The sequence below is a fragment of the Zingiber officinale genome, chromosome 3A (genome assembly GCF_018446385.1).
Source record: "Zingiber officinale cultivar Zhangliang chromosome 3A, Zo_v1.1, whole genome shotgun sequence".
Lineage (NCBI taxonomy): Eukaryota > Viridiplantae > Streptophyta > Magnoliopsida > Zingiberales > Zingiberaceae > Zingiber > Zingiber officinale.
In genome coordinates this window covers 128,119,751-128,191,839 of record NC_055990.1, presented here as the reverse complement: position 1 = coordinate 128,191,839, position 72,089 = coordinate 128,119,751, and the positions used below count along the sequence as shown (strand labels likewise).

The following is a 72,089-nucleotide window of genomic DNA, read 5'->3' as shown; positions in this document are numbered from 1 at the left end:
CGACCACAGTAAGGAAGAGGAGAGGGAATACTAGATGATATGTTGTGTAAGGTAAGACACCTCTACCCCCTCTTTTATATTCCTTGGTCTTGGCAAATAAGGAAATTTAATTATAATTAAAATTCTCTTATTCTCCTTGCCATTGGTTAATAAGGAAAATTTAATTAAACATTCCTTTTAACCCTTATCATGGTCGGCCACATCACATACTCCAAATAAGGCAAGCTTTAAACACAAAATTAAAACCTCCTTATTTGTTTCCGGAAATTTTTAAAATAAAAATTTCTCTAATAATTTTTCCCTTCATGGTTGGTTATAAAAGGAAATTTTATAAATTAAAATCTCTCTATTAACACATGTGGATGATTTCCAAAAAGGAAAGTTTTCTTCAAAATTAAAATCTTCCTTTTAACTACAAATAAGGAAAGATATCTAATCTTTCTCTTAATCTTTTGTAGAAACTTATAAAAGAAAATATTTAATTTTAAACTCTCTTTTAAATCATAGCTTCCACATAAGGAAAGATTTTAAATAAAATCCCTTTTATTTTATATGTGGCTGACCACACCAAGCTTGGGCTCCAAGCTAGGGCCGACCACTAATCTTGGCTCAATCCCTTGGCTTTGGCCGACCCAAGCTTGGGCTCCAAGCTTGCTTGGCCAGCCACCTAAGGGTGGGTAGGAAAGTGGGTATAGGTAGGTATAATTCTCTATATATAAGAGGCTACGATAGGGACCGAGAGGAGGAATTGGTTTTGGTCTCACGATGAAATTAAGCTTCCTGTATTCGCCCGAACACCGAACTTAATTTCATCAATAATAATTCATACAACTAAAGAATTATTATTGAACTACCGCACCAATCCCAAATTACATTTTGAGCTCCTTCTTATCATGAGTGTGTTAATCTCCCTATGTTTAAGATGTCGAATGTCCACTAATTTAAATGAGTTACTGACAACTCACTTTAATTAATATCTTAGTCCAAGAGTAGTACCACTCAACCTTATTATCGTGTCGGACTAAGTCCACCTGCAGGGTTTAACATGACAATCCTTATGAGCTCCTCTTGGGGACATTATCAACCTAGATTACTAGGACACAGTTTCATTCTATAATCAACAACACACCATATAAATAATATCATTTCCCAACTTATCGGGCCTATTGATTTATCAAACTAAACCACACCCTTTGATAAATAAAAGAAATGAATATTAAGTACATGTGCTTGTTATTATATCATGATTAAGAGCACACACTTCCATAATAACAGAAGTATTGTTCTTTTATATAGTCAGTATAAAAAAGAAACTACCTCAGATGGTCCTGCTCAATACACTTTGAATGGACTAGTGTAATTTATCAGTCAAGATAAACTAATATCTAATTACAGTACGACTATTCCAATGGTTTGTTCATTTCCATCTCAGTCGTGAGCAATTGTTTATAATTTATAAAGAACTGATAACATAATCTTCTGTGTATGACACCACACACCATGTTATCTACAATATAAATTAATCGAACAACTACACTTAACTTATAAATGTAGATATTTGACCAATATGATTCTTATTTCTAAGTAAATGTTTATACAAAAAACTAGGCTTTTAGTTTACATTCCAATAGTATTCACCTTAACGAGGTCACTAATCTAATGATCCACATAGAGTACATTCTTCACTATGAAAATACTCCTCCTCTGAAACACCCCGGAGATGGAGAAACCTAGTACAAGCTCACAAACAAGAAATACAATGCAAACAAGAAGAAATATACAAATACAAATGAAAACCATGCTTTCTTTCTAATAGTTTGTAAACGTCTTTTAATCAGTTGAAAAGTGCAGTAACACTTGTCTTCCAAAGATCAAGGATTGACGGTGAAGAGAGGAGAAGAAGAGTTGCGTTTGAATCTTCATCGACACTTCTATATCCCGTGAATTAGGGCTCCAAATCGATTGGTCTTACCCCCAATCAATTGCCATGTCAGATTCAAAAGCATCCAACCGTCCAAACCTCGCAATGGTTATTTTCTTCATCACTTAATTGATTAACCAATAGATTACGAGTCTTTTTAATCGATCACCAAATCAATTGAGAAGCCCACTGTTCGCTTGCGAACTTCTCCCAATCGATTATTTAATCGATCATGCTCTAATAAGGAAGCTACTGTGCTTTGCGAAAAACTCTCAATTGATCAATCAAGAAGCTATTGTTTGTCGTGAAGAAATGCGCCAAATTGATCACTTGATCGATTGGTGCAGATCTTGATTGATTAACTAATCAATCTAGCCATCTTCTATTTCGTAAACTTCTTCTCCCAATTGATTGGGTTTGATCTTGATCGATTACCCAATCGATCCCATCCCTTTTTTCTTCGCGAAGACAGGCTTTCAATCGATCCACTTATTGACTAGATTTGGCATAATTGATTACTTGATCGATTTCCCAGTCCTAACTCACTTAACTCGAGTCTAGAGTTCCCTTTCCCAACCTCTGGTCAATTGTGACCTGTTACGACTTATTTACCAAGTGTCCGGTCAACTTTTTGACCCACTTAGACTTTACCAATTTCTTGTTGGACTTTTAATCATTAAGTGCGGTCCTTCTTGATCCACTTGAATTTTTCTCTTACCTAACCGTAGTTAAGACTTTACTTTGCCAAACTACGGTCCTCCTTGACCTACTTGAACTTTCCTTGCCAACGTACGATCCTCCCTAACCCACTTGGACTTTCCCTTTACCTAATTATAGTTAGGGCTTTCCTTTGCCAATATGAAATCCTCCTTGATCCACTTGAACTTTGATTACCTAATTGTAGTTAGAATTTTTCTTACAAATGTGCGGTTCTCCTTGACCCACTTAGACTTTCCTTTCCAACGTTCAGTCCTTCTTGACCCACTTGGACTTTCCTTTGCCTAACTACAGTTAGAACTTTCCTTGCCAACGTACGATCTTCCTTAACCTACTTGGCCTTTCTCATATATTGTCCAATAGCATATTGTCTAAACATATTGTCCATAATATATTATCCAAACATCGAAACTGGTCAACCTTTACTCAAGGAACCTTTACTCAAGGAACTATTGCACCAACAATCTCCCCCTTTTTGATTTTTGATAATATGTTTAAGTTAGGCTAACTCATATTATCTCAACTCCAACTTCATCCCATGCTCGAAGCATGAATGTAGATTTCTAACTTATATTCTATATTTTCTCCTCCTTTGACAGACATAAAAAAATTCTTCCCCTTAAAAGTTAGTTTTGTCAAAGGAACGTAATGAAAGTCTCATACCTTTCATTGTATTCTATGCTCATCCTTAAGCATATCTCTTGAGCCTATATCATATACTCACCCTAGAGAGCCCATACATCTACACTGAAGATTTTCAATCTTTCATTATTTCCAATGCTTATCCTTAAGCACGTATAACAATGAAGGTTTCTAATTTTCCATTGTTTCCTTGTCCCCTAAAAAATTTATATTATGTCTTTTAAGGAAAACTTTCCCTCAAAACATGTCCTAAACTTCTATTATTGCACCAACAATAACTTGGAGTTCCTAAACCTTTAGGAAACCCAAAATTTAAAGTTTTGAAGTTAAAAATTCTACTTTGAAACTAAATCTCCTCCTAAACTCCAAGTTAGCCTTCTTTAACCATTCTATTCTTGTTTGCATCATAAAAACTTTTCTTAAATACTTATATTTCAAAGGATTAGGGATAGTTAACTCGACTAAACATGACTTAATGGACTGAAATCCGACAATTTAAACCAATATCAGTCTTCCTATCGATTGGTTTTAGCTACCAATCGATTACAACCTCTCTTAATCGATTGAAGTTACGATTAAATCAATTAGAACCACCTTAATCAATCAGCTGATCGATTGGTGTTTAAACGATCACTTGATTGATTTTGTGAGCCTCTGTTCTCGTGGAAATGGCCTTTAATGGATTGACCAATCAATTCACATCTGGGTGAATCGATTGCTTGCTTGATTGATATTTCTGAATTTTTCTGATTTCATTTATAAATCGAAATTCAGAAATCCCTGAATAATTCTACGATTTTTTAAAAATCATAAATTTTACGTAGATATTATTTATGTCATATATGTTGGAGGATCTTACGGCCGGCTTGAAGGGGGGTTGGATAGACGGCACCCCCAAATCGTTGCTTCCTATGACGTTAGCGCAGCGGAATACAAACAAACACAAATAGAAAGCTAAACACTAAATACAAGAATGGAAATGCAAACCAAGCTAACACGTTCGTTTACGTGGTTCGGAGATAACTTGCTCCTACTCCACGGCTGTCCGTAAGGTGGACGATCCCTCAATCCGTCGGTGGATTAATCCCCGGAAACTCCGACTAGCACAATCCTCCTTGTCGGTGGAGAAACCTCGCCACAACTCGATCAAGAGCACTTGGATTGCTAGGGCACTAGTTGACTACTAATTAGAGGTTACCCACTACTAATTTCGTCAAGTTAGCCGGCCATCCCAAGCTCCTTCTTATAGAGCTTGGGGAAATCAGCCTTGCTGATTTGCCCGTTACCAGTCGACTGGTCCATGCACTAGTCGACTGATGCCAGCCCAACGGTACTCCAACGGCTATCTATCAGTCGACTGGTCCCATGACCAGTCGACTGATCCCAGCCATTTCGGGCACAGAATGCTTCTGTGCTCACCACCAGTCGACTGGTCCCAGTACCAGTCGACTGGTACAACCCTAAACTTAGGGTTTCCCATCCCGAGTACATTTCACTCGCACTCGGACCCTCACGACTCACTTGACTCTTCTTTGCAGCTTTGACCTCTTGCCTTCAAGCCTACTTCCTTTGGCTCTCGTCCCTCGGATGCATCCAAGCCCGCGGCTTGTCTCCAATGCCATCCTTCGCGTATGCCTCGAAGTCGCTTCCCTCGGCCCTTGTCCTTCCTTTGGCTCTCGTCCCTCGGATGCATCCAAGCCCGCGGCTTGTCCTCAATGCCATCCTTCATCGGACCCGAAGCCGTCAACCTGAGTCACATGTGTCACCTGCAGTCCTGCACAACTCAAGTACACATATCAAATAACGAGGGTAAACCTAACTTAAACCCTTTGCCCAAACACCAAAACACATGGTCCCGCGGACCATTGGGATTGCTCCATCAATCTCCCCATTTTTGGTGTTTGGCAATACGTTTAAGTTAGGGAAAACATATAGCAAATAAACATGCTAAAAACAAATGGACTTACGATGCCAAGGCTACACACTTGGACTTACTCCGTCGAATGTACTTACGTTGCCAAGGCTACACACTTGGCAACTGCCGAATGGACTTACATTGCCAAGGCTATACACTTGGCAACTACCGAATGGACTTACGTTGCCAAGGCTACACACTTGGCAACCGCCGAATGGACTTACATTGCCAAGGCTACACACTTGGCAACTGCCGAATGGATGTATCATGTATTGGAACCTATCCCAAGGCTCCCCCTACACCTATGCTCCCCAATGAGCTAGGATTTTTACAACGGGCTTTTTAAGAACCTATCCCAAGGCTCCCCCTACGCAAAAGGACTAAGGTTTTCCCAACTAAACCTTACTTCTCCCCCTTTGCCTAACATCCAAAAAGTTCTCCAACAATATCCCAATTGTTGAAAACTTATCATCTAACTGACCCTAAACTCATGTATTAATCCCCCTTGGATCCCATACATCTAACCGAGTTGACATGGTCACATACCAATGCTGAAAACAGTTTCAGACTGGTATCAGTCGACTGCCCCAAGTGCCAGTCGACTGCCCCCCCCTTCGACAAAACCTTACAGAAACATTCTGTGGTCGAAAAACACTGTTACCAGTCGACTGGTATCTGCACCAGTCGACTGGTACCCTTTTTCTGAAAAAATCAGCCTTTTCGGGCCAACTTCAGAAATGCACCAGTAATTCCCTAGACCTCCAAAAATTCCCAAATTTTGTGGAGAGGTCTATTGTACCCTTGTCTACTTGGGAAAAATATATTACAAAATATATCTATCACCAATCCCAAGATTGACACAAAATCCAAAACTAGCTAAATGGTTCAATTGAACCTTGACCTAAAGTCCTAGTTTTGGCTTCCTCTTGATGTATTTGCCCATACCAACCCACAATGCATCCCTAGCATTGGTTTATATGGCATATATACATCCAAAACCAATTATCATACAATATGACCCTTAATGTCATATTTCCTTGCATGAAACATAATCCATGTGTGCCAAATCCCTAGGTTTGAGACTCAAGTCCGTCTTTAAATCATTTGGCACACTCCATGGCTCCTCTAGACTTCCAAGTAAAACCCACCTGAGATCCATTGGCCATGGGTCCCAAATTGACTCTTTGAGCTCCCCCTTGAGCTCTTTGCCTTAGCCACCTCCCTAGGTGACTCATCCACAATGGCTAGGCCACAATGGTGCACCTTAGACATATCATCCTTGCCATAATCATATGCAACCCTAGCATATTTCTTCTCATTGGATTTAGATGATTCTCCCTTGCCCTTATCATGTGCCACCCTAGCACATGGTCTCCTTTTGACCTTGGAGGGACTAGATCGATATCCCAAGCCCGATCTATCATTGTTGGGTCTTTGACTACCCAACACCATACTTAATCCCTTAGATACAATAGTGAATCTCTTAAGGAATTTCTCTAAACCATCAAGCTTTGCCTTCAAAGCTTGATTCTCCCTTTCTAGGTTCCTAAACCTAGAGTCAAGATGTCCACCTTGGACATTCCTAGACCTACCATTTCTCGGCATATGTCTCCCCTTCTTGGGATTAATGCCTTGGTTCTCTATTATCTTCTTCTCCTTAGGTAATGAGAATTTAACTTGCCTAGGTCTATCATGCATAGGCCTATTAGGGTTATGATCGATATTTACCCTATTCCTATCATGATATCTAAAACCAAAATTTTGCATGGGTAAATAATAAGAATTATTTCTAACATGCATGGAGGAGTTTAAATTTGAATTAAACTTCAAGTTAGGATATACCTCCCTTACCCTTGAAGCTCCCCCTTGACTCTTGCTTCTCTTCTTCTTCTCCCATTTCTTTAGATGCGCTAGCTTCTTAATTTCTCCCTTCTTGGGGCATTTGGTGTGGTAGTGGCCCTTCTCTCCACACGTGAAGCATATGATGCGCAATCTCCTCCTTTGGGCTTCTTCACTCCTACAACCCTTGTTAGTGTTTAAATTAATTTGAATGAGTTTAGGAGATACCTCTTTCTTACCCATAGGACATCTACTTTTGTAGTGTCCCCTTTCATTGCACCCGAAGCACACAATGTGAGCTTTTGATTTTGCTTTGGTGGAGGTGCTCACTAGGTTGACCTCCAAGACCTCTTCTTCATCCTCTTCACTTGTCTTGGACTTTTCTTCAACCCTTGAGGATGTAGATGATGTCTCATCTTCCTTCTCCTCCTCGGATGTTGAGCATGACTCAACTTTCATTTGCTCCACCTCCTCTTCTTGAGCTACTAAGCCCATCTCCTTGGGCTCCACATCCGATTAGTCCTTCTTCTCCTCTTGGACCACTTCATCACTTTCTTCGGATTTTCTTTCTTCTTGTGTAGGCATGAATTTCTCCCATGGAAACTTCTTCACTTTGCTCCATAACTCGTGGGTGTTCTCGTATTCACCTACATGACTCATCACATCATTAGGCAAAATATCAATTAAAATTGATATTACCTTTGAATTTGCCTTTGCCCGTGTGATTTGCTCTTCCGTCCAATGTCGTGATCGGAGCTTCTTTCCTTTCTTGTCTCTTGGGACTTCAAATGGTTCCTCGACGACCATCATTGTGTCCCAATCCGTCTCGAGGAAGACTTCCATCTTCATCATCCAAAATGAGATGTCCCCAAGGCTTCCTCCTTCAAACTTTGGAGGGACAATCAAGTCGGCCATCTTCTTATGCGTTGCTCTTCTCGGCGGTTAGTCCGTTGGGCTGGCACCAGTCGACTGGTGCATGGACCAGTCGATTGGTAACGGGCAAATCAGCAAGGCTGATTTCCCCAAGCTCTATAAGAAGGAGCTTGGGATGGCCGGCTAACTTGACGAAATTAGTGGTGGGTAACCTCTAATTAGTAGTCAACTAGTGCCCTAGCAATCCAAGTGCTCTTGATCGAGTTGTGGCGAGGTTTCTCCACCGACAAGGAGGATTGTGCTAGCCGGAGTTTCCGGGGATTAATCCACCGACGGATTGAGGGATCGTCCACCTTACGGACAGCCGTGGAGTAGGAGCAAGTTATCTCCGAACCACGTAAACGAACGTGTTAGCTTGGTTTGCATTTCCATTCTTGTATTTAGTGTTTAGCTTTCTATTTGTGTTTGTTTGTATTCCGCTGCGCTAACGTCATAGGAAGCAACGATTTGGGGGTGCCGTCTATCCAACCCCCCTTCAAGCCGGCCGTAAGATCCTCCAACAATATACTATTAGGGGAAAATAGTTTTTTTTAATGTAAATAACCCCTATTTTAAAATATTGATACAAAATTAGAAATCATTGAGAAAGTTTAATATTTACTGTACTTTATGTCCAACTAATCAATGATGACTCCTATTAAAAGATACTCTTCATCAAGATTTTTCAAAGTGATTTTGAAATATTTTTCAAAACATAATTTTTAACCATGTTCCTTGAACTAAATGCATATGACTTGTACACTAGCTTTCATAATAATTGGAATTCACATAATCTATTATTTAGATGAAACTAAAAGTCAAAAGATTCACTAAATCAACATCTTGAGTTTTGTTTATCCTCCTAACATCTCACTTGTATCTCAAAAACACATCCAAGTCAAGCCTATGGTTCTTGTGAGATGTACAATAGGTTTTTCCCTAAAACTAAGGGATCATTCATATCTATATAGACATTTAAACTTTGATCATCCAACCTAGGATGTTAATTGATGTCATTATCCTTACTTACAAGGAATTTTAAAATAATATATGAAAATGATTATGGTATACATCAAATGCATATTTTTTAAAAGAAAAATTATCATGAATAAAGATGTATGACATAGTGTATGACATTTTTCATAAATATATATGAATGATAAATATGATGTTATAGCATATGATGGACACACAATCATGACAATTTTAGTATAAAGGAAATATCTAGATTATCTATCTAAGTATCACTAACTAGTCGTTAAATTTAAAAATAATCCTTGATTACCCTATCTCCCAAAGAAATTACTAAAATTTTAACTTGATATTTCTTTGACTTCTAATCTAATTGTGTTAATTTAATTAGGTCCAAATCTTTAAATTTTGATATATTTTACTCTTCCAAAGAGTAAATATTAATCCTTCATTTTCAAGGTATAGCAATATCTTGAAAATACCCTAAAGTGTCAACTTTGTTAGTGTAATTTTCCTAGGTCAAGGTTAACCAGTTTAACTTAGCTTGAGTTAGCTCAAGCTTGAGTCTTTATGTTTGACAATATATGGAGATTACAGGTATAATTATCCATTTGGGAAGATTATTGGTACAATTACCTTCTGGTCAAGGGTTGACCAGTTTGATGTATAAGAGAGTCAAGTAGGTTAGTGTTGACCGGATACTTGAATGGAAAGTTCTAATTATAGTTTAGATAAGGGCAAGACCAATAGGATGGTTGACAGAAGAAGAGTCGAGTGGATCAAGATTAATCAGATACTTAACTAGAAAATCCTAGTAAGTGAAGTCGAGTGAAAATCCTAATGAGTGAAGCTAGGCAGTTTGAAAATCCTGGTGAGTGAAGTCAAGTGAAAAACCCTAGTGAGTGAAGTTAGATAGAAGAAAATCCTGGTAAGTGAAGCCAGGTGAAAAACCCTAGTGAGTGAAGCTACGCAGATGAAAAATCATAGTGAGTAAAGCTAGTGAAAACCCTAGTGAGTGAAGCTAGGCAGTTGGAAAATCCTGGTGAGTAAAGACAGGTGAAAAGTCTGAGTGAGTGAAGCTAGGCAGTTAGAAAATCTTGGTGAGTGAAGCTAGGTGAAAGCCTTAGTGGGTGAAGCTAGGCAAATGAAAAATCATGGTGAGTGAAGCCAGGTGAAAAGCCCTAGTGAGTGAAGCTAGGTAGAGAGAAATCATAGTGAGTGAAGTCAGGTGGTAAAAAGCTTTGGTGAGTGAAGTCAGGCATGAGGAAATCTAGGTGGATCAAAGTTAACCGGACACCTGGTGTTTAGAATTCCAAGTAGGTCATGGAGGAACAAACACTTGTCACGAGATAGTAAGTCCAAGTGGGGTAAGTTTGATCGGACACTTGTAATAAAGAGAAAGATCTTAGTGGATCAAAGAATTGACCAGACACTTGGTAAAGAAGTCCAAACAGGTTAAAGTTGACTGGATGCTAGGCAAGGAGAAGTCCCAACAGGTCACGATTGATCGAATGTTGGGTGAATAGAACCCTAGACTTAGATTTGAAAGTAGAGTTTGGTAATCGATTAGGCTGATCAATTATCATAGGTTAAGCGATTATCCTAATCCTTAAGCCATTTGATCACGGAAACAGAATGAAGCTGAATCAATTAGGGTAATCGATTCAGCAAGCCTTAATCGATTAAGGTTGTTTCTGTGAGAAATAGAAGCTACAGTAAGCGATTAAGAAGGGAGGCTTAATCGCTTACGAGGTTTCTCGAGATCAAATAGAAGAGTTTTTAATCGATTAGACTAATCAATTAAGAACACTTAAGCGATTAAAGTAATCTCTTAAGGTTGAAAAATAGCCGTTATGAGCCCGATAAAAGGGTTTTGACATGCTCTATTTTCATAACCTTTCTCTTCCACTCTCTTCATTGAGTTTACAAGGCATCACACCAGTTCTTGGAGACTTAGAGGGAAGTGTTGCTGCACTTCCAAATTGATCAAGAGGTGTCTACAAGCAAGAAGTATGAAGCTAGGATTTCATTTGTTGTAAATCTTATAAGATTTTATATTGTATTAGCTTCTTCTTATTCTTCTTTTTATATTTTTGTATTGAGAGCTTTTACGAGGCTTCTCCACCTCCAGAGTATTTTTGAGAATGAGTGTTTACATAGTAGATATGTGTGAGAGGGTTGGATCCTTGGATTACTCACCTCGCTTAAGGTGGATACCAAGTAAATCTTGGCGTTAGCATTTGCTTGAGTACTTTCCATTGCAACAACTCATCTACCAAGTGAACGAAGCTAATCACCCCCTCCTAGCTCCTGAAGTATCCCAATAAGTGGTATCAGAGCAAGACTGCTCTTCACCAGACTTATCGCCGAAAGGGCAACGAGCTAGAGAAAGAAGAAAAAGAAGTTGAAGCCCTAAATTTCAACAAGTCAAATATTATTATCAAGGGAGCTCAACTTAAAGATGGATTTCCGATATAGACTCAGATTCGACACAAAGAAGCCTCCACCATTCACAATGACAAACTTCGATCTTTGGAAATCAAGGATCAAAAATTTCTTGATGATGGAGATAGAGCAATAGTTTGATTTAATGGAAGGCTTTCAAGTGCCAAGGGATAGCAAAGGCATAATCATCAATAGAAGCAAATGAAGCAAGGAGCAAATTCAAAGATGTCAGGCCAATAATAAAGTGACCAAACTATTGGTCAATTTATTGCCTAGCAACATCTTGAGCAAGATAGGAGAATATAAAGATGCCAAGGAGTTTGGAGCAAATTAGTAAAGATTCATTAAGTCCCCTCCATTGTACCAAATCAAGATGAATCCAAAGAGGGAGATTCATTGAATCAAGAAGAAGAAGATCCATCCTCAATGAAGTGCAACGATAAAGGTAAAGAGGGAGAATACTCTTTGTTTCATGTACATAAGGATTCAAAGGTTGAGAGATGCTCAACATTCGAGGATGAGACGAAGAGACATCCACATCAAGGATTGAGGGGGAGTATAACCATCAATGTCAGATCAAGAAGAAGCTTCTACATCCGGATCAAAAGAAGATAGTGTCATCCCTACAAATGAATGTATAAAAAATTCCCATCTAGTGACATCAAAGGCTAAGGAGAAGACTAAGAAGGTTGGCCCCGTGATATGGAAGGGTAACGAGGACATTGTGTGTTTCTTATGTAGTCAAAAGGGACATTATCGAAGTCAATGTCCTAAGGGGAGGAAATCAACCAAGAGTCAAGGAGGAAGCTTAAATCAAGGGGGAACTTCCAAGAACAAAATTAAGGTACCATTAGTTAGTGGTAATTCTTTAATCATGATAAAAATCACGTTGGAAATAACTTCTATCACTTTAATACTATTTATCATGAAAACAAAAAACATAATAGGATTAAGGAAAAATATGTTTCATATCATGCTAGAACCATCTTATCTAAGGGTAGGAAGGTAGAAAAATGATCTAAGCAAAAATTCTAAGCAAAAATTCTAAGAATTCTAGATATAAGCCTAGAAATAAAAAATGTCCAAAGGGTTAATGAAAATCCAATTCTAAGGATTTAAGAATGGAAATCAAGTCTTAAGGTCAAGACTTGATAAGTTAGAAAAAATCCTAAAAATAATGGAAAATATCTTTAAAGGGTCAAATGAACAAAACCTAGGAATAGATAGGCAAGAGTCAATCAATGGTCATAGAGGTTTGGGTTACAAACCTAAAGCCAAGAAGAATGTGTCTTCATACCATAGAGTTCCATATAACTATGAGACTAACCCTAGATCTAGTGGTCAAGTCATGGTAACAAGAGAAGTTATTCCTAGAGTTAACTTTGAAAAGATCAATGTGACTAATGTTTTTAAGAAGTCTAAGAAAGTCACTAAGAAGGTCACAATGGAAGCTATCTCTAGAGTTGACCTTAAGGAGTCAAGTATGACGAAGGCTTCTAGAAGTCTAGAAAGGTCATTAGGAAGGTACTAAGGGAAGTTATCCCTAATGAGTACCTAGCACACCCAAGGAGCATCAATAGGTTTCAAGTTCCTAAGAGTGTGTTCTCTACACCCTAGATAGATTTAGAGAGTGTCAACTCTAATTGGAAGGGTATTTAACCTAACCTTGATGAAATTGATACTTGGAGGCATTTTCAAAGTTTTGTCAACCTTCGAAAATGTAGGTTTAAATGTTTAGTCATTGGAAGAGTGAAATGCGCCAAAATTTAAAGATTTAGACTTAATTAAAATTGGTACAAATAGGATAAATCAAAGAAATGTCAAGTTGGGATTTTATTATTTTTTTTGGGGGGGAAACAAGGGCAACATTAGGTTCATCTTGGCAAAATAGATTAAGGATAAAATTTAGATGAAAATCTAGGTACTTTTCTTATGCAAAATTTCCATGTGTAGCTTGCTCTATCACATGTCATGTTATCACTTCACATATACATTTTGCCATGATATCATGAGACAATTATACATGCATCATATTATCCTTGATAAAATTTTAGATGTTATTTTGAAAAATATGCATGTGATATATGTTATAATCATTTTTATGTATTAGTTTAATTTCTTGTAAGTAAGGACAATGACATTAATCAATAGTAACATCCTAGTTGGATGATCAATTTTAAAATGCCTAGATAGATATGCATGCCCCTTTAATTTAAGGTAAAACTAAAATCTACATCTCACAAGGACTATAGGTTGGTTTGTATATGTTTTAGTGCACATTAGATACAAGTGGGATGGTGAACAAAACTCAAGATATTGATTTAGTGCATCCATTTGAGTTTTAGTTTCATCAAAACACATAGTTATGTGTCATCCAATCATGGGGAAAGTAAATGTACAAATCATGTGCATTTAGCCTAAAGATCATGGTTGAAATTTTGGTTTTAAAAATTATTTTAAATATACTTTGGAAAACTTTGATGAAGGCTATTTTTTGATAGGAATTACCATGTATAGTTAGACACACACTAAAGGAAAATACTAAATTTTTCAAGAGTTTTTAAATTTATGTCAATCTTTGAAAATATAAATTATTTTCTTAGAAAACTATTTTTTCATGATAGTATATGACATAAGTAATGTCTACACAAATTTTTATAATTTTTGAAATTTTATAAAATTATTTATGTATTTCTAAAATTCGGTTAAAATCTATTTCAAAAATTCAATTATGGTAATCAATTGAGCCAATCAATTGCCACACCCCCAATCGATTAGGGTGCATTTCCATGAGCATAGAGGCTCGCGGAATTGATCAAGTGACTGATTAAAGGTTTTAATTGATTAAAGCAATCAATTAACACTCAGTAATCGATTAAATCCCAACTTTAATTGATTAAGAGAGGCTGTAATTGACTAGTAACTGACACCAATCGATTAAGAATGCTATTTTTGGCTGTGTTGGTTTGATTTCAGTCTACTAAGCCATGTTTAGTCATGTTAACCATCCTTAACCTTAAGAAATTTATTTATGAACATTTAAGGATAGTTTTCTTGTTGAAACAAGAAAGGAATGGTTAAAAGAAGACTAAGTTGGAGTTCAGGGTGTGGTTTAGTTTTAAAGTTGAATTTTGAACCTCAAAACTTTAAATTTTAAATTTTATAAAGGTTTAAAAACTAAGTCATTGTTGGTGCAATGATAAAAGTTTGTAGTATATTTTGAGGGAGATATACTCCTAAAAACATGGTTTAGATTTTTTTTGAACGAGAAAACAATGGAAGGTTGGAAACCTTCATTGTTATGAATGCTTAAGGTTGAGCATGAGAGACAATGGAAGATAAAAAATCTTCATTGTCATGAATGATTAATGCTCAAGGGTGAACATTGAGCACAATAAAGGGTATGAGATCTTCATGGTCATGTTGTGAACAACAAGTGAGGTTGTGAACAACTTGAGATAACTCTTTAGGAGAAGCGTTTTTGATGTGTGCCAAAGGGAAAAATGTAGGATTTAAATTAGAAAATTCTCCATGTTCATAGGGAGAGATTGTAAAACCCTTATGTTAAGGGCGAGAATGAAGGAAACCCTCATTCATGCTTTGACATGAAGAAGAAGTTGAGACTATGGGATTAACCTAACTTAAACGTATTGTCAAATATTAAAATGGGAGAGATTGTTGGTGCAATTTCCTTAGGTCAAGATTGACCAGTTTGACAAAGCTTAAGTTTTGATGTTTGACAATATATGGAGATTGCAGGTGTAATTATCCATTTGAGGAGATTGTTAGTGTAATTACCTTTTGGTTAAGGGTTGACTAGTTTGATGTGTAAGAGAGTCAAGTAGATCAGTGTTGACCGGATACTTGAATGGAAAGTCCTAACTGGAGTTTAAATAAGGGCAAGATTAACAGGATGGTTGGCAGAAGAAGAGTTGAGTAGATCAAAGTTGACCGGATACTTCACTAGAAAATCCTAGTAAGTAAAGCTAGGTGAAAGCCTAGTGAGTAAAACTAGGCTGTTAGAAAATTCTAGTGAGTGAAGCCAAATGAAAAACCCTAGTGAGTGAATCTAAGCAAATGAAAATCCTGGTGAGTGAAGTTAGGTAGTTGGAAAATTATGGTGAGTGAAGTTAGGTCAAAAAGCCCTAGTAAGTGAAGCTAGGTAGTGAGAAAATCTTTGTGAGTGAAGCTAAGTGAAAGCCCTAGTGAGTGAAGTTAGACAGATGAGAAATCCTGGTGAGTGAAGCAGGTGAAAAACCCTAGTGAGTGAAGCTAGACTGAGGGAAATCCTGGTGAGTGAAGCCAGTTGGTGAAAAACCCTAGTGAGTAAAGCGAGGCATGAGGAAATCTAGGTGGGTCAAGGTTGACCGAACACCTGGTATTTGGAAGTCCAAGTGGGTCATGGAGGACCGAACACTTGGCATGAGACGGTAAGTCCAAGTGGGTCAAGTTTGACCGGATACTTGGCACGAGATGGAAAGTCCAAGTGGGTCAAGTTTGACCAGACACTTAACATGAGGAGAAAAGTTCAAGCGAATCAAAGAATTAATCGAACACTTGGTGAAGAAGCCTCAGCAGGTCAAGGTTGACTGAATGCTAGGCAAGGAGAAATCCCAATAAGTCACGGCTGACAGGATATTAGATACCTTAGACTTAGGTTTGAAAGTTAGGATTTGGTAATCGATTAGGATAATCGATTACTATAGCTTAAGTCATTACCCTAATCGCTTAAGCCGTTTGATCACAGAAACAAAATGGTGCCGAATCGATTAGGGTAATCGATTTAGCAAGCCTTAATCAATTAGGCTAATCGATTAAGGTTGTTTCTGTGAGAAACAGAAGCTATTGTAAGCGATTAAGTAGGGAGGCTTAATCCCTTACGGGGTTTCTCGTGATCGAACAGAAAGATTCTTAGTCAATTAGCTAATCAATTAAGAACACTTAAGCGATTAGAGTAATCGCTTAAGGTTGAAAACTAGTCGTTTTAAGCCCGATAAAAAAGTTTTGGCGTGCACTGTTTTCAAAACCTTTCTCTTCCACTCTCTTCACCAAGCTTACAGATCACACCAATTCTTGGAGACTTAGGAAGAAATGTTGCTGCACTTCTAAGTTGACCAAGAGGTGTCTACAAGCAAGAAGTAAGAAGCTAGGGTTTCATTTGCTGTAAATCTTGTAAGATTTCATATTGTATTAGCTTCTTCTTGTATTTTTTGTATTAAGAGCTTATATGAGGCTTCTCGTCCTCTGGAGTGTTTCTGAGAATGAGTATTTACATAGTGGATATGTGAGAGAGGGCCAGATCTTTGGATTAGTTATCTCGCTTGAGGTTGATACCATGCCAATCTTGGCATTAGTGTTTGCTTAAGTACTTTCCACTACAACAACTCATCTACTAAGCGAACGGAGCTAATCACCCCCTCTAGATCCCAAAGTGTCCTAATAAACTTCACTAAGGTTAGGTTAACTACCCTTCCCATTAGAGTTGACATTCTCTAAATCCATATAGGGTGTAGATAACACAATCTTATAAATCCAAAACCTATTGGTGCTCTTTGGGTGCTCTAGGTACTCATTGTAAGTACCCCAGATGAGTTTTAATGTGATCAATTGAGTTAAGTTAGGTCATGTTGTATTTGATTCTTATATCTAAGTGTCCAGGAGCTTAGGCATACAAAAAGTCGAGCAGAATATGTGGTAAGTGAGAAGGATGATATGGGAAGGGAGTCAAGGGACTCAGTACATCCGAGGTATGATGGACTAGAAGAACATACACGATGTTCGAGGGATGAGAAGCCGAGGAGGAAGCCTGCTTGAGGAGAAGGTTAGAGATGGATTCGAGTGAGCTCAACTCCGGATAATCGATGCATCACCCATCCGAAGACCAACCCATATAGTGTTGTAAAGGTGCCTCCAAGGATTTTTGAGGCGCCTTAGAGGAGTTCGGAGGTGGCCTCATGTCTCCTGCTAAAGGTGCCCTGGACGAAGCTAGAGGTGTTGGTTTATCCTAGGAAGATCATACATGTTCCATTGTACAAAAATTTTATACAAGTGTCGAACCTTTCATAACAACCTATTGTGTTCTTTAGAAATTAAATTTGGAATCGCAAACGGAACTTAACATTATTGATTCCAAATTTAACTTATCTGTTCTTAATGGTTTAGACTTGGATCGCAAACGATGCTTAACATTATTGATCCAAATCCACCTATGCTATAAATTCAATTAAATTTTAATTTCTAAAATTGGCTTCCAGGTTAAACATAGCGAGACACTAGGCCTTCTTGGAAACCACCACTTCCTAGATAAAGACTTTTAAAGAAATTTAATATTTAATTTCCTTATATAACTCTAGGTTTAACCAAAAGGAACAATCGAATCACAAGATCGAAAACCAAAATAAAAGAAACACAACATCGAATATCTAATCCGAAAATCTAGAATCACTAGCCTCTTGTGTTTGGAATTCATATAAAGAAAAACTAGTATGATGCAGAAAATAATTACTAGTTATACCTTTCTTTGCAAATAACAACCTCTTGATCTTCTATCGTATTCCTCTTCTTATCTCGGACGTTGTGTGGGCAATGATCTACCGAGATAAGAACCACCCAAGCACTTCTTCTTCCTCACCAAGTTTCGGCCACCAAGACTCCTCCAAGGATGTAGAGGTTTGGTCACCACCACCAAGCTCCAAGGGATGCAAGAAACAAAGCCTCCTTTCTCTCCTTCTTCTCCTAGCTAGAACCGACCACCAACAAGAGCTCCAAGATAGAGATGAAACCGGCCACTAAAGAAGAAGAGAAGAGGAGAAGAAGAAGCTCTAGGGCCGGCCACCACCAAGGAAGAGAGGGAGGAAAATAGAATATAGTTCTCTCTCATGAAGGTACCCCTACCCCCTCTTTTATAATCCTTGGTTTTTGCAAATAAGGAAAATTTAAATAAAAACTTCCTTAATTTCTTTGCCATAAAAAGGAAAATTTAATTAATTAAAAACAAATTCCTTTTCTTAAACCATATGGTCGGCCACCTTAATAGCTTCCAAATTAGGTAAGTTTTAAACAAAATTAAAACATCCTTATTTGTTTCCGAAAATTTTTAAAATAAAATTTCTCTAATAATTTATCCCTTCATGGTTGGTTATAAAGGAAATTTGTTTAAAATACAATATCTCTTTTAAAACATGTGGATGATTTCCAAAATGGAAAGTTATCTCTAAAATTAAAATCTCCTTTCAATCTACAAATAAGGAAAGATATCTAATCTTTCTCTTAATCTTTTGTAGAAAACTATAAAAGAAAATATTTAATTTTTAAACTCTTCTTTTAAATCATTGCTTCCACATAAGGAAAGATTTTAAACAAATAAATAATCCTTTTAATATGATGTGGCCGGCCACACCAAGCTTGGGTTCAAGCTAGGGCCGGCCACACCATCTTACTCATCCTAATTGCTTTGGCCAACCCAAGCTTGGGTTCCAAGCTTGCTTGACTGGCCCCATTAAGATGGGTATAAGGTGGGTAAGAAGTGGGTATGTGGTGGGTATAATTCTCTATATACAAGAGGCTACGTGTAACGCCCGAAAATTCTCGAAACTGCATTATAAATATTCTATGATTTTTCTGGAATTTTTAGATATTTTTCCAGAATTTTCCGAGTAGCGGAAGTAGCAAAAATAATTAGAACCGCAAAATAGCTTAGGCGGGAATCGAACCCGAGACCTATGGTTTGCGGATAATGTTAGAAACGAGTGAACCCAGCAGGGCCGTGCTGAAAGAAAGGAGAACCAAATATATTTATATTAGAGTTGGGTTCATTAAACCACTTAATATAAATTAAGAACTTAAAGAGGGTTTGGTTTATTTTAGAAGTTGGTTCGGCAATTCTCTCTTCACCGAATCCCTCACGCCACTTCCTCTTCTTTCTCCTTCTCTCGGTGCCAACCACAAGGGAACACCTAGGGTTCCCTCCCTAGGGCCCTAAGAGCACTCTCCGGCGACGACTCCGACACGAGAACGTTCCCCTCCGCGAGAGAAACGCATAGACGCGAGCGAATCGTCGAGAAGTCGTCTCCACCGGAATTTCTAGCGAAAGGAATTGTAAGAAAATTAGCGTACGAGGTAAGAAACCCCTCACCTGCAGTATAATAGCTTCCGATTGAGTTTTTATGCTTTAGTTAGGATGTATGCAGATTTTTTATCGATACCTAGGGTGTATTTAACTTTCTTCGCAGATTAAGGATTTAGTTGAGCACCTCTAGATGGGCCAGGCATGTCTTCCCTCTTCAGATAGGAGGTTGATGTTGTCGGGTGTCTAGAGGCGGTCTCCCTAATAGAGAGAAGAGTTAGGGCACACTAAGTGTTCGATAAAATAGCTAGTTTAGTAAAAATGCACCATATGTATCTTTAACAGCTCAGTTAGATACATTAGAAGTATCTATTCAGTATTCTCAGTTTATTACAGCTTATATGGATCAGATATCCAATGGGTGGGCTCCCACAGTCGCCTCTAGGTTTAGATAACCTAGCTCTAGGTTCAGATAACCTAGAAACAATAGAATAAGCAAGTATTAGCTATTTCAGTATTTTATTTTCAGTGGCACTGTACTGGATCAGATATCCATTGGGTTGGACTCCCACAGTCGTCCCTAGGTTTAGATAACCTAGTTAACCCTACTAAATTCGGGACTTGCAAACCCGGGTCTAGTTAGGGATGCGCGCATAGCAAGTACAGTTGCCGGGCCCAAACAGCATGATTATGTATTTTCACTTATTATGAATTAGTTTTCAAAACTCAAAATTAGTTATGTTAGTTGAGTTTGAATTCAGTATCAGTTAGTTTCAGTTTAGCTCATTATATGTTCAGCCCAGTTTTTCTATGATTTGGGTATGATAGCTCTATGTTCAGTTCATGTTCACATGCTTTAGATGATAGTATGCCATGGCTAGTTTTGATTGCTATGTATTGTAGGATAGTATGTCATGTTTTAGCTCAATCAGTACATATTTCAAACGGCATGTTTTAAAAGCATATTGCATCGAATGCATGTTTTTGTGAGGTAGATGGTTTCTTACTAAGCTTTTAGCTTACAGATTCTATTTTTCCTTATACTGCAGATAAAGGTAAAGGAAAAATGGACTAACAGAGGAAGCTGGAGGGCAATGCAAGGATGGTGTGTGTGGCAGGAACTGGAATAAAAGACCTTGGAGAGTTTAGCAAATTAGAAACTAGTTCTTCCTTAAGACATTTTCTTATACCTTCCTTTCTATGCATTTCTAGTAGTTAAAGGTTATGAGTCGATGAACCATGCTCCATGTCATGTTGGAATGTTAGCTATAGGTTATTTGAATGTTTATTATGCATTAGTTAGTTGTTATGTGAGATCTTTGGCACGCATCAGTGCTGAAATCAGAAGTTTCTGATATGAAATCAGAAACCCTGATCGGTCAGCCGACCGATCAGGAATGGGGTTGCGCCACTGGATCGGTCAGCCGACCGATCCAGACTCGAACAAAGAGTTTATGGATCGGTCAGCCGACCGATCCAGAGGCAAACAGAAACTTATGAAGTGCACTGGTCGGTCCGATCAGGGTGCTCCTGGATCGGTCGGTAGACCGATCCAGCTGCGTACAGAAGAGGGCAGAAGCACGGAGGCTCACTGATCGGTCTACCGACCGATCAACATGCTCCTGGATCGGTCGGTAGACCGATCCAGCTGCATACAGAAGCTATGGATCGGTCAACCGACCGAACCAGAGTCTCCTTCCGTGCCAGTATCAAGCTGGATCGATCCCTGGATCGATCCAACAGCCCAATCGATCCATGGATCGATTGGAATGCTTGATTACAGCTATCAAGTCATCCGGGAGGCATAGATTGTCTTCCCTAGCATGTGTACAATTATTAGGTACATGTAGAGCGTTCAGTTTCAGCGTTCCCAGTAATTAGAATAGTAAAATTTTAATTAGCCCAGCTTTCCGCACAGTATAGTTTAGCATTATTGTAGCGACCGGCCTTACAGCCAGTACCCAGAAGGTGGGTCGTTACACTACGATAGAGACCGAAAGGAGGAATTGGTTTTGGTCTCCCAATGAAATTAAGCTTCCCGTGTTCGCCCCGAACACCCAACTTAATTTCATCAATAATAATTCATTCCACTAAAGAATTATTATTAAACTACCGCACCAATCTCAAATTACATTTTGGGCTCCTTCTTATTATGAGTGTGTTAGTCTCTCCGTGTTTAAGATGTCAGAAGCCCACTAATTAATTGAATTACTGACAACTCATTTTAATTAATATCTCAGTCCAAGAGTAGTATCACTCAACCTTATCGTCATGTCGGACTAAGTCCACCTATAGGGTTTAACATGACAATCCTTATGAGCTCCTCTTGGGGACATTATCAACCTAGATTATTAGGACATAGTTTCCTTCTATAATCAACAACACACACTATAAGTAATATCATTTTCCCACTTATCGGGCCAATTGATTTATCGAGCTAAATCTCATCCTTTGATAAGTCAAAGAAATAAATACTAAATATATGTGCTTGTTATTATATTAGGATTAAGAGCACACACTTCCATAATAACTAAGGTCTTGTTCTTTTATTAAGTCAGTATAAAAAAAACTTACCTTAAATGATCATTCTCAATACACTTAAAGTGTATTAGTGTAATTTATCAGTCAAGATAAACTTATACTTAATTACACTACGACTATTCCAATGATTTGCTCCTTTCCATCTTAGTCGCGAACTACTGTTTATAATTTATAAAGAACCGATAACATGATTTTCTGTGTGTGACACCACACACCATGTTATCTATAATATAAATTAATTGAACAACTACACTTAGCATAAATGTAGACATTTTTTACCAATGTGATTCTTTATTTCAAAATAAATGTTTACAAAAGCTAGACTTTTAGTATACACTCCAACAAGAGACACCTTGGACGAAGTTGGTGGTGCCCTCAAAGAAGCTGAAGCCACCCTCAAATGCAAAAAGTCATTGGTTAGCCATTAGCTAATCGTTGAAGAGTGGATAAAGTTTTATCCATTTGGAGGCGCCCCTAGAGTGCTTTGGAGGCACCTTCAAGCAACGGTAACTAATCCCAAGAGGTTATAAAAAGTCCCCTTGAAGCTAGAAATTAATCAACAACTATTATATTCAATTCCTAGTTAATTTTTGAGCTATTAAAAAGTGTAAGAGGCTTCTCCACCTTCAATGAAGGAGATTTTCACTTACCTTGGATTAATAACCACCTTAGTTGTAACCAAGTAAATTATTTAATCTCTTTTCTTTTATGTTATTGTTTATTCTAATTATTTGTACATCTTTGCTAAAGCAAAGCAAGAGATATTTTTCAAACTCTGATTTCAAGGCAATTCACCACCCCCCTCTTGTCGGCCTAATTCAGATCAATAATTGCATTATTGTAATTTTTTCTATACTTAATTGCAATATTCATTAGAGATAACTTCCCTTAATACTCTCGTAATAACCTTTCTAGACTTCTTAGAAGCCTTGGGCATACTAGACTCCTCACGGTTAAGTTTAGGGATAATCTCTCTAGTGACTTTCTTAATGACTTTTTTTTTTATTTCTTAGAAGCTTTAGTCACACTAGTCTTTTCAAGATTACTTCTAGGGATAACTTTCATTGTTATCTTAACTTGACTCCTAGACTTAGGATTAGTTCCATAACTATATGGAACTCTATGGTATGAGGACACATTCTCTTTGACTTTTGGTTTATAACCCAAACCTCTCTTTCCATTAAATGAGTCTTCCCTATCTACCCTTCGATCTTGTTCATTTGACCCCTTAAACATATTTTTCATTCTTTTAAGGGTGTTTTCCAATTTATTAAGTTTTGACCTCAAGACTTGATATTCTCTCCTTAAATTCATAAATTTAGATTTTTCTTTTTTCCTTGGGTATTTTTATTTTTAGGCATATACCTAAAATCCTTAGAATTCTTGGTCAAATTATTTTCTACTTTCCTAACCTTAGATGAAATAGTCCTAGTATGAAATAATTTATAATTAACTCTAGATTTTTCTATTTTTAGATAAATAACATTTAAATGATAAAATTTAGATCTAGCATGCTCTTTATCATGACACAAAGAAATACCAATAACTAATGGTACCTTAGTGTTATTCTTGGAAACTCCCCTTCAACTTAAGCTTCCTCCTTTTTTCTTGATATGATCTCTTCCCCTTGGATATTGGTTCCGGTAATATCCTTTTTGATTACAAGAAAAGCGCACAATGTGCTTCTTGTTTTTGCATACCATAGGGCCAACCTCCTTTGGCTTTTTCTTCACCTTGAGAGTCATTTAAGCCTTCTTCTTCTCTAATTTAGGACATTTGTTCTTGTAATGTCCTTTTTCTTTGCACTAAAAAAAATATGATATTTATTTTTAATGCATGAAATTGATATACCTTCACAATTTTTGTTTGTAGAGGTGACATTTTTTCTTCCTCATTGACTTGGGATGTTGTCATATGCTTCTTTTTTTTTTTTTCCAATGTTAATGGTCTATGCTCCCCCTCAATCCTTGAGGTGGATACCTTTTCAAATTCAACCTCGAATGTTGAATATCTCTCAACCTTCAAATCCTCATGCATATGAAACAATGAGTTTCCCTCTTTGCTTTTGTTGTTGCGTTCCGTTAAGGATGAGTTTTCATGAAGATTTACCAATATGCTTCATAACTCCTTGGCATCTTATATTCCCCAATTTTATACAAGGTGGTGTTTAGCACTAAATTAATCAATAATTTAATTATCTTCTCGTTGACCTCACATCTCTTGACTTGCTCCTCGATCCATCTTCTCTTCTTGAGGAGTTTTCTTTTTCCATCAATTGGAGTTTGAAATCTCTCTATTAGAGTAAACTATTATTTTATCTCTATCCTGAGAAAATTTTCAACCTTTAATTTTCAAATATTGAAGCTTTCAATTCCAAACGGTGGAATTTTCAAATGTCGAAGCTTTCAATTCCAAACGGTGGAGGTGATCGGAAATCATATTCATAACTCTCAAAGCGAACAAATAAAATTGTTATATCAAATTAGGAACAGGCATTGAGTCATCCCAATCAACATGATGGGCATTGTTCTTGAAGGAGATACGTTAGTATATTATATTGCTCAAAAAGTGGCCTACCTTGAGGCTATAAACAAAGTGATCAAATTACGTATGCATTCAGCATATTTAAACAAGTGCAAAATAGTTGAGAAAAATATTTTAAAATCAGTCAGAAAAAACCTGCTTCTCGTACTGTTAGGATTCCAATTCTTTGTTTTGAATATGTTACTGCTTGAGCGTCTCTTTGCTCTTTTTAGGACGCAAGTACAAGAAAGGGATTACAAATTCCAGATACATTTCTTTCCTACATGTTGCTGCACAATACAATCACATTAGGATTGGAATGCACTAGTTTCTTCAGAATCATTAATTGAATTACTCAATCAATCTGAGCTTTGCAAGTTTAAACTGAAACAGAGCATTGGGCATCGCCATTAACTCAGGCATCAATAACTACGTAAAACAGATGCACAAACAAATTTTATACCCAAAAGATGTCGGCTTAGGGAACCAAACTCTGAGGCGAACAAAGCAAGGGAAGCCTTGAATTTGCATTTCCCATCACCTGCTGTTCACTTTTTGGACGACTTGAAGCCTCCAAACCCCATCATAGCAGCCATATCAGGATCAGCATCCTCCGTTTCTTCTTGGGCAGCCTTCTCTTTCTGAAACCCATTACTCCCCAGTTAGTATACAGGACAGATGTTCATTGTTAATTGTGTCATTAGAGAGTGCTCCAGGAAAATGTTAACAAGAATGTCTAGATTATTGCGATGTGTAAGACCAAATGCCCCTGAAATGTTTGTATGCGCAGACAATTCTGCGATACTGCCTGCTGTATCAGGTGAAACTATCTCACAATGAATTATCTATCATAGAATTATTAATAGAAGGTCATACAAGATCAACTTATTATCTATCTTCCAAATGAATGCTCCTGATAGAAATGTTAATTCAAAGATGCACAAGATTCCTTAACAACTAGTTCCCAGACAAATGAAATGGTTCTTGCCCGTGAGTAAGCACTAACCCAACAATCATACAAGCATCTAGTTTGCCTGTTGGATAATGGTCCTAATGACAGCATTCGATATAACAGCATTGGGTATATCCTGAGACCAAGTCTCATACTATTTACGACTTTCTGAACAGGAAAAGAAAAAAGAAACAATAAACGCTCACGTAGGTTGTACTCTCTCAGCATTAATTCATTGAAAGAAAAGGAACATACATTTTATCAACCAAAAAAGGAAGCCAATTACAGGTATAACAAAGAGTAGCATGCAAAAGACGGGAGATTATGGGTCCAAAGAAAAAAAAAGGAAGCCAATTACAGGTATATAACAAACAGAAGCATACAAGAAACTAAAGATTATGGATTCAACGTCTTCATATCTCAAGCTAAAATGTTCTTTATCAAATTCCAGAAATTTATAAAAGATCCTAAAGGTAGAGAAAAAAATGCAAGCCCTGAGAAAAAACCACATCCAAGATCCAGTCCTGCAAGAAAACTGCCTACCTTCTTCTCCTTCTTCCTTTCACGGCGTAGCCGCTTCCGTTCCTCCTCCTCTTCCTGCTGTTTCCTTATCCTTTCATCCAAATCTAAGCAAACATATCAAAACTAAATGATAACCGACTACTAGTTCAATATCTATGTCTTCAATTGTGCATGGTGGTCTAAATGTTGGCATCTCCAATTCATCATACAAACAATCCGGTCATAATGACTGACATTCCATCACTTAACACAGGGATAACAGGATCAAATAAAATTTCTACCTTGCTCAGAAAAGCTTTCAGGAACTTTCCGCTTCTTTAGCGACTCAAATCGTTCTTGAACCTGTGTAAAACGAATATAACATGGAGACCACAAAATATTAAAAAATGTGTGAATTAATAAAAACCCATCATGAAACTAAAACAAAATTTTGATATATACGGCTAATATGCTGGCAGATGATTTTGAATCAATAAAAACCAATCATGAAACTAGAACATATAGTTGACAAATAGGGCCATTATATTGGCAGATTATTCTGTTACATCATGTGAAACAGGCTAATTTCAGAATAACATTCTAACATGAGAAACCTTTAAGTGAGATGTAGCAGATAAAGCAACCTATATTGTTTAAAATGAGATTGACCAACCAGAACCACTAAAAAGTCACAAATTGTTCCTTCTCCTCCAAGCATGAGAACATAAAAAACAAGTCATTTTTATGTGATAATAATCTGGGTTTCACTCTGCTTCATATTGATCAGATGGGATGAGATGGGTTATATGAACTTGAGAACTATTTTTCAAGCATTATCGAACATATAACTTTCACTGCTACTGTAATATCATGCAGAAGGGAGTAACCCTAGATCCATGAAACATTATGTGGCCTCCAAAATATATTAAGGAAATTAGTCCGAATGTGCAAGTGAAAGCCGTAATATATTATCATTATCAAGTCATATTGTTGCAATTATTTGGGATCAGCTACATGAATCTTATTCTTCCATTTCATTGAGCTCTATTCAAGACAATATCATTAGCAATATTCAAAACAATGCAGTCACTTTTTATTGCATTGATTAATTTTTTCTTTGGTCTTCCACTACTTACATCTTCCGCTACAATAGATTCAAATCTTTTAACTATAAAACTATTAATTGTCTTTGAACATATTCATTCATCTAGATCTATTTCTCTCATTCTGTCATCTACTTGGAGCCGCATCCAATCTAACATATTTCATAAGTTTTCAAGGATAACTCCCAAAAGAGATCAATAGCAATGGCTTGGAAAACGCAGCCAAAACATGGAATTCTAACACCCATTTCCCATATAACTTTTTCACCCTCTCATATCTCCATGCACTACTGTGACTAAGAACACAACACTTTTGCAAGACCATTTTATTAAGTCAATATATCATATATTATTTGTGGAGACCACCCCAGAAACCTCCTGGTATGTTAGCAATCTATGTTCCCTTTGGAAGTGTTGGAGAAATATGAAAACTTACATGTAGACTTAGTTTGTACCAAATTTTGCAGTTGCAAAACCAATGGTGAAAGCCATTATGGGAAGTTAAAAAAAAGGAGAGCCCGGTGCATGAAATTCCTATCAATACAAAGTGCCGGGGAAGGGTTGGACCACATTGAATCTATTGTACTGAGCTTTACGTTGCATTGAAAGAGGCTCTTTTGCAACTCGAACCCGTGACCTCAAGGTGACACAATAGCAACTTTATCGTTGCATATGGCTCCCCTTCCCATTATGGGAAGTAGCTAAGGAAAAATAATAATGTATTTGATAGAGCTGTGAACCAAAGGTGATTTAACTAATTTAGTTTTGTTGAACAGTGAATGAAGTGCAGAAGTAACAAAGGAAGAAAACAGACAAGACTTGGTTAATGAGAGTAAAAACTATTGCATGTTATGCAATTATTTCTTTCAAACAATTTGTATTAAAATGAAGTATAATACTCAAATAGTCCATATATCATCTTAACTAATTTATAATTATGAACAAATACTAAACCCTCGAAGCTTCAAACACGAGACATTATTTAGCCTAAGTCATACAATAATTATTTTGACAAGAAATTGTATAATGCTTTCACGAGATAATCATTTGAACATATGTTAGTAAAATTTATTCTGCATGGACATAAGCACTTTGAAGATTAAAAACTTTGAATGAAGAGTGGGTGATTGAGAGTAGATATAAAATATTCCCAAAATGCTATGCTACAGAAGCATATTGAGGTTTAATATATGATATAAAAAATCTTCAAAGAGAAAAATGTCTTGCAGAAATGTAAAGGCACTCTGAAACATCTTTTACATTCCAATCATTTATGTGGCCAAAAGGTTTTTTTTACTGCTCCACTATATACGGTTTTATAAGGATGATATTCAATTTCAATCATTGTGAGGCGAATCAGCTGACTTGCTTGTTTACAGGTGGATAAAGTTGAGAAGATACTCTCATAGAGAAAAGTTATAGGTTAAATTGATTGATACACAAGGGGTGTTTTTATTCAATTTCTTGGGTTAGTTTTAGTCAACTAACATGCTTTGTTTCTTGTCTTTTTTGCAATTTTGTTTATATGTGATTGCATGTAAGGGTAAGGTTTTGGTTTTTTTGCTTGACCAGGTAAGTGAGAATGCATTTTCTTTTTTAGGTGTAGAGATTATACCAGGTGAATGCTAAGTCTTAAGTCTACTTGTCCATTTTTCCATTTTTGGCCAAAAAAAATAACAATTCTCTTTGTCAAAAGAAAAAGAAAATACAAGTGCTAATATAATGAAAACAGTACACAACTTCTGGACCTAAATCAACTGAGAGTAAAATAAGACCTGCTGAAGAGTTGCACGCTCCACCCTCATAGACATGCCCAAAGCTCTCTGATCTGCAGGATCAAAACACCAGCATGGTAGGGTAGAATATTATTGTTATCCCCGAAAGAAGTTAAAAGAAGACTCGGAGACATACGTTTCTTTCCATTGATATGGTCCAAGTAATTAGCTGAATCTTTTACAACACATTCACAGACTGCACAGTAGTATCCAGCCTACATAACATAAATTCAATTCACATTTATATCTTCTACAAATGTGGAATGTTTTACAACATAAATGCAGAATGCACAGTGCTACCAAGTTACAAAATACAAATCATTACAATTAAAACAACAATCTAAGCAGTAATCAGGTCGCCATTGGAAACTTCCAAGTGATGTCATCGTCCCATGCTTGTTATAATGCAAGATCATGGATATCATGCATCTATATCCTATAGTATTGGGGAGGCTGAGATTAAAGAATTGACTTCCGAAGTTTCTGATCCTTCTTACCTTCCAAGCCTACTAGTTCACTATGAAAATGTCAGTCTATTGGCTCTATTATAATGATGGTCAGTTTGATGAATTGAACCATAGAACCTTTTGTCCTCAGCAATAAAACAACAAGAAAAATAATAATAATATTGACACGTAGGAAAAAAGAACACAGAGATAAGCTATCTCCAGTCCTTTTGCAACCTAATAAATACTTGAGCACAAGCATCAAAATAGATATATAACCAATTTTGCTCCATTCCACGCTATCCAATTTGCTCTAACATCCTAAAATAAACAAGCATGATAACCCTGAAATTTGTGATTACAATAAAAATGTCCTCTCTCTAAGATGCCTACATATATGTCTTAATTATACTAGCAGTATACTTGATAAAACTTTAAATAAAATTGTAAAATTTTTTATGTACAAATTGTTATTGAAGTCCAAAAGCAACTAAAATACTTTGTTTCTCCAAAACATTTGATAACTTGATGAGCCTCAGTTACAGAGGTAATTATGGATTCATTTCTACAAGATATTGTGTTAAACATCATTAAATCAACACAACCTCCATCTTTCTTCAAACTTAATCATATACCAACTTTCACATAAACTAGAAAACTGCTGTTTCTTTGACATGAAATTTAATCAATCTGGTAAAAACAAGCTATATATCCAAAAAGAAAAATTGCACTTGTCTAAACTTGTAAAAGTTTTCCAAGAATGTCAAAGAAACATACCTGCTGGCTCAGAGGTGCAATTGGAGTAACAACCTGAAAAAAACAAACAAAAAGACTACGTAATGATAGGCAAGTAACCATATATTTCTTATTTAGCAGGGATAATTTTAAAAATCAAGATCCTTTGAAGACGCTAAACAATTGTGCATGTTTCTGCCAACCATTATCATAAGATGATAAAGAAGTGATCATTAATATATGAACTATTAAGTTGCAGTTAAAGAGTTGGTGATATGACTTTATTTGTTCAAAAAATTTGCATAACAGTTCTAAGGGATATAGTAGTTTTTCATCAGTGAAAAGTTTCTTCATAGACATAAGAACGTTTGTCCAGATTAGAATCCTTTACTATTTGATAGTTATCAATACATTTAACACAGGCATCTCAAAAGTTAGAATCCAGACCTGAGTTTTCCCTAAGCGGGAATCAAGGTCAACCTCATAGTCTCTGTGCTTCAGGGGTTTCCTTTGCACAGGAGGAGCTTTGTCTAGCATATCAAAAAAACAAATGGCAAAGTAATTGACCAAACAATTATCACGCAAAGAAAAAAATTTAGCTAGTAACATCAGCATGTTCCAAGAGCATACCTTTGGATTTAAACCTATCCTCCTCCTGTGTCAAGGAAAGAAGAAATCAAAATAAGAAATTCAACTATTAAAAAAAACTACTCGATGTATTTGACTGTATTATTCAGGGAGATTACGAATCACCTCTTGCCTTTCCCGTTCTCGGGCTTTCTGAAGAAACTCTTCTCGGTCCCATTTCCTTCGAAAAGTGTTATCAACTCCAACAGCCTATCCACAAAGTTAGAAGCAGATATGTAAATGGAAAAACAACCGACATACCAGCAAATATCATAAAGGATGATGGCAAAATCAAACTCACATTACTGCGAGGCTGAGCCATTCAAAAGCCTTGTTAAGACAGATTCCTATGGTGAAGCAAACAGCAGAACTTCCTCAACTTTTCAGCTACAAATACGACGCCGACCTGAAGAAGAATTTGGTTTCTGTGTTTCTACTACCAGGAATACAAGAATATAGAAGAACATCGAGGGGAAAAAAACACCGGCGACAGACGTGGTTAGGAAAAAGTAAACTAGACGATTCTGATTCAAAGAAACTTAGGTGGCTGGAAAGAACCCTACTCACCGGACCCGGAGAAGAGGAATCAGCGGAGCGGAAGGCGTGATAGGGTTTGCGTGACGAAGCGAAAACTCGAGCGGATGTTAATTGTGATTTCCTATCACAGCTTCTTCTTATTTATATTATTATAATTTGAAGTAAATTTCTAATTAAATGGGCGTTTGGTCTAGTAGTATGATTCTCGCTTTAGGTGCGAGAGGTCGCGAGTTCAATTCTCGCATTATTTTTCCTCAAATGTATACAATTACAACTTTACATCGACCTCAATTCTCGCAACGCCCCTTATAACATTATTTTTCCTCAAATGTATACAATTACAACTTTACATCTAGTCGCCAATACATTAAACTAGAATTGAATACAAATTTAACATGGTTGACTAGACTCTTTCAATTGAGTCAACCATACCCTTATCTAAAATTTGTTCTAAATATAAATTTTTAGGATGCATTTGATTCGGGGTTATTCTTGATAATCTTGGTTATCCATCCAAGGTTATTAATAAAAACCTTATTTGGTTTAGGTATTCGATGATTCACGAGTAATGTTCCATGTCCGACACGTCAGCAAAAGGGTCATACAGTCCGAAATCGGAAAATCTCAGAAAACTAAGGGGGCGTTTGGTATGCGCGTTTTCCATTTTCATTTTATGGAAAACGCGCGTTTTCTGAAAAACGGTGTTTGGTTTGCGTTTTCCGCGCGCGTTTTCTAAAAAATTGGTTATCGTTTTCTAGAAAAATAGAGAATGACAAAAAGTCGTTTTCTGTTTTCTAGAAAACGCGCGTTTTCCAGAAAATGAAAATGGTGCAAACCAAACGCACCCTAAGGTTTTTCTTGATTCCGGAGTTAACGAATTTTTTTTACCAAAAATACCCTCCGATAAGAAAAAACATGGAAAAAAGAGAAAAAAATGTAAAAAATATTAAAAAATGTAAAAAAAAAATGTTTAAAAAAATTTAAAATTTTTAAAAATAAATAATTTAAAAAAATAAAAAAATTAAAAAATATAATTTTAAATTTTAAATTTGTTTTAAAAAATTAAAATTTTTTAAAAATTAAAAATTTAAAAATTTTAAAAAATTAAAAAATTAAAAATTTTAAAAATTCTTAAAATAAAAAAATAAAAAATTTATAAAAATTTTTAAAAAATAAATAAATAAATAAAGATTAAAATTTAAAAAATGTAAAAAAATAAAAAATATATAAATATAAATAATATAAAAATATAAAAACATTAAAAAATAAAAAAATACATAAAAAAGTAAAAAAATATAAAAAAAAAAGAAAAGTAAAAAAACATAAATAATAATAATAATAATAATAAAATGTGTAGTTGATTTTGTAACTGAGGGTAATACGGTAAAATATTAAACGAAGGTATTCATTAAAACCTTCAAACAAACAAGTTTTTGTTGCATTACCTAGGTTGAAACAAACAATATTTGGTTATGTTTTATTCCCCATAACCTTGGTTATGTGATTATCTAGTAATCACATAACCAAGGTTATACATGATAACTTGAACCAAACGCACCCTAGGTCAAAAGAGAGTTTTGGAATAGAAATTCAAATAATAAGAGCAAAACCTTGTCTTTACGTCAAAAGCCTTTTTTATGTTTTTTTTAGCACTTGATTAAGATGAAGGATGATTAAACATATTTTCTTGTATGCATTAGTGTTTTAAAAAAAATCCACCAAAAGTACTTATAAAAACAAAGCTTGGTAATCATTTTTAGTTGACTAATAACTCACTTAAGTGATCAACATTAATAATATGATTCAACATTGAAGAAGCTCATCCATATCAATTATCCTAAATTAAATTTATACCTTAAATTTTACATTTTGTATTAAAAAAATATCCGCATCAGCTACCCTACTCATTCCCTAAATATACATTTTATGAATAATAATTCTTTAAATTTAGGGAATGGATTCCATTCCCTAAACATTAAAATACTATTTCTCCCTCCTCTCTCTAATAATAAAAAATTTCTCTCTCCTTCCTCAAATAATAAAAAATTTCTCTCCTCTATCTCTTTCCTCCATCTAATAATAAAAAATATAAAGGAAAGAGAAAAAATAATAAAAAAATAAATATATAATAAATTATAGGGAAACTGATGTATCATGTAGTGAAAAATGGATATCTAAATTTAATAAAGTAGTTCTTTTACCCTAAATTTTAGATTTTGAATGAGGATACTGATGTGGATGGTCTTAGTATGCTAAGACCCACTTTTGCCTTCTCTAAAACAATTGCCTGGGGTCCATTATTACTTTTTCATATTTTTCATCACTTAAAACAAACCAGTTCTAAATATTATAATCATAAATACATCTAAATAAAAATTAAATTTAATATCTATTAAAAAAAAGTCAAATGATACATATATCTAACTTGTTGTTGCTCAAAATTAATAAAATATTTTATTTTGATCGAATGTAATATAAATGAATACATCAACATTTTAATTTAATCAAGCATGAAACATAATAACATCAATCGAATCAGCGTGACAGCATTAAGTACAAATTCTCTTCCCTAATCTTAATCAGCAAGAGATGCACAGAGAGAGGAGTTGGAAAATGGGAAGAAGCGAAAATAAAAAATATAGCATTTATTTTTCATTATATGGATAAAAAATTTATAATTTATGTTCTTATCGATCAAAGGAGAAAACATCACAAACAAAGGAGAAACGTAATGAGAGAAGGCTAGAACTAAGAGATATTAAAAATTAATAGATTAAATCTTAGAAAATAACATATTTATAAAATATATTTAAAATATTTAAAATGGAGCCCCTTTATGACTCAGTTCATTGGAATCATATTGCAAAATCCGAAGCTTTAACAAAAGAATAAGACCATTCAAATCGTTTATCATGTGGACCATATTTTTTCCATTCTCTTTAAAAATATATATTTATATATTAAAAATAATAGACCCTAATAAAAAAATTGGGGCCCTAGGTATAAGCCTAAAGCAAGCCTTGGAGCATACATCCTTTAATAGAAATGCCTTGGGGTCAACATGCCAGCACTGATATCGGTCAAAGTCCAAGATGGGTAAAAAAAAGTCAAATAGCTAGCCTAGAAGGATCTTTCTCTCTTGATCAGCTACTACCGATCGAACAGTTCTACAAGGGGACCCACTCCCAGGCTCTGTTGAACATGCATGGGGATCTGCTCCCCAGTCTCTCTCGATTGACTATCCTCGATCGGACAATCCCGCAAGGGGACCCACTTCCCGGCTATATCGGACATGCACAGGGATCCACTCCCTGTTCTCTCCCAATCGACTACCGCCAATAGAACAGTCCCTCAAGGGGACCAACTCCCTAGCTCTTTCGGGCGTGCACAGGGATTCGCTCCCTATTCTCTCTTGATCAACTATCACTGATCGAACAATCCTCACTGCTTTTAGACGGGATCAAGGATTAATGTCTCTTGACTTTTTCTTATCAGAGATGGATTTAAAGTTGATCAACAAAAAAATGATGGATTGATATTTGAAGAACGGTAAGATGAGAAGCATCGAGGTGATAGTGTTGACGATAGTTGAAAGGATGTAAACTACTTAAGAAAAGAGTGAATTACAACATGTGAATTGAGTTGAGGGCTTAATGCAATTTAAGGAACTTTAAAACATTAAGAAAATAATAATCCTAATTAGTCTCATTGATTATCTATGGGATGATCAGTTCGATTCCACAAAAATTTTCTATCGGCCACCAGGATAAATCGGGAAGTGCACGTAGTGGCTAGTTTAGAAATTCTGCATCCTTTGGTTGCGCCCTCCATTTGGAGGAAAAATTCCTACAAATACGTCATAACTAGGGATTGAACCACGGATATCTAGGTGACAACTTAGATATCCTACCACGACACCATGTCCTATCGCGATAATTTGAGGAACTTAAGACCTCATAGGAGATGTCTTTGATACCAAAACCTCTAAGGAAAGTTGTTCAGTGAATTGTAGGAATCAAGCGATTTGTACTTAGAGATTGTAAAATACGATACCCAAATAATAATAATTAAATAATAAGGTTTAATAGATGAATAATTTAATGAAATTTTTAGAAATTTTTTAAGAATTTTTCGGAGCTCGTATGACATATTTTAAGGGGATCAATTATTTGGCTAAGAGAAAGTCTGTTTAAGCTATTCTATTTGAACGAGGAAATGTTTAATTTCTTTAAATATTTCTTTTCTTTTTTCCTTTTCTGTCCCTGTGCCCTAACCCATTCTCACGCTGATTTCTTTCCCTTCCTCCCCTCGCTGTTTCTCTTCCTCCGCGGGTTCTTCTTCCCCGAGCCGCTTCGTCTTCCCCAAACCGACGGTGCCAACCCGATGCGACTCTTCTTCTCCTCGCTGATGAAGCCATCGACCAAGGGAAGCCCTAGCGTCGTCTCCCTTCTCACCTGATCCTCGTCGACCTCCTCTCCGACTCCACAGCTCGACGCCACAAGGGGATCACATCAGCTCCGTTCAACCCACCGTCGATCCGTGTCCTAACGGTGAGTGGATGCTCTTGATTGGATCATCTTTCTCACGGTGGTTACATTTTTGGTCGCTATCCGTGCCCTACGTCCATCGCTGAGGCATTGCCCTCTTCGAGTCATTGCCTCGTGTGAGCAAATCTCCGGCCAAGAAAGGGGATCTTAGCCCTGGACTCAATCTCCTATACCTCTGTGCACCGCAGCTCTGTCTTCAAATACATCACTTCAGCCAATTCATCTTCTCCTCTTGAATTCATCATTGCTGTGCATTAGCTCCGTCGCAGATCTCCCCTGTCATGGATCGACATCAATTTGGTCGAAAAGGAAGCTGCGAATCTAGATTTGGGGGGTGGGGGTGTATTTGGTTGCTCCATCTCAAGCGGGTAGGTAGGTGTTCTACCCTAGCTGTTGATCTAGGTATTAAGTCTAGTTATGGTGTTGACGTGAGGTCATTGTCTGGAGGGCAGTGGCGTTTCTTGTTTCCAACAGCAGCTCCAGCTTTATTTCCGGCAGCAACCTCATGATAGCATTCTATTTTCTTCATTGAGCAGCCGCGGTTCTGAATTGAGGTAAGAATCGTATAGAAGTGGATTAATACTAAATTTAAATTCATTGTTTTGGTTGCTGTATGAGATCGATTCCAGTCTTGAAAATTTGAAGTGTTAATTGTGAGCAAAGGATTGGTTCATTTCTGGATATTGAGGTTAGATGTTGGATTTTAAACTAGGGTTCGGATTTGATCCGATTTATTGAGCTAACCTAGATTAAATGATGACTTTGGGTTTCTTGGTTTAATAGAAATTTGATTTAGCTACTGGATACATATTAGAGTAGCTAAATTATACGTTTGATTTGCAGGCCTTTGATTCGAGATGAGTGTCTCGATGTGGGATCTCCATTTTTAAGGCGGGTACCTTTGACTTATCTTTTTAATATTGTCATTCTGATATGTTTAGTGAGTTATAACTAGTAGTAATACTTATGCTTATATCTGCTTGGTATGTCACTACTTGATACCGTATTTTATCATATTGTTATCTGTTATACATTTATGCTTATGCCCTCTTGATTCTTGCATTGTGTACTTATGTAGTGGCATACCATGCATTACCGAATATAGATTTAGCTACTAGATATACTTGATATGTGTACCTAGTTTATTACTTGACATGTGTACCTAGTTTATTACCTAGCATGCACACCTAGGTTTATTACTTGGCATATGTACCTAGATTATTGATATGGACTTGGTTTTCCTTTTGGTACACATTATAAGGAGGTTAATATTTTCAGGAGTTATATGCTTAGTGTCATGCACCATTTTGCATGATTACCTGCTGAGCAATTGTCAGCTCCATTATTGTTGAACACATCGCCAGTTACATGATCTGCACATACAACCACTCATGGGTTAGTGGTATATCAGGCAGGGTGTATGTAGTTTGCTCTGTCAGGGCTCCACTGATCCGCTCATGGATAGTGTGATTGCAGCGTGGTAGCGGGCAGGGATCCCTCCTCTTGACTATGACACAGGGAGATAAGAGCTTTGACTCCCCCACTCTGTTTGGGGTAGGAGGATAGGTGTACTCTGATAGCATCCTGCCCACTCGATCACTTAGGAGTAGTGATGGCAGAGTGCACAGTTGTCATAGCCCTACCCATTCGGTCTCACCATCGCGTGTGAAATGGTTGACTGGCATCAGGGGTGACCATGTCATTTGCATCATATGCATAGATTGCATTTATTGTTTGTGATTGCTGCATATTGGATACTGTATTTTTGTGATTGCATATGATTGACATGCATACAGGAGACATGAGGTATTTGGTCTGACGACTCTTATATCCGGATAGGAGGTTCTAGTGAGTATAACTTCTTTGTTTGTTTAGTTTTTTTTTTTTTGCATTTCCTGTTATTGATTAGAAGACTGTACTCCATGATTATTACTGATAGCTATATCTTATTATGCATGTCAGCTTGATACTCGCTGAGTTTATTGAACTCACCTCGTTGCTTTATTTTCCTATTTCAGGTTGAAGTTGTCAGGAGGTTCCAGTCGCTAGTCCCCACTCCATGTTGTGATGGTTTTCTGTTTTCAGTCAGTTATGTATATACATATTGGTGATGCGTGTGTCTTGTACTCGTGGATTTTATATCGGGATTCGGGTATGATGTCCATGTTTTCCGCTGCGGTAGTTTTTATGTTGTGGGTTGTGTTTTCCCTCATTGTAGTGGAGTAGGTTTTTATTAAACTGCGTGGTTGTAATTGTCAGCAAGAGGCTGTACTATATAAACTGCGTGGATTGTTTATTTAATTATTGTATATGTTCTGGCCGTGTTGACCGAGGATTGAGAGACCTTGAGGGCTTGTAGCCAAATTTCAGATTGTCATCCGTACAGGAAAGATGTTATCGAAATTTCACCGATAGAGACTCCCCCAGAGTGTGACAGAGATTCAAGTACATTCATACTTAGGTATAAAAGTTAACAAAGAAATAATTTATTTAAGGATTGTAGTCTTGTTTTAATCTACTAGAAGTTGATTTTAATCCATTGATATGTTAGTAGTTTCAATTGACTAAGTTAATGTAGTGGCATGACATGTTTTTAGTTTTCTATATATTTACTAGATATTTAAAGATTAAGTCTTAATTTGACGAATTAATCAGATAATTTTTTCTTAACGAGTGATTAACCTAAAATGTTGGACTGGTGGATCATCTATTACGAGTACTTTTTAATTTATCTTAGTGACAGATGAAAAACATATATGAGGCTAAGTTGATTATCTCATAATTAGTAGATATAAGCTAGATAGTTGATGTCAATTTTAAAAAAATTTGATTGGTAGCTTATATGAGTCGATTGTCCTAGATACAAAATAATTATAGGAGTTTATTCATAGCCACTATAAGAGTTACAAATGAAATTAAAAAATTATTCTTGCACATTCAAGGCTATAATTTGTCTTGATTTTTCTTTATTCGTAGAGCTTAAAATCTATGCCTTCAAGTTCCCAATAATTTTTTTAATCTACAATATGAAATTTCTTCGTCTCGGAAAGATCATAAAAAAAAAAAAGAGAAAGTAAATTAAACTTCCGATGAATAATTCATCTTAAGAGCTCATAGATAATGAAATAGAAAGCTAAGGTTTAAATTTTGAATTGAACTAAATTAGAATTTTAAATTAATTAGGTATATATATATAGTAAATTACTTTTTCCACTCCTCTGACCGCCCACCCCCTCTCTCTCCTCTATTAAATGACATTTTCACCCCTCCTTCTTTAAATAACAAATTTTTTTTTCTAATTTTTTTTACTTCTTTAATTTTTTTCAATTTTATTTACTTCTTTAGTTTTATTTTTTTTTAATAAATTTTGTTTATTATTTTTTCATCAATTTTTTTTATTTTTTATCCCTATTTTACTTTTAAATTTTTTATAAATAATAACCCCTAAAATCTACTATTAAAAAAATAAAAAATTACAAGAGATCGAATCCTCTATTCCAATATCACCTGTTCTTGTTCCCACTCGTCGTCTCAGTCCACCGTCGGCGGCACCGTCGGAGGCTCTCGGTTGCCGCCTTGATTAAAATTATATCCTAGGGAAAAGGTGAACGTAGTGAGGTCGCATCGGCGCGATCAGCACCAAAATTTGACCGGATCTGAGCAGACTTTCATTCACCGTCGATCTGAGTCCCTGCTCAGATTCGGTCGAATACCGATGTCGATCGTGTCGATGGCGATCTCCCTGGGTTCACCTTCCCCCTAGGGTATAGTTTTGGTCGGGACGACGACCAGAGGTCGTCGGTAGTGGACTGGAGGCGACGAGTAGAACACGGGGACAGAGAAAATTATGAACATAGAATCCGATCTCAGATTACAAATATGATATTCTTGCCGAAAAAATACTTAATAAAAAACAAAAAAAAATGAAATAAAAAAATAATATAAAGGTAAATAATATGATGGAACTGGAAGAGAGTGTGTGAGATGTGAAAATATACAATTAAAAAATAAATAAAATATTAAAAAATTATACTAATTTTTTAATATTAAATAAATATTATTTACCATGATAAATATATAATAAAAAATTATTTAAAAAGAATAAAATTGATAAAAAAAAATGATAAAAAACTGATTAAAAAAGAAAACAGTTAAAAAAAATTTGATAAAAAAACTGATTAAAAAGAAATATAAATGTGAAGAAAAAAAACGTTGAGTGAATAAGGGGTATAAAGGTCAAAACATGAGTGGACCCGGGAGGTGAGGGTATCAGGGGAGGGGGGAAAAGTAGGTCTCATATATATATATATATATATATATATATATATATATATATATATATATATATATATATATATATATATATATATATATATATATATATATATATATATAGTGTTGTGAAAATATGATAAATTAAACTGAATTAGAATTTTAAATTAATTAGGTGCCTTAATTTAGTAATAGAGGATGCGTACATTAATGGGATTGTGTATCTACAGAAAAAAAAAATCAATTTTAAAATTACATATTTTATATTTTTGCTTATCTACAGTTGCAGAGATTATCAAAGAATTATTAACTATTGTCATAAATTTATAATAACTTAGATTACTTTTACAAATCTTTCAATAGCTATAAAAAATTTTAATAAATTTTTTCTTCAAATTTTACTATGTTGATAGTTTTTTCCTTATTGGAATTGAACATATAGAAAAATAATATTTATGATGATTTTTTACTATCGTAAAGTTTCCTTATAAGCTCGAGTTATTTGCACGATCTCAATCTCAAGTGAATGACTTCCCTATAAAGGTTTATGGTAATTGTATTTTTTTTAAAGCTGTATCTATTTTAAGATAAAAGCATACAAAATTTCAACAATAATCAAAGTGATTAATCCTGTCTGAAAATTATGGAGATAAAAAGTTAAGGATATGACTACTATGTTGACTGAATATAGATCCTGTTCTGATCTGCAAACACAAGAAGCATCAGTGTCGAGTCAGGGAAGGGGTCCCCGGTGTTGGTCCTCCGACGCTCAAGTTATTCATTGGCATGAAGAAGAAGACGGAACAACAGTAGCACAAGCGTAAATAATGAATAATGCGTACCTCCGTCGGGTATGGACCCCCTTTATATAATGCCCTGGTGGATGACGTGCGCACTTTTCGAGACGTGGGCTCATTCTCCCATTGGTCGTGGACATGTTCCCCAATTAGTTAAGGATACGTGGTTATGAACATGTTCTCCAATTGATTCTGGACACGTGGTCCTGGACACATTCTCCAATTCGTCGTGGGCACGTCCTTCAATTGTCGTCGTATGATCCATCTGTTGACCATACCTCGCGTCGATGGTACTATCTCCCAAAAGGATATCCCGATATAAGTCAGTGATCCCGCTGATCTGTCGAGCGAGATAGCCGCTCGGCCCAGTACTCCTCCGCTCGGCCGGACTCGGCTACTCTTCCATGCGGTGATGAGTCTCAATAGTATATTCTCGCTCGACCGGAATAACGCTCTAGTCATCTCCACTCTCCTCTGCTTCGTGACGAATTTTTGATGATCTTGGCTGCACAGGCACTTCACTTGGCCCATCCCTTTACTAGTTGGGTAAAACATGCCCGATTGACCCATCATGTAGAGCTCTACTCGGATACCCTTTGATGGGCCCGTTAGCCTTCTGGTGCCGACTTCCTTGACTTTGACCTCCACGTTCTCCTTTGACCCACACTTAGTGGGTCTTCTTTATCACCGCATCACAAGTCTTCCCCTCAAGTCTAGTCGAAGGAGGCTGCAAGTCCAACTGACTCGACAAGTAGCGCCTTGGATAACCTTCGCCGATCAGACACTTTCTGTGCTCTGGATACTGGTCAGCTAATATCTACTAATCTCCATTCTAATGTAATGAGCGGTGAAGTTTGGGCGCTGATTCGGTGATTTAACTCACCGACCGACCATTCCTTTTTGTCTCGAACTTGTGATCGACTCACATTACTTCGTCGCACTACTTCATATGTTGGCTTGGGTGTGCAGTTGTCGCTCGGATCATACCTCATAAACTTGGTGTTGGATCGGTCGCTCGACTATACCCTAGTCGGATATCTATATATGCTGATCGGTATGGTTGACACTAACACTTAGCAAATTTTTTCCTTTGCCTGCACTCTCTCGGACAAGTGCTCAGTGATAGTGGCTGACATCATCCAAATTTTTGGGAAACTATGCAAATCCTTGATAATTATGGCCGAACAAGCGGCCATGCTTTTGAATTAAGTCCTATTAATGCTTTCCCATAGCGGACTGCCATGCGCCCCACTTTTTGCCGCCGCACATTTAATGTGACAGATGGATATTCGATGATAATGTGATAGGCACCTTTTCGAATTCTACGACCAAATTTCATCCTAGTTTTGTACAACCCTTGATCGGACAACAATGGGTGATCGACCGCGAGGTTTATACACCTACCTTTTGCTCACTATCGTCCTCACCGTGCCTTGCGCTTTTATCCCCGATCAATCTCTGACGCCTCTTCTCTTCATCTTCGCCGACATCCTTTTCCAGTAAGGTTCCTCTTTCCGTTCTTCTTCGAATCTTTGCCTTGCTTCTTCTCGCCTTTCTGGTTTTTGATGGCTGATTCTCCATAACCTCCTGTGTCCGTCCCTAAACTCTGGTATACTTCCACCGAGTCTAGGTTTGAAGGGGACGACATAGAAAAGATGAAATCCTTCTACCATTTTCCCTCTGCTTATCAAGTTGCTATTGACCAGTTTAGTGCAAGCCTTTGGTTTCCCGTTCATCCCTTCTTTTCTACTGTCTGTAAATGTAACGACCCGCCTTCTACTACTAGGCTATAAGGCGAATCGCTACAGTTTAGTGCTAAACTATACTGTGCGGAAAACTGGGTAAAATAAAAATTTTACTAAACTATTGTAGTTGCCTCTGCTAAACTCCGTGAGGGTGAGACTTCATATCCCACTACCTTATAAATGTTCATAGCTATACTAAGGAGGTGGAACTAGGGTTTGGATCGGTCCCTTGAACGATCCACTGACCCCCCACGCTAACACTGGCTGGATCGGTCTGGGGACCGATCCAGTAGAGGCTGGATCGGTCGGCAGACCGATCCAGGTATAGCTGGATCGGTCGGCAGACCGATCCAGGCACCCGAAATTCTCCTGGAGGCTACTGTATCGTGCTGGATCGGTCGGCTGACCGATCCAGGAGGATACAGTATGCTACTGTATCTCGCTGGATCGGTCGGCTGACCGATCCAGTGGCACAATTCAGCCTCTGATCGGTCTGTAGACCGATCAGAGGTCTGATTTCGAGTCTGCACTCTGATTTCCAGCAACTGGGTTGTACCAACTCCACATACCAACTAATTAATGCATCAGGAACTATTCTAACCACATGTACTAACATTCTAACGGCATAAACTAGTAATCTAACTTAACATGAGACATAGTTTAGGAATTTCATGGCAACACGCAACTAAAAGTGCCTAGAACATGGAAACCAAAACCAATAAATAAAACGCTAAAGTAAATGCTAAGGAGTCCAATGCTCAATTTGCTACGTCCCCTAAGGACCTTTGATTCCAGTTCCATGCACACACATCCTCATCTGCATTGACCTCCAGCCTCCGCTACTGGTCCACTTTTCCTTTACCTTTATCTGCAGTATAAGAAAAGTAGTATCTGTAAGCTAAAAGCTTAGTAAGAAACCATCTACCTCACAAAATCATGCATACGATGCAATTATGATTTGAAAACATGCTATTCGAAAACATAATGAACAGGCTAGCATGGCATGGCATACAATCATATAAACATGGCATACTGAGCTAATCATGGATAGCATACAAACTAATTATAAAGCCCACATAGAGAACTGAACTGAAGCATAATGCTGAGCTAAACTAAACTAAACTGAAGCTGAACTCAACTCATCTAACATAACTGATTTTGAGTTTGGAAAACTAGTACATAATAAGTGAAAATAATAAACATACTGTTGGGCCCGGCAACTGTACTTGCTGTGCGCGCATCCCTAACTAGACCCGGGTTTGCAAGTCCCGAATTTAGTAGGGTCTACTAGGTTATCTAAACCTAGCGACTAGGTTATCCAACCTTACTAGGATATCTGATCCAGTACAGTGCCCTTGAAAATAAAATACTGATATAGCTAATTAGTTGATTCTAGGTTATCTGAACCTAGAACTAGGTTATCTGAACCTAGAGGCGACTGTGGGAGCCCACCCATTGGATATCTGATCCATATAAGATATAATAAGCTGAACTAAACTAAGGTACTGTTTTAAGTGCTCCTAATGCACTTAACTGAGCTATTAAACATAACTGAAGTGGTATTTAGCTACACCAACAATTTACCGAACACTTGGCGTGCTTCAACTCTCTCCTCTAATCGGGAGATCACCTCTAGGCACCCGACAACGTCTAGAATCTCCAACTAAAGGAGAACAACGCGTCCGGCCCGTCTAGAGGTGTTCAACTAGATCCCTACATCCTCGAGGAGGGTTTAAACACACCCTACGTGCCGAAAAACCTGCATATAGCTAAAACCAATGCGTAGAAAACCAAACGGAGCTATTATACCGCAGGTGAGGGGTCTCTTACCTTCTAATCGTAATTTCTTACGATTCTATTCGCTAGAACTCCGGTGGAGGTGGTCCTCTCGACGATCCGCTCACGTCTTCGCGTTCCTCTCGCGGAGGAGAGCCTCTTTCGTGTAGGAGTCGTCGCCGGAAGATGGCCCTAGGGACCTTGGGGCTTGGTGTGCCGTGCGTGAGGGAGAGGAGAGGGTGGCGTCGGCGTTGAGGGTTTGGAGAGGGAGAAGGTTGCCGAACCAAGCAAAAATAAACCAAACCCACTTAAACCTTCTATTTATATTAAGTGGTTAATTCGGCTAAACCCAACTTAAATATAATCGTTCCCCTCCTCTTTCAGCACAGCCCTGCTGGGTCAACTGGTTATGACATTGTCCCTCTAAATCATAGGTCTCGGGTTCAATCCCGGCCGTTTTACGCTTATATTTCTTTTGCTACTTCGCTACTCGGAAAATTCGGAAAAATATCTAAAATTCCAGAAAAATCCTAGAATATTTCTAAAATAAATTTGGGAATTTTTCGGCTTTACAATCCCCATACCTTATAAAAGTTCGTCCTCGAACTTAAAACATCTGTCTCCTGCTGGCCTCTGTCTCCCAAGTCGCCTCTGTTGCTGTGTTGCCAGCTGACTTTAACTAATGGTACTTCCTTGTTCGTAATTTCTTTCTGCTCGGTCTATTATCCGAATAGGCCGATCATAGCTAAGATCATCACGGACCTGTACCAACCGGGCTCAATCACCTGGGTGGCGTCTGGAATATGCTTCTTGACATGGAGACATACGTTGTGGACCGCTGACATCTCCCGAGGTAGCTCTAGCTCATATGCTACCTTGCCCACTCTCTTCGTGATAAGGTATGGTCCCACATATCGGGAGCTAGCTTGCCCTTCTTCCCAAACGCATGACTCCCTTCATGGGAGCTACTCGAGGAAAACTGTATCCCCAACTCTAGGGGTCTGCGTCGTGTATCGGCATAGCTCTTCTGACGGCGCTGTCTCTATCCTCTGGCGAATCTATTGTATGGCTGCTGCTACTAGATCTGTCTCAAGTTCTAGTTCCTTCTGCTCACCACTCTCATACCAGTAGATGATCTGCACCTCCGCCCATAGAGTGCCTCATAAGGTGCCATGCCGATAGTGGCCTGATAACTGTTGTTGTATGCAAATTCTGCTAGACTCAGATATTTGCACCAACTTCCCTTGAAATCTAGGGCACAAGCTCGGAGCATATCTTCGAGTACCTGATTTACTCGCTCCGTCTGACCATCTGTCTGAGGATGGAAAGCTGTGCTGAATTTTAACTGGGTGCCCATAGCTGACTGAACACACTTCCAGAAGTGTGATGTAAATCTGCTGTCTCTGTCTGAGATGATGGTTCGTGGGACTCCATGTAGTCTGACGATCTCCTGGAGATACAACTGAGCTAGCTTCTCCATGGAGTAGGATATCTTGATAGCTAGAAAGTGGGCTGATTTAGTCAACCTGTCAACTATTACCCAGATGGCATCAAAACCATTTGTGGTTCTGGGTAGCCCCACTATGAAGTCCATCGAGATATCCTCCCACTTCCATTCTGGAATCTGTATAGGCTGCAGAACTCCTCCTGGTCGCTGATGTTCTGCCTTGACCCTCTGACAGGTGAGGCAGATGCTAACATATCTGGCGATGTCTCGCTTCATCCCGGGCCACCAAAAACGCTTCTTCAGGTCTTGATACATTTTGGTGGAGCCTGGATGCATCGCATAGGGAGTCCTGTGAGCCTCATCTAAAATCTGTCTCCGTAGCTCCTCCCGATCTGGAACACAGAGTCTGTCGCCAAAATACAACACCCCGCTGAATTCTCCACTTTCTGATTCTGCTAGCCCTTGCTTGATTTTCTGAATTTCAGGATCCTGATCCTGAGCTGACTGAATATCACCAAGCAAGGTAGACTCTAAGGTCATAGTAGAGAGCTGTCCCACGATGAGCTCGAGACCGAAATCCACGATCTCCTTCTGTAGGGGCGGCGACATGGCTGTAAGAGACAATAAGGTAGCACTGGATTTCCTGCTAAGTGCATCTGCTACCTTATTGGCTTTCCCTGGATGGTAGAGGATGTCTATATCGTAGTCCTTGACCAGCTCAAGCCATCTGCGCTGTCGCATATTCAGATCCTTCTGAGTGAAGAAGTACTTCAGACTCTGATGATCTGTATACACTCTGCACTGAGCTCCATATAAGTAATGTCTCCAAATTTTGAGAGCGAACACTACTGCTGCAAGCTCAAGGTCATGAGTAGGGTAATTCTTCTCATAATCCTTGAGTTGTCTGGAGGCATAGGCAATCACCTTGCCGTTTTGCATCAGTACTGCTCCTAGTCCCAACTTAGAGGCATCACTATAGATGTCAAAGCTGCTGGTGTCGTCTGGTAGAGCCAAAATAGGGGCACTGGTCAATCTCCTTTTTAGCTCGCTGAAGCTGTTCTCACAGTCCTCTGTCCACTGGAATTTCCTGTTCTTTCTGGTAAGAGCTGTCAGTGGGGAGGCTACCCTGGAGAAATCCTCCACAAACTTCCTGTAATATCCTGCTAATCCCAGAAAGCTCCTGATTTCACTGGCGTTCTTCGGCTGCTTCCAGTTACTTACTGCTTCTATCTTGCTGGGATCCACCATAATACCATCCTTTGAGATGATGTGACCCAGAAAGGACACCTGATCTAGCCAAAATTCACATTTCGTGAATTTGGCGTATAGCTGGTTCTGCTGAAGGGTCTGTAATACTAGTTTCAGGTGCTCCGTGTGTTCTTCCTGAGATCCTGAGTAGATAAGAACGTCATCGATAAACACAATAACAAACTTATCTAAATACTCCCTGAATACTCTGTTCATGAGATCCATGAATGTAGCTGGAGCATTGGTCACGCCAAAGGGCATGACTACGAACTCGTAGTGTCCGTATCTGGTTCTGAATGCTGTCTTGGGTATATCCCCTTCTTTAATCTTCACCTGATGATAACCTGATCTGAGATCTATCTTGGAGAACACTGCTGCTCCCTTCAGCTGGTCGAACAGGTCATCAATTCTGGGAAGAAGATACCTGTTCTTGATCGTGACCTGATTCAGTGCTCTGTAGTCTATGCATAGCCGCATGCTTCCATCCTTCTTCTTCACGAACAGTACGGGCGCTCCCCATGGTGAGTGACTCGGGCGTATGAAACCCTTGTCGAGCAGCTCCTGTAGTTGTTCCTGAAGTTCCTTCAGTTCTGCTGGAGTCATGCGATAAGGCGCTTTGGAGATAGGATTTGTACCGGGAATGAGCTCTATCTCAAAGTCAATCTCCCTGTCTGGTGTTAAGCCTGGTAACTCTTCAGGGAAGGCTGCTGGGTAGTCACATACGACTTGGTCCCTGTCCTGACTGGTGCTGACTACGTGTGCTAGGAATCCCGTGCATCCTGAATCCAGTAACTTCCGTGCCTTCATAGCTGAGAGAAACCTCTTGGCCTTTCTCCTTGGTTCCCCGACGAATTCGAACTGTGCTTCCGCTTCAGGTTGGAACGTGACTTTCTGTTTACGGCACTCGATAGAGGCACCGTATTTGACCAAAAAGTCCATTCCGAAGATAATGTCATAGTCGGTCATTTCTAGCACTATCAGATCGCAAAAGAGCTCCCTGTCTGCTATAATGACCGGCACTGCTCTGAGCCAGTGCGTGGACGCCATGATCTCTCCTGAAGGTAGCGTCGTCAAAAACTGACCGCTGAGTATCTCTGGAGGTACCTCTAATTTTTCGGAGAACATCCTGGCTATATATGAATGGGTTGCCCCAGTATCAAATAGAACAGTAGCACTATACTGAAAAATGCTAATCTGACCTGTGACAACCGTCGAGGCATTGGCTACGTCCTCTCTGGTGAGTGCGTAGATCCTCGCATTCGCTAAAGCTGGAGGGGCTTCTAATCTGCCCTGGCTGATAAGTGGACCTTCTAGAGCGGCCTGCATCTGATGTAACTGAGCTGGCTGGCCTGCATACGGAATCTGCTGTGGCTGAGGAAGACCGGTCTTGTTCGGGCACTGCTTGGCCATGTGTCCTTCTTGTCCACATTCAAAGCATCCTCGTGTGCCCTTACGACAAACTCCAAGATGGAATTTCCCACAAGTAGCACACTTTGGATATCTGGGCTGCTTGCTGGCTGGTCCTCCTTTTGGGTAACCTCCTGATTTGCGCTTGTTGCTGGAGTTCCCTTTCCGGTTAGAGCCGTGAGAGCTATGGCCCTGCTGTTTCCGAGTGCATGAGCCTCCTTGACCTTTAGCTTCTGTGAGGACTTGCTCCTGCTGCTGATTAGCCCTGAGGGTGGCTATCTCCTGCTGCTGTTCAGCTAGCTGCTGCTGTAACTGAGCCACTAATGCTGTAAGATCTGGAGGAGGCACTGAACTGCCTGCCTCTTGCTGGGGCTCACTGGCTAGTGCCCTTCTAGATGGGCGTCCTCGTGCCATTTCTAATGACATAAGGAACATATGTATAACTAATACTATCACGGTTATATAGTTTCTGCTATCATGTTTAACCTATCACATACTAACGAGCAATAAGCATATAACATGAACTGTAACTATAAGCAAGAAGCATATACCATGAATTGTCACTATAAACAAGAACAATAAAGAGAGTAGAGGTATTCTTACTTGGAAGCTGCAGGTGCAATGCTGATGTGTGTGTAGGAAGTATGGAACACTGCTCTGATACCACTCTGTAACGACCCGCCTTCTACTACTAGGCTATAAGGCGAATCGCTACAGTTTAGTGCTAAACTATACTGTGCGGAAAACTGGGTAAAATAAAAATTTTACTAAACTATTGTAGTTGCCTCTGCTAAACTCCGTGAGGGTGAGACTTCATATCCCACTACCTTATAAATGTTCATAGCTATACTAAGGAGGTGGAACTAGGGTTTGGATCGGTCCCTTGAACGATCCACTGACCCCCCACGCTAACACTGGCTGGATCGGTCTGGGGACCGATCCAGTAGAGGCTGGATCGGTCGGCAACCGATCCAGGTATAGCTGGATCGGTCGGCAGACCGATCCAGGCACCCGAAATTCTCCTGGAGGCTACTGTATCGTGCTGGATCGGTCGGCTGACCGATCCAGGAGGATACAGTATGCTACTGTATCTCGCTGGATCGGTCGGCTGACCGATCCAGTGGCACAATTCAGCCTCTGATCGGTCTGTAGACCGATCAGAGGTCTGATTTCGAGTCTGCACTCTGATTTCCAGCAACTGGGTTGTACCAACTCCACATACCAACTAATTAATGCATCAGGAACTATTCTAACCACATGTACTAACATTCTAACGGCATAAACTAGTAATCTAACTTAACATGAGACATAGTTTAGGAATTTCATGGCAACACGCAACTAAAAGTGCCTAGAACATGGAAACCAAAACCAATAAATAAAACGCTAAAGTAAATGCTAAGGAGTCCAATGCTCAATTTGCTACGTCCCCTAAGGACCTTTGATTCCAGTTCCATGCACACACATCCTCATCTGCATTGACCTCCAGCCTCCGCTACTGGTCCACTTTTCCTTTACCTTTATCTGCAGTATAAGAAAAGTAGTATCTGTAAGCTAAAAGCTTAGTAAGAAACCATCTACCTCACAAAATCATGCATACGATGCAATTATGATTTGAAAACATGCTATTCGAAAACATAATGAACAGGCTAGCATGGCATGGCATACAATCATATAAACATGGCATACTGAGCTAATCATGGATAGCATACAAACTAATTATAAAGCCCACATAGAGAACTGAACTGAAGCATAATGCTGAGCTAAACTAAACTAAACTGAAGCTGAACTCAACTCATCTAACATAACTGATTTTGAGTTTGGAAAACTAGTACATAATAAGTGAAAATAATAAACATCTTGCTTTGAACTCTATGCGCGCATCCCTAACTAGACCCGGGTTTGCAAGTCCGAATTTAGTAGGGTCTACTAGGTTATCTAAACCTAGCGACTAGGTTATCCGAACCTTACTAGGATATCTCGATCCAAGATGCACCGAAAATAAAATCCGATATCTATAGCTAAGCGATATAACATCTTTGTTTCTAGGTTATCTGAACCTAGAACTAGGTTATCTGAACCTAGAGGCGACTGTGGGAGCCCACCCATTGGATATCTGATCCATATAAGATATAATAAGCTGAACTAAACTAAGGTACTGTTTTAAGTGCTCCTAATGCACTTAACTGAGCTATTAAACATAACTGAAGTGGTATTTAGCTACACCAACAATTTACCGAACACTTGGCGTGCTTCAACTCTCTCCTCTAATCGGGAGATCACCTCTAGGCACCCGACAACGTCTAGAATCTCCAACTAAAGGAGAACAACGCGTCCGGCCCGTCTAGAGGTGTTCAACTAGATCCCTACATCCTCGAGGAGGGTTTAAACACACCCTACGTGCCGAAAAACCTGCATATAGCTAAAACCAATGCGTAGAAAACCAAACGGAGCTATTATACCGCAGGTGAGGGGTCTCTTACCTTCTAATCGTAATTTCTTACGATTCTATTCGCTAGAACTCCGGTGGAGGTGGTCCTCTCGACGATCCGCTCACGTCTTCGCGTTCCTCTCGCGGAGGAGAGCCTCTTTCGTGTAGGAGTCGTCGCCGGAAGATGGCCCTAGGGACCTTGGGGCTTGGTGTGCCGTGCGTGAGGGAGAGGAGAGGGTGGCGTCGGCGTTGAGGGTTTGGAGAGGGAGAAGGTTGCCGAACCAAGCAAAAATAAACCAAACCCACTTAAACCTTCTATTTATATTAAGTGGTTAATTCGGCTAAACCCAACTTAAATATAATCGTTCCCCTCCTCTTTCAGCACAGCCCTGCTGGGTCAACTGGTTATGACATTGTCCCTCTAAATCATAGGTCTCGGGTTCAATCCCCGCCTAGGCCGTTTTACGCTTATATTTCTTTTTGCTACTTCCGCTACTCGGAAAATTCCGGAAAAATATCTAAAAATTCCAGAAAAATCCTAGAATATTTCTAAAATAAATTTGGGAATTTTTCGGGCTTTACAGTAAATATTTCCATATCTCCCTACATCAATTAATGTCGAACTCCTTTAGGTTGTTATGCGGGGTAATAGTTCTCTTCCGCCTGCATGGTACCCCTTTGATGCCTTGGGTCTTCCATTACTTCTATTATCCTAAATTATCCGAGCCGAAGACCTTCTTGTTCCAAGCCCGAGTGAGCTCGGTCTTCTTTGATAAAATGTTGTTTTACAATAAGCATTGGAGGGAACATTATTTATTTGTTCATTTTCCCGAACGGCCAGACTTCTCGACTGGTTAGCAAATGGAAGTGATGAAGAAACCGTTGCTCGGGAGATACCGAAGCTGATCAGATTATCTCCAAGCAGCCTCCAGCTTGGCCAGTCATAAGTATCACATTCACTGGCTAGTATTGGAGGGTGTCCTTTACGTGTTTGGCTTGAGCCCGATCCAAATGCGGCTTCCGTCCAGCCTAGGTATGCTCTTTCTTCTCTATCTTTGAATCTAATTGATTTTGCTTTCTTTTTTGCAGCCCGCATCATGTTGAGGGCATTCCTCATTGGCAAGAGTAGACTTGCGGATGCTGAGATCAATGTCGCAGGGGTGGCCGAACTGGAGAGTCGCGACCTACAGTTGGTCGGTGACCATGAATATCTGCTCGGCGAGGTGAGCGAGACTCCTACGCCGGTTAGCGAGGGTGGAGCGAGTCAGATGGAGGCTAGTGGGGCAACAACCTCTACAGCTGACCTTCCTCCAGAATAACCTTCGATGCTGCCAATCGCGGTGGCTTTTGAGTCGGGCACTTCGAGCGAACCCTTGCAACAGTGCAAGAGGCGCCGTGGGGAAGCTTCCTCCCGCTCCGTCACATCCACATTGCAAACACCCGCTCGAGTCGGCTTACGCCTTGCTTCCGAGCGGGGTGAGACATTAATGCCCACTCTTCCCGAGCAAGGAGTCGTAGTGCTTCATACTTCCTTGTCATCCGACTGGACGCCGTCGCTATTTGGGCTGCCTCCAGGGACAATCTGTGTGCCGCTGATCGCCTACATGCCACCTCCATCCTTGCCGCCTGCACAAGTGTCCATCATTCGACCGTCCCCAATGCCCAAGTCCACGGGCAAGGCGACTTTGGAGCCCTCTGCCCTGAGTGGCCAAAGACAAATAACGACCATCATCCATTTACCTACCGATGAATGGTGTAGTTAAGGTGATATCGCGTCCCACACCCCCGAGCACCAGATTCGGATCCAAGGGTCACTCGCACAAATATGGGATGATGTCAGGGCTCGTGCGATAGTCATCTCTCCGAGGGAGCTAGTGAACAATCATACCCAGATGACCACTAGGATATGTATATTATTTTTATATTTACTTGATTTTCCCTACTTGGCCCTTACAATCTCCTTGTTGCTATAGTATTGGGTCGAGAGTTTGACCATGTGCTAGAGGCTAACGTTTCTGGAGCATGAAGTCCAATAGATGCAAGCCTCGAGCGGCCAATCGGAGGCTTCTCAAGTGCATTTGGAATAGCTGACTGCCGAGGGGGCCCAACTGAGGGTCGATCTGCAGACGAACTTTGAGTTGCTGGAGGTAGAGAGGAGCAGGAGCACCAAGCAGGCTTCACAACTGGCGAGGTTCAATAAGTAGGCCAACTCCTTTGAAGCGAAGGTCAATTCAACCAACGCCAGGAAGCTCCGAGCCATTGAGGACTTGGAGATCATGAACAAAGAGGCTCGGATCCTGACTCAAAACCTGAAGGAGGCAGAAGCAGCTCTGAATGCTGAGCAGGATATCCGATCAGTTGAGCAAGTAGTGGTGCAAGAGAAGCTGACTACTAAGGATGCCGAGCTAGAGGCCTCCCGAATGACCTTGGAAGTTTATCAAGGCGTAGAGTCTAGCAGGTTCGAGATTCTGAAACGGGATTACCTCTGATCAGACCCCTTCAATGTGTAGGATCGAAAAATGCTAGAGGGGGGGGGTGAATATTATGTTGGATCGAGACGCGCTAGAGGGTGGATGAATAGCGCTCGTGACTTTCACTATTTTCGAATTCGTAAATCGTACGAGTTTAAGCAGCGGAATAAAGAAAAGGGAACAAAAACAATACACAAGGACACGAGGAGTTACTTAGTTCGAAGCTTGTGGTGACTCCTACTCCAAGGCCCGTGATCGTTGATCGCTTCCGGTGGGCAACAACTATAAGCTCGAAATAATAGTACAGATTAAGATTTACAATGAGTGCGAGAATGTAAATTATACCGAACGACAGATTCTAAAACAGCGGAGCTCCGGGTCGTCGGAAGGTTGCTGCAGTACTTTGGGATGAACTTGTTAGCAGTTGAACGTAGAAGGATCGCTTGTGAATTCTTCAATTTAGTGCTGCTCGAACCCTCCTTATAAACAGTGATGGAGGCACCTCCAAGCCTGTCCGAGGCGCCTCCAGGCCGCCGAGTCGCACGCGTGGATCAGCTCTGATCTGGTCGCACCTTATCCCATTGAAATCGCCTCCAAGCTGCTCCAAGGTACCTCCAACGCCTGGTCCAAGGCACCTCCAGCTTCCTCCGAGGCGCCTCCAGCTTCTCTGGACAGCTGGCTTCAGCTAGCACCCGAGGCGCCTTCAACTCCCATGGAGGCGCCTCGGACACTGTTCATCCAAGGCTAAGTGTGCTTCTTTGTTCCTGCAAAATGTGTTAGTCCCAAACACAAACCCTGCAAAACAAAGTTAGCACAAAAACAATATGATAGATATAATTGACAGTCATCGGACTGTCTGGGTCTGACTTCGAATTTCCAACTGGAAACTCTATGCCGACCCGACGCCTACTGTTCCCTCTACGGGGAACGTGTTCTCACCTACTCTACTTAGGAGATTTACCTGTTGCCAGTGCGATCCTACAGATCGACTGGACTTTTGCTCAGTGTTCGAAGCTTCCGGACTTTCTGCTGGACTTCCGCTTCCCAGCTAGTCCAGTCTTTCACCTGGTTCGGACACCAGGACTTTCTACCTAGGGTTACCCCCCCTCGGACTTTTGCCTGAAACTCTCGACCCACCAAGACTTTCCACATAGGGTTACCACCCCCTAGGGTTTTCCACTTGCCTAACCGCAGCTAGGACTTTCCTGAAACACTCAATTAAGTACGTTAGATCACAAAACAACTTAACTTTGAATTCCTTTACCATTATCAAAATAATGGTCGATCGTCGAATGCTTCCCGTACCAACAATCTCCCCCTTTTTGATTATGGCAACTGAAATTCAAAGCTAAGTAAAATAGATGCATAAAGTTTAAGTAAGCAAGCTTAATAAATTTTGAATGTAATCATGGTTAAGCTAAAACTTAAACTTTGTCAGGCTCCACCTTAATGAAAGCTTTCTTTATAAAATTTTCTTTATAAAGCTTTCTTTTGAATTTCCCTACTGGAGCCCTTTGCCATTTATCAAAAAATAAACACGTTTGAAAAAAATCTTAACCTTTTATAAAGATTTTAGGAAAAAGGTAAGAGGAAAAAGACTAAGTAAGGATTCTTTAAGTTACTATGTTTTAAAAGCAACATTTCTTGTAAATCAAATTCGCTAAGTAAAATAGTTTGAGCTCGAAGTTGGTTTTAAAAGGCTAATAAAAAGTTGACTTTGAAATGTAACTTTAGCCAATTTTGAAGCCTAGTTGAAATTCTTTGAGGAACATGTTTTAGAATTTGAAAAGCATCTTGGAATACTTTGAAAGTCTTAGCTAAATTTTGAAAATCTGTTAGAAAATACTTAGCTAAATTTTCAACAGTTATTAAGGGAGAGATTTGAAAGACTTAGCTAAATTTGAAAAAAGCTTTGTTGACAATTATTAATTTCAAAAAGACTTTTAAGAACGACTAAGGCTAAAAAGAACAAAATGATTTTTGAAAGGAAATTTTTGGAAGTAATAAGCTAAATTTTGTAAAAACTTAGCTAAATTTGAAGGGTTTTTTTCTTTTAGACGAATAGTCAATTTAAAACTTTTGGAGGTAAAAGAGGAGCTTAAAGCCTTAATGTTTAAGCATGAGTTGAGTTAGATTGATTTTAAATTAGCTAATTTCTTTAGGTATCAGAGCCCTCATGTTCAAGCCTGAGTGAACTCAAAAATTTAAAAGTCAAGCACTTAGGTTCGCGGCCACATGTCTAACCATTTAGCTACCAGCTGATTACCTAGAGGGTAACAACTTTCACTTGGTTAGTCAAGTTAAGTCAATATATCAAGTTAGATTTGACTAGGGCTGGATGACTTGACTTGATTAATGTTAATTAGATGTTTAACGCCCAGACTCATATTGATGCATAGACATAAGCATTCTTGAGTCCAGGCTGTACCCTATGCATCTCACACCATTCTAAGTTTTTCAGGCACAATCAAGGTACACCTAGGTGTTTGTGAGATGCTCTGGCTGAATTCTAGGGGAACATGATTTCTAAGGTAGAGCCTAGGCTACGTCCAAATTTGAAAATCTAGTAAAATTGGAATTTTGAAAACAAAATTTTCCTAGAATTTTAAAACATAAGATGATTTTGAAAACAAGTAAAAATGTAGGAAACTGATTTGAAAATAAAAAACTATTCTACCCAACACATTCCTATTTGCCTTCTAAGTGCACTGAACTCAAGTTCATGTAAGAGTTTTGTGAAAATGTTAGCTAAGTTTGATTTGGACTCAACATAGCTGAGTACAATTTCACCCTTAGCTACATGATCCCTTACAAAATGATGTTTTACCTCTATGTGTTTGGTCCTAGAGTGGTGAATTGGATTTTTGGTTAAATTAATTGAACTCACATTATCAATTAAAATTTTTTTATTTTTGTATTTTAGCTGATAGTCTTTTAGTGTATGTATCATCTATAAAAGTTCGGAAGCACATTCTCCCAGGGCTATGTATTCAGCTTCAGTAGTGGATAGAGCAACATAGTGTTGCTTTCTGCTTGACCAACTTACTAGGCACTGACCTAGAATTTGGCAGCTACCACTTGTATTTTTTTTTATCTAATTTACACCCGGCATAGTCTGAATCAGAATAGCCAAAAAGGTCAAGGGTGCAAGTTCTAGGGTACCAAAGTCCCATATTTAGGGTGCCCTTAATGTACCTTAGTATCCTTTTAACATATGTTAGGTGTGACTCTCTTGCACAAGATTGGTATCTTGCGCACAAACCTACTGCAAATAAAATATCGGGTCGACTTGTAGTTAGGTATAGTAGGCTACCTATTACACTTCTATAGTACTTTGGGTCTACTGGTTTTCCTTCTAGATCAGAATCAATGTTGCTATTTGTTGCCATTGGAGTGTTTATAATTTTTAAGTTTTTCATGCCAAATTTTTTAATTAGTTCTTTAGCATATTTGGTTTGATAAATATAGATTCCATCTTTGGTTTCTTTAATTTGTAATCCTAAGAAAAAATTGAGTTCTCCCACCAAACTCATCTCAAATTCATTTTCCATTAAATTAACAAATTCTTTTAAAAGTTTAGTGTTGGTTGAGCCAAAAATTATGTCGTCAACATAGATTTGGGCAATAAAAATATCTTTTTCTATGGTTTTGACAAATAGGGTCTGATCTATTTGACCTTGGTTAAAGCCCTTGGATATTAGGTAATTAGATAGCCGTTCATACCACGCCCTAGGTGCTTGTTTTAGTCCATATAAGGCCTTTTAGTGTCTAAATACATGGTTTGGATGATCTAAGTCCTCAAAACCTGGGAGTTGACCTACATATACCTCTTCCTTAATAAATCCATTCAAAAAGGCTGACTTGACATCCATTTGGTATAATCTAAATCCTTTATGTGCTGCATAAGACAGCAACATCCTAATGGATTCGATTCTAGCTACTGGTGCATAGGTTTCGTCATAATCTAAACCTTCAACCTGACTGAAACCTTTGGCTACTAGTCTGGCCTTGTTTCTAACTATTTCACCCTGATCATCCAATTTATTCCTAAATACCCATTTAGTGTCAATTATGGACTTATCTACGGGTTTAGATACAAGCTCCTAGACTTAGTTTCTATCAATTTGGGCTAACTCTTCCTGCATAGCAATGATTCAATCTAGGTCAGGTAGGGCTTTCTCTATAGTCTTAGGCTCAATTTTAGAAATGAGGGCAATCTGGCTCAAGTTTCTATAAGAAGACCTAGTTCTAACTCCTAGGTTTGGGTCACCCAAAGTTTGGTCAGGTGGGTGAGTAGTACTTATTCTTGTTGGTCTTATATTTGTGTTAGGAGTTAGTTCCTCTGGTTTACTAATGTTAGGTTGAATTTCATCGTCTTCTATAATTTTTGGATTGATGTCAACGTTTTCATTTATATTAGGTAGGTTATTGTCTTCATCAAAGATTACATTAGTTGTTTCTTCAACTTTTAAAATATTTTGGTTATATACCCTAAAGGCCCTACTAGTTGAGGAGTATTCTAAAATGATTCCTTGGTTTGATTTGGGTGTAAATTTTCCTAAGTAATCTTTAGTGTTTAAAATATGAACTTTACATCCAAATACTTTTAAATAGTTTAAGTTGGGAATTTTATTGTAATATATTTCATAAGGGGTTTTATTGTGAAGTTTGTTAATTAGAATTTGATTTTGAATGTAGTTTGCCGTATTTATTGCTTCTGCCCAAAATTGATGACTTAAGTTATACTCGCTTAACATAGTTCTAGCGGCCTCTTATAGGGTTCTATTTTTCCGTTTCACTAAACCGTTTTGTTGAGGGGTTCTGGGGCATGAAAATTCATGTTTATATCCATTAATCTTACAAAATTGGGTAAACCTTTGATTTTCAAATTCACCTCCATGATCACTTCTTATTCTTTTAATTTGGGTGTCTTTTTCATTTTCTATTAACTTGCAGAAATTATTAAAAATTTCAAAGGTTTCATCCTTTATCTTTAGAAATTTTACCCAAGTGAACCTAGAGTAATCATCAATTATGACTAAGCAATACTAGTTCTTACTTAGTGATTTGATTCCAAGTGAATCAAATAGGTCTAAATGTAGGAGCTCAAGTAAGGAATCAGTTCTATCTAGGTTGGTTGACTTGTGGGTTGATTTGGTTTGCTTACCTTGTTGGCAAGCTTAGCAAACTGTATTTTCTAGGTTTCTTAATTTGGGTAGCCCTCTAACTAAGCTATTTTGACTCATTTTTGAAATGAGTTTGACATGAGTGTGACCCAGTCTTCTGTGCCACAGGGTGGTTTCCTCTTGTTGTGTCAAGAGGCACTTTATTGATGATTTGGGTAGATCAATTGTGTAGATGTTATTCTTCCTAAATCCCTTAAGTATGACTTCGGGGTTATCAATATTTTTAACTAAACACTTAGATTTATTAAAACTAACTAGGTAGCCACTATCACACAATTGACTTATACTTAGTAAATTAAAGTTAAAATTTTCAATTAATAAAACATTTCGAATAATGAAATCGGAATTAAGTTCGATATTACCTTTTTCGATTTCCTTAAGTTTACCGTCGTTACCGAATGCAACTGATCCTAGGTTCTTGTATTTGAGCTTAGTGAACTTCAATCTATCTCTAGTCATATGTCTGGAGCATCCACTATCCAATATCCATTGATCCAATTCCTACACATAAGGTATTTGAATTGGATTCATTTCGATGGATCAACAGATAGTTTGATTGAAATAAGCTCTCTAATTCTCCATCTTACTCATTCTATATTAACAATCAGTTATGTCTATGAGTGATTATGAGATGGTTGAGTTTTAATTTTAAATTAATTTAATTTTTGAAAAATATTTAAGTTAATTTAATTTTTGGAAATTTTTTAAGTTAATTAAATTTTGAAAAATATTTAAGTTAATTTAATTTTTGAAAAATATTTAAGTTAATTAAATTTGAAAAATATTTTAAGTTAATTAAATTTTTGAAAAATATTTTAAGTTGATAAAATTTTGAAAAACATTTTAAGTTAATTAAAATTTTGAAAAATATTTTAGGTTGATTAAATTTTTTGAAAAATATTTAAATTTTTGAAAAATATTCTAAGTTAATTAAAATTTTAAAAAATATTTTAAGTTAATTGAATTTTGAAAAATATTTTAAGTTAATTAAGTTTTTGAAAAATATTTTAAGTTAATTAAGTTTTTGAAAAATAAAATATTTTAAGTTAATTAAATTTTGGAAAATATTTTAATTAAATTTTTGAAAAATATTATAAATTAATTTGAAAAGTAATTCAGTTAATTAACTTTGAAGGATAATTAATTTAATTTTAATTTCAAATTTCGAATTTTAATTCGAATTTCGAATTTGAATCTTGAATTAGAAATAATTACGAATTTTAATTTCGAATTTTAACTCGAATTTCGAATTTGACTCTTGAATTAGAAATAATTACGAATTTTAATTTTGAATTTTGAATTTCGAATTTGTATTTGAATTTCAAATTTGAATTTCTTTTAATTTCTATTCCTTAGTCATCTCACCCGATCTAAATTTTCAATTTGGTAATCCTATAATTTTTGTGAGATGAATTAGGTTCAATTTTAGGGTTTGGTTTAACTTTGTGTTAGATTCAGGTTTAGATTTGGGTTCAACAAGTAGGCGTTCTTTGGAGAACTTCTGGGCTATGGTGAGTCACAAGGACATCATTAAAGTAACCATGCCTTCGAGGTTTTCCAAATAGTCTTACTCATTGAACTTAGTACTAAACCTTGGTCTAACTGGTTAGGATCCATAAAGGGTAGCTTCGGTTAGTTCCACTTAGCCAAATACACCAGGTCGAAGCCATATCTTTCTAGACATGCGATGACTAAGCTTTCCCAACGTACTATCATCCAATACTTCACCAGTACCATGAGTCAAGTTAAACCTAGCCCAATTTAATCTAACCTTAATTACCTTGCCGGGTAGTCTACTCTTGATTACCTTTGTCGGGTGGATTAAGTTTGGAGGTGTCAGTTATTCTGGAGCCTTCCCTTGGATTTTTTAAGATTTTGTTTGAGTTTTATTTGAATTTTGAATTTTAAATCTGAATTTAACTTTAAGTTGATTTTTTTTAATTTGAATTTCAAATTGAATTCTAATTTGAATTTTAATTTGAGTTTTAATTTAATTTTATTTAATTTTATTTAATTTGAGTTTTAATTTAATTTTATGTTTATTGTTTTTCTTCTAGCTCCCCCTGGATCATAACCTCGGTATGGTCTATCGAGGTAATGTATTTGATTCTTAGGGACCCAATATTGACCAAGTCTAATTTGATTAACCAGGTTGGACTTGGGTACCCATGCTTGGACTGATTTATTATTTTGTCTATTTACTAAGGACAGGTAAGATCTATATTTTCTTTTTGTTTTATACCTAGCCCAGTTTTGTTATAAACGGCTCTTTGTGTCCCAAGAATCAGGTCAAGCTTCTTGGAGCCCAAAGAGAACCATTCTAATGTATTTTTCAAATCCTTGACATGAGTTTTCAGACTAGAATTTTCTTCTTCAAGTTTTTTAACTTGAGTTAAACTTCCAGTCTGAACTGGGTTAGGCAAGGTCTTGGAGTTAGTCACTTCTTTAAGGACTGCTATTTCCCTTAGAAGTGACTTGACCTTTAGGTTTGACTTAGCTAATTTGCATAGTAAGTAATTAACTAAATTATTAAGTCGAGGAACACTTACAGCGGGGCCAGGCCCTTCGGAAATGGATACGGGTCTGTGGCTTCGTTCAGACTCGGCTTCTGACTCGCTCTCGCTCTCGGACAGTTCAATCTGGTCCCGGGCCATCAGCGCAAGTAGACTCGTCTGATCGAGTTCATCGTCGGTGTCTTCTTCTGAGGATTCTTCCCAAGTCACTTTCAGCACCTTCCTTTTCTTCTGCTTCTTTACTTCCTTTTGGTTTGGGCAGTTGGCCTTGATGTGCCCTTTCTGGTTGCACCCATAGCAGATCACCTCGAACTTGACTCTTGAGCTGGGTTGACCTTCCTTGGATTGTACTGCTTTCTTTAGGTCTCTCTTGTTGAAGCCCTTCTTCTTCTTGTAGAGTTTCTTTACAAGATTTACTAGTTCGGTTGTCAATTCATCGTCTTCATCGTCTGAGTTGGGTTCAACTTCCGATTCCGATTCAGTTCTTCGCCGTGATTTTGGTTCGTGTGTTTGACTGGTACCTGCAACCAAAGCAACCCCCTTCTCAGTTGGCTGTGTATTAGTCTATTCATGCAATTCAAACTCATAAAATAACTCATCTAATTTTATGGAAGATAGATCCTTGGAGACTTTGTAGGCATCTACCATTCCCTCAATGTACTCCTTGGAAACGAGTTTAGTGCGTACCTTATGATGTCTCGATTCTCGACATTCTGCCTGATTGCATGGTGGGCGTTGAGAACGTCTTGTATGCACGCGTGGAGTTGACTTGTCGTCTCTCCTTCCTGCATTTTTAGATTATATAGTTTATTGAATAGTAAATCTCTTTTACTTACCTTGGTGTCGGAGGTGCCCTCGTGGAGTTCGATCAACTTCTCCCAAAGCTCTTTTGCGCTGGAGAACGGTCCAACTCTGTTGAGTTCCTCCTTAGCCAGTCCGCACTGGAGGGTGCAGGTCGCTCTGGCATCAGCTTCCACCTTCTTGATTAGGGTCGGTTCCCATTTTTTGCAGGGTGTTGGCTTGCCGTCTTCGTCGGTTGGCAGTTGTATTCCAGTCTTGATAATCATCCAGGTGTCAAACTGGATCTTCAGGTAAGTTTCCATTCGTCCCTTCTAGTACCTGAAGTTTTCTTCGGAGAAGAGTGGGGGACGAATGGTGCTGAAACCCTCTTGTTAAATATGCAAAACAAAAAATAGCAGAAATGTCCCAAGACTAGGTCTTGGATTAGCAGTGTGGGAAATAAAGTTAAGAAATAACGAACTTGAGTGGTGTTGCACCAGCCTCGAGCAAAAACCGATTAAAAAAAAAAAGATAATTAGAATATAGCTATTAAGCTAATTCTAATTGACTCCATAAAACTGAAAATACCACAAAAAAATTTCCGTGATTGGTGGTTGCACCAGATCAACGCGACCCTGCTCTGATACCAATTGTTGGATTGAGACGCACTAGAGGGGGGGTGAATAGCGCTCGTGGCTTTCACTATTTTCGAATTAGTAAATTGTACGAGTTTAAGCAGCGGAATAAAGAAAAGGGAACAAAAACAATACACAAGGACACGAGGAGTTACTTGGTTTGGAGCCTGTGGTGACTCCTACTCCAAGGCCTGTGATTGTTGATCGCTTCCGGAGGGCAACAACTATAAGCTCGAAATAATAGTACATATTAAGATTTACAATGAGTGTGAGAATGTAAATTATACCAAACAACAGATTCTAAAACAGAGGAGCTTTGGGTTGTCGGAAGGTTGCTGCAGTACTTCGGGATGAACTTGTTAGCAGTTGAACGCAGAAGGATCGCTTGTGAATTCTTCAATTTAGTGCTGCTCGAACCCTTCTTATAAACAGTGATGGAGGCGCCTCCAAGCCTATCCGAGGCGCCTCTAGGTTGCCGAGTCACACTCGTGGATTAGCTCTGATCTGGTCGCACCTTATCCCATTGAAGGCGCCTCCAAGCTGCTCCAAGGTGCCTCCAACGCCTGGTCCAAGGCGCCTCCAACGCCTGGTCCAAGGCGCCTCCAGCTTCCTCCGAGGCGCCTCCAGCTTCTCTGGACAGCTGGCTTCGGCTAGCACCCGAGGCGCCTCCAACCCCCATGGAGGCGCCTCGGACACTGTTCATCCGAAGCTAAGTGTGCTTCTTTGTTCCTGCAAAATGCGTTAGTTCCAAACACAAACCCTGCAAAACAAAGTTAGCACAGAAATAATATGATAGATATAATTGACAGTTATCGGACTGTTCGGGTCTGACTTCGAATTTCCAACCGGAAACCCTAGGTCGACCCGACGCCTATTGTTCCCTCTACGGGGAACGCGTCCTCACCTACTCCACTCAGGAGATTTACCTGTTGCCAGTGCGATCCTCCATATCGACTAGACTTTTGCTCAGCGTTCGTAGCTTCCAGACTTTCTGCTGGACTTCCGCTTCCCGGCTAGTCCAGTCTTTCACCTAGTTCGCGACACCAGGACTTTCCACCTAGGGTTACCCCCTCTCTTAGGACTTTTACCTGAAGCTCTCGACCTTCCAAGACTTTCCGCATAGGGTTACCACCCCCTATGACCTAGGGTTACCACCCCCTAGGGCTTTCCACTTGCCTAACCGCAGCTAGGACTTTCCTGAAACACTCAATTAAGTACGTTAGATCACAAAACAACTTAACTTTGAATTCCTTTTCTATTATCAAAATAATGATCGATCGTCAGATGCTTCCCGCACCAACATAGTACTTGTGACTTTTTCACGTTTTATGAAAAACATAGAGTAATAATGCAATAGAAAAGAACAAAGCAAAAGCAATCGCTAACAAATTTCTTTTACTTGGTTTAGAGCTTGTGACGACTCCTGCTCCAAGACCCACACGTGAGATTTCTTTCTATGGGCAATCCACTAATCAATCCGGAAATTACAAGTACAATAATTAAACTACAATTGAAAGTATACCGACAATTAAGAACAAGGAATTTCAGGCTTCCAGTTGTCAGAGTCGCATTACGGCTTCGCAGGATCATCTTTTAAGCAGCGTGCAGTAGAAAGAATGTGAAGATTAAGTGTTGTTGTGCATATGCTCGAGACTGGCTTAAATAGCCTACTGAAGGCGCCTTCAGCCTCCATGGAAGATGCCTCCAGCAGGAATTTTTATCCCTTCCACGTCGGAGATGATAGCTCCTGAAGCTTGCACTGTTTATCTATCCGAAAGTGCCTTCATGCTCCATGGAAGGCGCCTTCCATCCAGCATCCAAGGCACCTCCAAGCTCCTTGAAGGCGCCTTCTCGCCTAAAGCACCCAAGGCGCCTCTAACAACCCCGGAGGCACCTCGGACACTGTTCATCCGAGCCTTTAAAGTTCTTTTTGCTACCTGCAAGATATGTTAGTCTAAAATACCAAACATACCCTACAAAACAGAGTTAGGACAATAAAATATAAATAACTGTAAGTGATTAACAGTCTTCGGACTGTCCGATTCTGACTTTGAATTTTGCTGAAACTCTAGGTTGAACCGACACCTTCTGTTCCCTCTTCGGGGAACACATCCTCACCTACTCCTCTCAGGAGAGTTTACTTATTGCTAGACTGGTCCTCCAGATCGACTAGACTTTTGCTCAGTGTTCGAGTCTTCGGGACTTTTTCGCTGGACGTTCAATCTCCAACCCGTTCAATTTTCCACCTGGTTCGCGACCACCAATATTTTCACCTAAAGTCCCTAACTCTAGGGTTTCACCCAAAGTGCTCGACCCACCAAGACTTTCCGCCTAGGGTTATCACCCCTAGGACCTAAGGTTACCACCCCCTAGGGTTTTCCACCTACCTAGAGTCACTAGGACTTTCCTGCACACTTGGTTCAACACTTGTTAGATCACAAGACAACTTAACTTTTAACCCTTTGTTGTTATAAAAACATAGGTTCTATCATCTAATGTTATCCACACCAACAATTTCCCCTTTTTGATTATGACAACACAATTTAAAGTTAAGTAAAATATGAAAGAAAATGCAGAGTCTAAAGACATGCAAAATCATTTGTTAGCTCCTCCTTAAAGTTTCTCCTCAATTTCCTTAATTTGCTCTTAGCTCTCCATTAATTTTCTCTTTTTCTTAACTTTAGCTTCTCTTCCCCTTTGACATATATCAAAAATACTTTCGAGAGAGTTGAAAAGAATTTTAAACAGACTAAGATTTTGAAAGTTTTGAAAAACACTGAGTTTTGAAGAATAAAACACTTAGTCTATATTAAGCTTTATAGCACTTAGCTTAAAAAGATTTTGATAAAATCTTAGATAAGTACTTAGCTTTAAAAAGATAGAGAAGCTTAGTTTGAACTTTTCAAAGAAGAGAGAAATAATTTTGAAATTAAAAAAAATCTTTTCAAAAAGGAGTTTTAACTTTGAAAATTAAAAAAAACTTTAACTTTTCAAAGAAAAAAGAAACAATTCTAAAACTTCAACTATTCAAAGAAAAGAGTTTAATTTAAAAAAAAAACTTTATTTTTTTTTAAATTTAAATTTTCACTCCCCCTGGATTAATGCCAAAAAAAATATTTTAGTATCCTAGAATTCAAGTATGAGTGTAAAAAGAACTTTAACATAAACATCTTCCTTTCCTAACAAAATGTCGAATCTTTAGCTACTAGCTATTTTACCATGAGGTAGTAGCTTTCGCTTGATTAGTCAAATTAAGTAGCTGTTCAGTTAGTTTGCCTAACCATGAATAACTTAACTTGATTAATTTGATTTTGATATTTATTGCCCAGACTTATGTTGATGCATAGACATAAGCATTCTGAAGTCCAGGAGTACCTTATACATCTCACACCATTCTAAGTGTTTTTCATACACAAGTAAGGTAATCCTAGTGTGAATGTGAGATGCTCTAGCTGAAACCTGGGGGTACATATTTTATAGGGGGAAGTCTTAGACTATTTCTAAATTTTAAAAATACTAGTAAAACTAGGAGTTTTGAAAATAATTTTCCTAGAATTTTAAAACATGATTTTGAAAAAACTTAATAAAAGAAGTAATTTTGAAAAACTTTAAAATCTATTCTACTGTGCACATACCTAATTGTCGTCTAAGTGTGTTGAACTCAAGTTCAGGTAAGGGTTTTGTGAAAATGTCTACTATGTTTGATTTGGACTCAACATAGTCAAGTACAATATCACCCCTAACTACATGATCCCTTACAAAGTGATGCTTAACTTCTATGTATTTAGTCCTTGAGTGGCGTATTAGATTTTTGGTTAAGTTTATTGAACTTATGTTATCAATTGAGATTTTTATATCTTTATATTCTAGTTGATAATCTTTTAAGGCATGCATCATCCATAATAGTTGAGATGCACATTCACCCATGGCTATGTATTCTGCTTCAGTGGTGGATAAGGCAACACAGTATTACTTTTTTACTGGATCAACTTACTAGGCACTGACCTAAAAGTTGGCAGCTACTACTTGTACTTTTTCTATCTAGTTTGTACCTAGCATAGTTTGAGTTAGAATACCCAACTAAGTCAAATGTACTAGTCCTAGGGTACCAAAGTCCTACATTTAGAGTTCCCTTAATGTATCTTAGTATTCTTTTTATATTAGTTAAGTGTGATTCTTTTGCACACGATTGGTACCTAGCACATATGCCTGCTGTAAATAAAATATTAGGTCAACTTGCAGTTAAGTATAATAGACTTCCTATTACACTCCTATAATATTTCAAATCTACAGGTTTTCTTTCTAAGTCAAAGTCAATTTTAATATTATTTGTCATTGGGGTATTTATATTTTTAGAGTTTTCCATTCCAAACTTTTTAATTAATTCCTTAGTGTATTTGGTTTAAAAAATATGAATTCCTTCTTTTGTTTATTTTATCTATAAATCTAAGAAAAAAAGTAAGTTCTCCTACTAGGCTCATTTTAAATTCATTTTCCATTACTTTAGTAAATTCTTTTAAGAATTTTGTATTTGTCGAGCCAAAGATGATATCATCTACATAAATTTGAGCTATAAAGATACCTTTTTCTAAGGTTTTAACAAAAAGGGATGGTCTATTTGGTCCTGGTTAAATCCCTTAGATATTAGGTATGTTGAAAGTCATTCATACCATGCCCTAGGTGCTTATTTTAGTCCATATAAAGCTTTCTTTAACCTAAGGACATGGTTTGGGTGGTCTAAATCTTCAAATCCTGGGGGTTGATTTACATAAACTTCTTCTTTAATGAACCCATTTAGGAATACAGATTTTACATCCATTTGGTATAACTTGAATCCCTTATGTGCTGCATAGGCTAGCAGCATCCTTATGGATTCAAGTCTGGCTATGGGTGCATAGGTTTCGTCATAATCTAACCTTTCTACTTAGCTAAACCCTTTGCTACTAGTCTAGCCTTTTTTCTTACTATTTCACCTTTATCATCTAATTTATTTTTGAATACCTACTTAGTGTCAATTATAGATTTATTTGTGGATTTAGGTACAAGTTCCTAGACCTAGTTTCTTTCAAATTGGTCTAATTCCTCTTGTATTGCGATTATCCAATCTGGGTCAGGTAAGACTTCTTCTATTGTTTTGGGTTTTATTTTAGAAATTAGAGCTATTTGACTTAGATTTCTATAGGATGATCTAGTTCGTACTCCTAGGATTGGGTCACCCAAAATTTGGTCAGATTGGTAGTTATATCTTATCCTAGATTGTCTTGTGATAGGGTCAAGATTTGGTTCTTTTGATTGACTAGTTTTAGGTCCAAGTTGATTATCTTCTTCATCATCTATTTTTCTTATATTCTGATGATTACTTTCATTAATTAAACTAGGTAAGTTATTTTCTTTATCAAAAATTACATTAGTTGTCTCTTCAATTTTTTGAGTATTTTTGTTAAAAACTCTATAGGCCCTACTAGTCGTGGAGTACCCTAAAAATATGCTAGTTGTAGATTTTGATGTAAATTTACCTAAATAGTCTTTAGTATTTAATATGTGTACTTTACATCTAAAAACTTTTAAGTAATTCAGGTAGCGAACTTTACGATCCAACAGGATATTTTATTGTAATACATTTCATAAGGGGTTTTGTTGTAAAATTTATTTATTGATATTCTATTTTGGATATAACTTGTTGTATTTATTGCTTCAGCCCAAAATTGACTACTAAGATTATATTCGTTCAACATAGTTCTAGCAGCTTCTTGTAATGTTCTATTCTTTTATTCTACTAGACCATTTTGTTAGGGAGTTCTAGGTCATAAAAATTCATGATTATATCCATTAATTTTACAAAATTCAGTAAATTTATGATTTTCAAATTTCCCTCCATGGTCACTTCTAATTCTTTTAATTTTAGTATCTTTTTCATTTTTTTATTAATTTACAAAAATTCTTAAAGATTTCAAAAGTTTCATCTTTGGGTTTTAGAAATTTTACCCAAGTAAATCTTGAGTAATCATCAATTATAACTAAGCAGTATTGGTTTCTGTTTAGTGATTTGACTCCGTGTGAATTAAATAGGTCAAAATGTAGGAGCTCAAGTATTGAGTTGGTTCGACTTAAGTTTGTTGGTTTGTGGGTTGATTTAGTTTGTTTACCTTATTGACAAGCATTATAAATTGAATTTTCTAAGTTTTTTTAATTTGGGTAAACCTCTAACTAAGCCATTTTGACTCATTTTTTAAATGAGTCTGATATGAGTATGACCTAGTCTTCTGTGCCACAACTTGATTTTCTCTTGTTGTATCAGTAGACACTTTAGTGAGGAGGTTGGTAAGTCAATTATGTAAATATTATTTTTTCTAATTTCCTTAAGTGTAATTTCTAGGTATTGAACATTTCTAATTATACATTCAGAATTTAAAAAGGTAACTAAATAACCAAGTCTAGTTGTCTTATGCTAAGTATAAATTTATCAACTAATAGGACTTTTCGAATAATAAAATCGGAACTCAGTTCGATATTACCTGTTCCAATTACTTTAAATTTTCCATTGTTGCCAAATGCAACTGACCCTAAGTTCTTGAGTTTTAGTTTAATGAACTTCAATCTGTCTCGAGTCATGTATCTGGAGCATCCACTATCTAACATCCATTAGTCCAAATCATTATATTCCTATACATAAAATATTGGATTTGGATCCAATTTTGACTGATTAAAAGATAGTTTGATTGAATTCAGTTTCTTAATTTTCCATCTCACCCAGTCTAGATTGTCAATCATGTTATACGTATGGGTGATTGTGAGATGATTAATTTTTTATCTTAAGTTGATTTGATTTGAGTTTGGTTTAAATTTTAAGTTAGATTAATTTTAATTTAATTTAAAGTTAGTTTAATTTCTTAATATTAATTTAGTTTTAATTAAATTTAATTAAGTTTAATCAAGTAAGATTTTGATTTAGTTTAAATTTAATTTTAAATTTAGCTAAATTATGTCAAATTTTAATTTAATTTTAATTTAGTTTAAGTTGAATTTTAATAATTTAAATTTAATTTAATTAAGTTGAATTTAATTTAATTTTAATTTAGTTTAAGTTGAATTTTAATTTAGTTAAGTTGTCAATTAATTTATACCTATATTCATTTCACCCTTTTTCTAGATTATCAATAAACGAACCTTATTTGTTTTGTAAGATGGTTAATTTTATCTTTACTTTAGTTTAAAATCTAAGATTTATTCACATTTGAGTTAGACTAAGATTTAACAGTTAGTTAATTAAATATCCATTTCAATAATTGACTTCCAGGCTGTGGCGAGACACCAGACTTTCTTGGGTATGAGATCATCCACCACTTCTAGACAAAGCCTTTTAAAGAAATTAAATATTTAATTTTCTTTCTGAAAATCCTAGGTCTAACTATTCAAGTGTGAATCAAGCCTAAGTCCTTATTTATCCTAATCTAAGCATGAATAATAGAAAGCAGAAAAAACATAGATAAAGCAAGTTTATCTAATGAATATGGTCTTTCTATTGGTTCCCCCTGGATCATAGCCTCGATAGAGCCTGTCAAGGTAATGGATTTGATCCGTGTGGATCTAATATTGACCAAGTCTAATCAAGTTAGACTTGGGGACCCATGCTTGGACTATTCTTCTATTTGTTCGATTCACAAGTGATAAATAAGATTTCAATTTATGTTTAGCCTTGTATACAAGTCCGGATTGATTGTATATGACTATTTGTTTTCCCAGAATCAGATCAAGATTCTTGGAACCCAAAGTGAACCCTTCCAATGTATCCTTCAGTTCCTTGACTTGACTTTTCAGATTGAAATTTTCTTTCTCAAATTTTTAGACTTGAGTTGAAGTTCCGGTCTAAACCAATTCTGTCAAGGAGCTTCAGATAGTCACTTCCTTGAGGGCTTTGACCTCCTCTTGGAGTGACTTGACCCGGAGGTTGAACTTGGCTAACTTTCTTGACAGGTAAGAAATTAAGTTATGCAATCTAATTAAAGAGATACTTACATTGGTTTGGGAACCTTCTGAACTGGATACGAATCCATGGCTTCGCTTGGACTCAGCTTATAATTCTGTCTCGGACTCGGATTCGACGACTTGCTCTCGGGCTGGAAGTATAAGGAAACTTGTTTGCTCTTGGTCTTCATCGGAGTCTTCTGATGATGATTCATCCCATGTTGCTTGTAGCACCTTTTTTCTTCGTTTTTTTTCACTTCCTTCTAATTTGGACAATTTGCCTTGATGTGTCTTTTTTATTGTAGCCATAGCAGGTGACTTCAAACTTCATTTTAGAGCTTGGGTTTGGTTGCGTCGTCTTTGACTGGATCACCTTTTTGATCTCCCATTTTGTGAAACCCCTCTTTTTCTTGCATAACTTTTGTACAAGGTTGATGAGTTCGGCGGTGATCTCGTTGTCATCCTCTGAGTTTGACTTATCTTTGAGCTTAGGTTCGATTCGGCGCTTGACTTTTGGTTCCTTTGTCTTGTTTGTACCTACGACAAAAGTAATACTTTTCTCGACCGAGGCTGTATTAGTCTATTCATATAATTCAAATTCTGAAAATAATTCATCAAGCATAATTGAGGAAAGGTTCTTGGAGACTTTGTAAGCATCTACCATGGATGCCCACAAAGTGCTCCATGGAAATGCATTTAGTGCATACCTGATGACGTCGCGATTCTCCACTTTTTGACCGATTGCGTGGAGCCATTGAGAAGGTCCTAGATCCGAGCATGAATGTTGGCTTGCTGATTCTCCATCCTGCATTTTTATGTTATATAGTTTATTTAAAATTAAATCCCTTTTGCTTACCTTAGTATCGGAGGTCCCCTTGTGCAGCTTGATTAGCTTTTCCCATAGATCTTTGGCACTTGAGAATGGGTCGACTCAATTTAGTTCTTCTTTGTGTTGGTTAGTCCTAGGAAAATCATACTGGTTCCACTGTACAAAAATTTTGTACAAGTGTCGAACCTTTCCTTAAATAACCTATGTGTTCTTTAGAAGTTAAATTAGGAATCGCAGACGGAACTTAACATCATTGATTCCAAATTTAACTTATCTGTTCTTAATGGTTTAGATTTGAATCGCAAGCGGAACTTAACACTATTGATTCAAATCTACCTAAGTTATTAATTCAATAAATATTAATTTTCAAAATTGGCTTCCAGGACTGCATAGCGAGGCACATGACCTTCTTGGATATGGGAGCAACCACCACCGCCTAGGCAAAGCCTTTTAAGGAAAGCTAATATTTATTTCCTTAAATAACTCTAGGTTAACCAAAAAGAACAATCGAATCACAAATTTGAAAAAGAAGAAAACACAAACTCGAAAAAACTATTTCGAAAACTCTAAAATCATATGCCTCTTGTGTTTGATATTTCCAAAAATAACAATACAAAGAAAACTAGTATGATGCGGAAAACAATTACTAGTTATACCTTTCTTTGTAAGCAAAAATAACCTCTTGATCTTCTACCGTATTCCTCTTCTAACCTTGGACGTTGTGTGGGCAATGATCTTTCGAGACGAGAACCACCAAACACCTTCTTCTTCCTTCTAGGTTTCGGCCACCACAATTCTCCAAGAGAAGTAGAGGTCCGGCCACCACCACCAAGGTCCAAGGGATGCAAGAAACAAAACCTTCTTTCTCTCCTTCT

At 37.7% G+C, this 72,089-nt stretch overlaps 1 protein-coding gene and 2 long non-coding RNA genes across 3 annotated transcripts; 2 read left to right on the top strand and 1 right to left on the bottom strand.

The window, feature by feature from the left end:
- Window positions 1-24,678: 24,678 nt before the first annotated feature.
- Window positions 24,679-31,305, bottom strand: LOC122052419 (zinc finger matrin-type protein 2-like). Its single transcript, XM_042613914.1, has 11 exons — window positions 31,199-31,305; window positions 30,933-31,037; window positions 30,758-30,841; window positions 30,635-30,659; window positions 30,452-30,534; window positions 30,047-30,079; window positions 28,960-29,038; window positions 28,824-28,876; window positions 26,248-26,308; window positions 25,988-26,070; window positions 24,679-25,133 (listed from the first exon to the last, which is right to left on the bottom strand). Exons 2-11 carry the CDS (start codon window positions 30,951-30,953, stop codon window positions 25,041-25,043), a joined length of 615 nt encoding a protein of 204 aa, XP_042469848.1. The 5' UTR covers window positions 30,954-31,037; window positions 31,199-31,305; the 3' UTR covers window positions 24,679-25,040.
- A 4,130-nt stretch (window positions 31,306-35,435) lies between these two features.
- On the top strand, window positions 35,436-37,122 carry LOC122052417. Its single transcript, XR_006131999.1, has 3 exons — window positions 35,436-36,087; window positions 36,168-36,269; window positions 36,559-37,122. It is a non-coding gene; the product is annotated as an uncharacterized LOC122052417 (long non-coding RNA).
- A 47-nt stretch (window positions 37,123-37,169) lies between these two features.
- LOC122052418 lies at window positions 37,170-38,016 on the top strand. The gene is made up of 2 exons (XR_006132000.1): window positions 37,170-37,563; window positions 37,734-38,016. It is a non-coding gene; the product is annotated as an uncharacterized LOC122052418 (long non-coding RNA).
- The last annotated feature ends 34,073 nt before the right edge of the window (window positions 38,017-72,089 follow it).

What these genes read in the sequence shown, in the direction of transcription:
- LOC122052419 (XM_042613914.1), bottom strand. Translation starts at nt 30,953, where the DNA reads ATGGCTCAGCCTCGCAGTAAT. An exon ending in AGCGTGCAACTCTTCAGCAG is followed by an intron (nt 26,309 to 28,823) that starts GTCTTATTTTAC and finishes CGTTTTACACAG; the next exon opens with GTTCAAGAACGATTTGAGTC. An exon ending in TGAAAGCTTTTCTGAGCAAG is followed by an intron (nt 26,071 to 26,247) that starts GTAGAAATTTTA and finishes ATGTTTGCTTAG; the next exon opens with ATTTGGATGAAAGGATAAGG.